Source organism: Oncorhynchus kisutch, linkage group LG19, assembly GCF_002021735.2.
Source record: "Oncorhynchus kisutch isolate 150728-3 linkage group LG19, Okis_V2, whole genome shotgun sequence".
Lineage (NCBI taxonomy): Eukaryota > Metazoa > Chordata > Actinopteri > Salmoniformes > Salmonidae > Oncorhynchus > Oncorhynchus kisutch.
In genome coordinates, this window is record NC_034192.2 from 23,164,170 (window position 1) to 23,224,592 (window position 60,423).

The following is a 60,423-nucleotide window of genomic DNA, read 5'->3' on the forward strand; positions in this document are numbered from 1 at the left end:
GCAAGAATTCACCCAATTTATTGTGGGAAGCTTTTGGAAGGCTACCTGAAACGTTTGACCCATGTTAAACAATTTAAAGGCAATGCTACCAAATACTAATTGAATGTATGTAAACTTTGGACCCACTGGGAATGTGATGAAATAAATAAAAGCTTAAATAAATCTCTCTCTACTATTATTCTGACATTTCAAATTCTTAAAATAATGTGGTGATCCTAACTGACCTAAAACAGGGATTTTTTACTAGGATTAAATGTCAGGAATTGTGAAAAACTGAGTTTAAATGTATTTGGCTAAGGTGCATGTTAACTTCCGACTTCAACTGTATGTGTTAACTGAATATAAGCAAGTTATTAAGTCTGCTAAATAATCAAATTGATGGCACAGGTTAGCCTCGGCACATACATAAAGCTGACTGACTCATTCATGGCTTTGGATCAAAATAAATAAGTACCAACATTCTTTCTGATAGTCTATAATAAAGAAATGTTTTGGTTATCCTGACCTGGACACCATGTACAGTATTATAATAGCCCATCATGGGCTATTAGCAGGACAATATACCTTTACCAACACCTCTCTGTATTTTGATACTTTGTGCAAGGCAATTGATCAGAATTAAAAACTTTGTGGCTGGGGCATCCCGTGTTGCTCCAGATGCTGGTTTGATACCTGTGCCGACAGCCACCTGGAGACCCATATGAAATTATTTTATATATATTTATAAATATTATTTTGGCCTTTATTCAGATTACAAACTGTGTTGCTACAGATGCTTGTTCGATACCTGTGCCGGCCGCCACCGGGAAACCCATGAGGCAGCTTTTGGTTTCTCTCCTTCTAAAAACAGAAATAAATAATTATAAATAACAAACTGACTTTATTTACAAATTAGTGAGAATGTCTCACCCCATGTTCAAGAATGGCCTTTTTCCTCACTCACTCTAGGTTAAATTAAAACGAAAACATCTCCAAAATATTGTTATTTTTTAATCAAAGAGATTATTATTATTATTAATTTAGAATTATATAAAAGCCCCTTAGATATTTTCACATATCAGATTTGCCCTAACGAAAAAATGTCCCTTAGATTAATTTAGAATCATCCAATCCTCTTATGCTCTTAGTACTGTAGCCTACTCCCGACCACCACATTGTACAGTCATATTTTCCGTTCCATCCTAACGGAACCCTGAGGGTTTTGCTTTTTGTTTTTCTTGGAATAGAAACCCCATAATATTAATCAAAATAATTAAGCTATATTTCTTCAAATCAATCCCATATACTATGTTCTTACAAAAAAGGTTTAAATTCTCTAGTAATGCCAATATTGAAGACTATCAAATGCTTCTCAAAGATGCCCTCTGGTGGTCAAACTAGCTCTAACTAGCATTAATGGTAAAAATGTCTGACAATTAAATAACGTGCCATAGAATTCTGCAGCAGCACGCAAGGTGTGTTGCAGTATGATATAACTTTTAAAGGAGAAAGTGTAGTTTGTTTAAGGGCATAACGGGATTTCTTATAAGCATCTGGATTAGTGTCTCGCTCCTTGAAAGCGGCAGCTCTAGCCTTTAGCTCGATGCGGATGTTGCCTGTAATCCATGGCTTCTGATCGGGATATGTACGTACTGTCACTGTGGAGACAACGTCGTCGATGCACTTGTTGATGAAGCCGATGATTGACGTTGTATACCCCTTAATGCCATTGGATGAATCCCGGAACATATTCCAGTCTGTGATAGCAAAACAGTCCTGTAGCGTATCATCCAGGTCATCTGACCACTTCCGTATAGAGTGAGTCACTGGTACTTCCTGATTTAGTTTTTGCTTGTAAGCAGGAATCAGGATATAATAATGGTCATGTTTTAATGGGTCAATAGACCTTCATCAGGGTTATTTCCATAGGACCACCATATGAGGGCAGCAGGTCAACACAATACTACAGAGCATTCAACTCCACATTCAAATCCTGGGCTTAGATTTAAAGTTGCATTGTTGACAAGGGCTGACATCCGCAGCGTGTACCGTGTGTGATCTCTGCGAATGTCAGGGCAATTGCCATTAAAAGGCGTATTGCCAGAAGTGCAGTACACTTGTCCTTTAATTTATCCCAGCCATGGCACTAAAAGTAAATAGACACAAATATCTTTAAAATCATCTTTATTTAAGATTTGTTCTCATACCGACCATAAGGCATCTGTCCAAAGCACAGTTCCCATAGGGGTGTAAAAATCTCTTCCCTTAGATGTTGGACAGGTAGGTTGAATTATAAGCAGATATATTTTGGGGCATTTTTCATTCTTCATGTATTCTCTTAATCAATAATCTTAAATTACAGCTATTCATCTATTTCTTAGTTTGATCTCTTACAGCGTTCAGACATAGTGAGCTAAAGAAAAACAGTGTTTATAGCCATCAAGTATGTACATACAGAAACAACACATCACACATAGCAGACTGCACAGCACTACGGGAGAAATACCACAACTCAATGCTCCAAATACAGCTATATACAGGTCCCTACTATGGCACGTTGTTGCTACATTACCACTAACTTTAATGGAGGTGGGGGTGAGAGTTGTGTATTTGTGTGTGTTTCAGGGGGGGTTCATGTTGTTAGTTTATAAGGAGCACACAACCCTGCTACCGTAGCTTCCCCTGATCCACCGGATGGAGGGAGGGAAGTGGATGGAGGAAGAGGTGGAGGTGGGTGAGTGCATTGATTATACTCAAAGGTGGCATTGTGCAACGCTGGTGGTTTTCCTGAACCACTACTCGACCACTTTGACCCTGAACGTGACGCGCCCAAGGAACTTGTCACGGTCGTCCCTGTTCCGCAGGTCGGAGCCCTCGATCTTACACTCCACGGTCAGCTCATTGTTGTAGTCCTCCTTGGTCAGCAGAAGCTTGACCGCGACCAGTGGCTGAACGTAGGTTGACTGGCAAACACACAGGGAGAGATGGAGATAAACCACTGTTTATTCATATATGCACAGATGTGCGCACATCCACACACATAACAGTCATTGTCATGACAATACACTGGCATTAATGTAGTCTTAGTTCACTCCCATACATTTCCTAGCATTCTCTTCTCGCCAGACTGCCTTGACAATGGTAACATTAACTACTTGTAATTAAGTTAAATTATTCTATTCATGAACAGTTTCCTTCTCAATATAAATATGTAGCGTAATGTACTTACATGTAAATTTTTCCCGTAATAAGGGAAGTACATCTTATCGAACCGCCCCTCGGATGGGAAGTACTGCATCTGCAGGGGGCTTTCTCTCTGTGGAAGGAAGAGGAGGATGAAGAGGAAGGAGGGGGTGAAGAAGAGGAGGAGGAGGAAGAGGTGTGAGATCACAGAACTATACATATGAATGCCCTTGGAACAAATGACTCTCAGAACAACAATCTGACTAACTCTGTAAACAACGAGATACAACAACCCTGTAGTGGACAAACAGACACACACACACTGTAGCTTTACACATGTGCACATGGCATGGACCACACGCCATAGTGTAAACCACCACACACTCTCACAGTACACAACAGTTACCACACATGCGCATAATATAGCTACCATCCACTCACACATACCCGTACAAACACGCGCACGCACACACATACAATCTGCCACCAGATGGTTCTCTATGGTTATCAGAATGGTCTACGGTGGAGAGGAGAAATTCAAATGAATTTAGAGAGAACGAGAGGAGGACAGATGGGAGTTAAAACACCAGTGAAGTATTTAAAAGAGCCTTTTCGTTTGCTGAAAAGCAGAGTACAGCATCAGTGTTTCTCTGTTCACTTTTAAACATTTGCAAACAGGTCACAAAGTTCAGAGTTGACAGTCTTGGTGAGGGAGAGATGAAACCCAGATCACGCGCGCTGAGAGAGAGAGGTTGTTAGAATGTCAGAGCCAGGGCCTCCTGAGTTGCGCAGTGGTCTAAGGCACTGCATCACAGTGCTAGCTGTGCCACTAGAGATCCTGGTTCGAGTTTAGGCTCTGTCGCAGCTGGCCATGACCGGCTGCGCAATTGGCCCAGCATCGTTCTGGTTAGGGGAGGGTTTGGCCAGCAGGGATGTCCTTGTCCCATCGCGCTCTAGCGGCTCCTGTGGCGGGCCCATGCGCATACATGCTGACATGGTCGCCAGCTGTATGGTGTTTCCTCCAACACATTGGTGTGGCTGGCTTCCGGGTTAAGTGGGCATTGTGTCAAGAAGCAGCGTGGCTTGGTTGGGTCGTGTTTCGAAGTACGCACGGCTCTCAACCTTCGTCTCTCCTGAGTCCGTACGGGAGTTGCAGTGGTGAGACAAGACCATAACTACCAAATGCATACCACGAAATTGTGGAGAAAAAGGGGTAAAAGTCATGTCAGAGCCAGACAAAAACCAGGGAAACATTGTTAGTGGGAGCCATGGTGTAGCGGAGCAGGGTTCTAAAATCAATGGAAATAACCTTTTCAGCTTACCATCCAGATATATACACCAACTGCAGTTATATACAGTCAGTGACAATAATTACTAAAAAGATCAATGCTTTAATATTGACTATTCTTCAGTCTATATAGTACTGTATATAGGGGTTAGAGTAGAAAGCTCAACAATATGAATGCCATGAATGCTGTTTAAAGCAGCAGAGGTCAAAGCGCCAAATCACAGAGTTGGACAGAAGCAGCGCAGAAAGGTAATGGAGAAAGGCTAGGGCTAGGACCATGGGAAAACATAGGGGGCTATGACCCAATTTCTTACCCACCAGTGAACTGCTGGCCCTACAGGCAGCGTGGAGAGAAATCAAATACAGACACGTGTGTGAAAACACAGACTGAAACATACATGTGCATATCTACATAATGCACACACACACACACATACACACAAAATACAAAAAAAATATAGACACATAACCTGTCTCTAAAAGTCCTAGCACACAAAGACACAACCTGGAACACACACACAATTAACTGTTTGTTTGCTTACCTTAGCTGTGCAGTTAATGTAGGGGTCCCCGCGCGGTTTCAGTCCAATGATCTGCAGGAGTGAGAAGAATACATTAAAATACTATTATAGCAACCTTTCTTTACATGTGTTCCATACACATTCCACAAGCTTGTTTACATGTAAAAATGATTGAGACATCAGATTTCAGAATGGTCTCAGAAATGGAAGCACTGATTTGAGATATGTTAAGAAGTAGCTCAGTTAGTGACACAATGAGGTCATTTGATATGAGCTGGCCAAGTCTGTAGATGGGGCACATGTGTGCTGCCTGCTTACTGAAGGGCCAGGGATTTTGACTGTCATAAACATAGCGTTCTCAGAGATGCCTAAGAATCTTCTTAATTGCCCCTGACTGGATTTATTAAGTTGGATTGAACTGAATACCAATCAGGCTACACAGAGGCCAATCAATTCACTCTGACCTCAATCCCTGCAAACAGAGATGCTGACACAGGATGCCCTGTCGTCAGAGGATATTCCAAACAGTGATTAAAAAACAAGTGCAGTGGAAAGGACAGAGAATATGCACTTTTCAATATGAATTTGAACAAACTCTACGTCTGCATGAAGACAGAGAGAGGATACACTGAAAAGCTGTAGTTCAAAGGCAATGGATCGAAGACAGGGAGGTACTCGTGTAGGGGAGGTAGTTCAGTGAACCACGCTTGTGTGATAAGTGACCTTGCCTGAGACCTGAAGACTTGTGTTACCTCCCAGAGCTAATAACTTTAAGGCTTAAGCTCCAGTCTATAGGCTTTAGTTCAGTGGGCTAACGTTGCCCAATGCATTTTCAGAAGAGCAGAACCGACGACAACCTCCAGTCGGGGCACTCACCCTGTTCATCTTGACCAGGACGCAGGGTTTCCCCTCGGTGTAGCCAAAGGTGGTGTCAGACAGGCCGGAGCACTGCCGGAGCAGACTGCGCTTGAACTGACACACCTTCTTCTCCTCCTGATCATCCTGCTCATAGTACTCTCCCACCATACACAGCTCGTTCCTCTCCTGCACAGTGTCGTTGTATTCTGAGGGGTCCCAACATAGGGCACAGACTCAAGTTCCACTGTATTTGACAGCCTGCTATTTACCTGGTACAGACAGTATTCACCTAAATATTACATGTCAACATTGTAGCTAATAATTATTTCACAGTAACGTATTCATTACTTGTTTGTTTGTTTGGGATACATATTACATAATCAGTGGAGGCTGCTGAGTGTAGGACGGCTCATAACAATGGCTGGAATGGAGCGAATGGAATGGCATCAAGCCAAGTGTTATTCCACTCCAGGCATTACCAAGAGCCCATCCTCCCCAATTGAGGGGCCACCAAACTCCTGTGGCATATGCATATTCCAGTGCATCTGCCAAGGATTACAGTGCACTTTCAAGTCAGGTAGAATACTCCTTAGTCATGTATACAAAGTGGAATCAACTGTAACTACTCAATCTCAAATTTCCTTTACCATGGTGGCCCAACACTAATACTGTATTTGTCCATTGGAGTCAAATGTACACATTCTTTAGAAAAAAATGAATGGGTCTGAAAGTGGGATTCTATCACTCACGCTGAAGGAAGTTCTCCAGATGCTGGACATACTGGACGTACTGCTTAGTGTCGGTGCGGTTGAAGACGATGTCCAAGGACCGGGGCCTGATCACCAGACCTGAGGACAGGTAGGGGGAAACATGTCACGTCAACTGTCTGCACCTACTAATGTTATGGAGATGGTCCAGTGAACCTCGCTCACATAACAAGTATCCTTGCATGAGACCTGAAGATTTGTGTTAGATCCCCGAGGGAATGCCTGGGCTTTAGATCAGCAGGCTAACTCAATTCTGGTGGCATGCAAATGACCCCAATTCCAGCTTGTCACATTAATTAATGCTATTCATATAGCAAATGAGAGATATATACATTTTTATCAAAATCTTATACTTACAATAAGCCACATGTATTGCTTATGCTGCCTGACATTGTTCGAAGGAGTTGTGGGAGAGTTGTTAAAAAAAGTTTAATTAGCTAAGTTTTTCAAAACCGCCAATGATATTAACACTCGCCAGGTGAAAACCTTCTGGCAAAGAGGGTCAGCAGGTGACTGACCGTCAAGACAGGGGTTGCACTACTTTATGACCTGAGGCCTTTGGGTCCTGGTCAAAAGTATTGCACTATGTAGGGAATAGGGTGCCATTTGGGACTCAGTCAGGCCATCTGCAAACGGTGAGGCAGAGGAGGCCATATTACCAGGACACTGTGATACTATACTATAACTGCATTCTACACATTTTTTGCCAAACCCCAAAAAGAAGCTAGTCAGAAGATTTGCATTTTAGCTGCAACTCTGCAGGTTCTGCTACACAGCCTTAGAAACTTATACAAGAGCAGGAAGAGTTATACAAGAACAGGAAGAGTTATAAGACAGAATCCCATTCGAGAGGTTTGGCTGTGACTGGGAGAGGGCATAAATGCTCAACTGGTAGAACATGGTGCTTGCAACGGCAATATCATGGGTTTGATTCCTGCTGGGGCCACCCTTACAAAAATGCATGACTGTGAGTCTCTTTGGAGAAAAGCATCTGCTAAATGGAATATATTATTATTATTATTATTATTATAATATACAGTATTAGGACTTGTAGGCCTAAAGGAGGGGAGTTAGTTTCATGATGGCCTCTCTGTCAGAGCCATGGAGTTGGAGAGAGGCTGTGGGGAACAGATGGGTGCTATACTGGTAGACCAGCGGGAGGATACCTGCACAGCCTGGGAGACAGACTCTCTAACTCCTACACACATGCACACACACAACTCTGCTCCATAATTCACAGGATCATATTTCTAACTCTTCTATTTTTTTTGTTACACTGGCACAGTATTTTAATTTTTAATTTCTAAAATGCCAACAGCAGTCAGTCAGTGTTTGACTGATCTGTTAATTCGCTGATTGCTTGCGTGTTTTGGCAGCGGCAGTCAGCTCCTCTGAAAAAGAAATGAATGACGCTGGGCTCCTAACCAATTGTGCCATTGTGTGTGTTTTTTTGCGTTATTTGTAACTTATTTTGTACATCTGCCACCGTCTCTTATGACAAAAAAGAGCTTCTGGATATCAGAACAGCAATTACTCACCTCGTAATGGACCAAGATTTTTCTTTAACAAGTCAGATGAGAAGGATTTACTTCAGACACCCGACAAGGCCCAAATCCCCGTCATTCGCATGAGAAAGAGACGTAGATACCGGGGACATAGGTCGGGGTGCCTTGTAAGGATCCGACGGCGAGTGGGTAATCTGCCTCTACCATCAGTCCTATTAGCCAATGTATGCAGGGAAACTTTATTGCATGGAAACTTAAATCTATTTTATATAATTTGGACCAGCATGTTAAATATGAAACCAGAGGAAGAAAAAAAACTTGACACCAACTTTACTCCACATAGAGACACGTACAAAGCTCTCCCTCCATTTGGCAAATCTGACCATAATTATATCCTCCTGATTCCTGCTTACAAGCAAAAACTAAAGCAGGAAGCACCAGCGACTCTGGTGCTAAAAAAAAGTGGTCAGATGAAGCAGATGCTAAGCTGCAGGACTATTTTGCAAGCACAGACTGGAATATGTTCCGGTGGCATTGTGGGGTACACCACATCAGTCACTGGCTTCATCAATAAGTGCATCAATGACATCGTCCCCACAGTGACCGTACGTACATACCCCAAACAGAAGTCATGGATTACAGGCAACATCCGCACTGAGCTAAAGGGTAGAGCTGCCGCTTAAAAAGACGCTTATAAGAAATGCCGCTATGCCCTCCGATGAACCATCAAACAGGCAAAGCGTCAATACAGGACTAAGATTGAATCTTACTGCATTGGCTCCAACGCTCGATGGATGTGGCAGGGCTTGCAAACTATTACATGCTACAACGAGAGTCACAGCCGAGAGCTGCCCAGTGACAATAGCCTACCAGATGAGATAAATTACATCTATGCTCGCGTCGAGGCAAGCAACACTGAAACATGCATGAGAGCATCAGCTGTTCTGGACAACTGTGATCATGCTCTCCATGTGAGTAAGACCTCCATGTGAGTAAGATCACACTGATGTGAGTAAGATCTTTAAACAGGTCAACATTCACAAGGCCGCAGGACAAGATGGATTACCAGGACGTGTACTCTGAGCATGCGCTGACCAACTGGCAAGTGTCTTCACTGACATTTTCAACCTGTCCCTGGCTGAGTCTGTAATACCAACATGTAATACCCTAGACCCACTCCAAATTGCATACCGCCCCAACAGATCCACAGATGATGCATTCTCTATTGCACTCTACACTGCCCTTTCCCACCTGGACAAAAGGAACACCTACGTGAGAATGCTATTCATTGACTGCGTCAACGTTCAACACCATAGTGCCCTCAAAGCTAATCACTAAGCTAAGGATCCTGGGACTAAACACCTCCCTCATCAACTCGATACAACACACCTGCCACGCTGATCCTCAACTCTGTGGCCCCTCAGGGGTGCGTGCTCAGTCCCCTCCTGTACTCCCTGTTCACCCATGACTGCATTGCCAGACACGACTCCAACACCATCATTAAGTTTGCCGACGACACAGCAGTGGTAGGCCTGATCACCGACAATGATGAGACAGCATATAGGGAGGAGGTCAGAGACCTGGCCATGTGGTGCCAGGATAACAACCTCTCCCTCAACGTGATCAAGACAAAGGAGATGATTGTGGACTACAGGAAAAGGAGGACCGAGCATGCCCCCATTCTCATCGACGGGCTGCAGTGGAGCAGGTTTAGAGCTTCAAGTTTCTTGGTGTCTTCATCACCAACAAATTAACATGGTCCAGCCACACTAAGACAGTCGTAAAGAGTGCACGACAAAGCCTATTCCCTCTCAGGAGACTGAAATGTTTTGGCATTGGTCCTCAGATCCTCAAAAAGTTATACAGCTGCACCATCGAGAGCATGGTTGCATCACTGCCTGGTATTTCAACTGCTCTGCCACCAACCACAAGGCACTACAGAGGGTACATCACTGGAGCCAAGCTTGCTAACATTCAGGACCTATATACAAGGTGGTGTCAGAGGAAGGCACAAAAAAATGTCAAAGACTCCAGCCACCCTAGTCATAGACTGTTCTCTCTGCTACTGCATGGCAAGCGGTACCGGAGCGCCAAGTCTAGGTCCAAAATGCTACTTAACTGATTCTACCCCCAAGCCATAAGACTCCAGAACAGCTAATCAAACAGCTACCCAGACTATTTGCATTATCCAACCCCCTCTTTTACACTGCTGCTACCCTCTGTCATATATCTATGCATAGGCACTTTAACTCTACCTACACGTCCATATTACCTCAATTACCTTGACTATCCTGTGCCCCTATTGAGTCTGTACTGGTATCCTTGTATATAGGCTCGCTACTATTATTTTAATGCTGCGCCATAATTATTTGTTATTTTTATTATATCTTTTACTCATCTATTTTTTACTTAACACTTACTTTTCTTAAAACTGCATTGTTGGTTAAGTACTTGTAAGTATTTCACTGTAAGGTCTACACCTGTTGTATTTGGTGCATGTGACAAATACAATTTGATTTGATTTGTCAAGCCAGTCAGGGCTTCAGTGGGACATGGCAGCAGAGTCCGAGACACTGTGCATGCCAGGCGCAAGCAGAGACAGCTCTGGTGTTAGTGAGTGAGCATGCTCCCATTCTGCAGGAGCCTTGTCTATGTATCAACAGCAGTCCAGATGCAGCAAGAAATGAAAGCGACGCAGTCCGTGAGAGACAATGACATGTTTGAGAAGAGTGGACATATTCATATTTTACGTGCGTGTGTGTGAAGAGAGAGAGCGAAAGAAAGGAAGATTGAGAGAGAGAGAAAGAAAAAGAGCGCGAAAGAGAGAGAGAGAGATAGAGAGAGTGAATGGTTGAATTTCAATATGAGCACTATTCTGTTTAGGTTGAGTGTCTGTTTTCTGCAGCGTAATAAGTCACCTGGACTGGCCACTCGGTCGCGGTACGTAGGAATGTTGTCGTCCAGTGTCTGTAGCATGACCCACATGGTGAGCGTGAACATCCCTGCCAGGAACCCATAGAAGACCAGGTAGAAAAGCAATATCAGGGCTGAGGAAAGAGAGAGAGAGAGAGAGAGAGAGAGAGAGAGAGAGAGAGAAAGAGGGAATAATTACTCTGTTAATCACACAATCTTGGCTCAACAGATCAAAATTATTCTTCCCATCAGTGTAAGTCATATGAATTGATTTTTTTGTCCCCATAAATCTTTTGCAAGTTCGACAGTGTGTGTTTGTCCATGTTTTACTAGACTTGTGAGTACCAGAAGTCCTCACAAGAAGAGTAAACCAACAAAAATACAAAGTGAGGACACGTTTCCAGTCAAAAGGATATTTTAGGCTTAGAGGTTTAGGGTTATGGTTAGAATTAGGGTTAGGGTTAACATTTTACTACAGTGGGCTAAATCACAGTGTTTCTTGGTCTTTAATAAATCTTCTTTGAAACAAAAGTATACACCTCACACACATGGTTATGGGCTTAAAACAAAGAAGAAGACACCTGTACCATGTCAGATATAGAGATGAAATGTATTACATTTTGAGTTCGCCTCCAAATATTACACTTTATATACACATCACAGAAGACTGAAATATAACAGAACCGTTTGACATAGAAACACCAGACTTTCAGCAGGTTTTTGTAAATAATTATGAAAAATATTGATAACACACCACCCATGAGGCCACTAGAGGGCGATTTGGTCATTTGACTGCAGGAAAGGGTTGTAACTACGGTTAGGGTAAGGGTTCGGTTTAGGGTTCGGATTTTGAATGGGAATCAATTGTTGGACCCCAAAATGTCCTCACAAGTATAATAAGACATAGCTGTGTGTGTGTGCATGTGTGTTTATATAGAGAGCAAGAGAGACAGAGAGAGACAGAGAGAGAAAAACATATTTACTGTTTGTGACAAAGCACCTCACCACTTTCAATCTGATTGTAAATCAATTAATTTCTGTCAAATGTCCATTTTGGCCATATCAAACTAGGGGCTCTACTAAATCCGTATTGCGGAAGTTCAACATTACAGCATGATTGAAAGAGACTGCATTCACCGTATACGTTGCATATGTCGGCTCAATCGGAAATCACCTTTACATTTCTATTGCACAATCTTTAACGCTTCAGTGATACAGATTGAATAGAGCACTAAGCCCTACTGTTGCTACTCTCTCCACAGACACCCTCCAGACTGAAATAGACTAAATAACTACTGAGCCAAAATGTACTGCACAAGCCTGGTTAAGCATCCACCATAGTTCCTGGAACCATGCTGGAGAGGACAATGTGAAAGAAAATATCAGGGCCAGTACAGTACGGAGAGACAGAGAGAGAGAGCTTGACCACTGTGACTGACCCCAATTTAAAAACAATCCTTGACTATGTACAGATTCAGTGAGCAGAGCCTTGCTATTTAGAGAGGTCGCCATAGCCCGTCTTCTCTTGAGAGCCAAGTCTGCCTATGTGCCCACTGCCCACAAAATAATGTGGAAACTGAGCTACACTTCCTAACCCCCTGCCAAATGTATGACCACATTAGGGACATATGTTTCCCACAGACCAAATCAAACATTGATAAACTCCCATATCTGTTAGGTGAAATTTCACAGTGTGCCATCACATCAGCAAAATTTGTGGCTTGTTGCCATGAGAAAAGGGCAACCAGTGGAGCACAAACAACACTGTAAATACAACCTATATTTATCTGTTCAGTTATTTTCCCTTTCATACTGCAACTATTTGCACATTGTTACAACTGCGTACATAGCCAATAATATAACATTTTAAATGTATTTTAATGTTGACCTATTGTTTATTTTCCTTGTTTATTTCCCTTTTGTTTATTGTCAAAACCATTTGCTTTGGCAATGTAAACATATGTTTCCCATGCCAATAAAGCCCTTTGAATTGAATTGAGAGAGAAAGAGAGAGAGAGAGAGAGAGAGAGAGAGAATAGAGAAAGAGAGAGAGAGAGAATAGAGAAAGAGAGAGAGAGAGAATAGAGAAAGAGAGAGAGAGAGAGAGAGAGAGAGAGAGAGAGAGAGAGAGAGAGAGAGAGAGAGAGAGAGAGAGAGAAAAAAAAGAAAGAAAGATCAGCTAAGGACGTGTGACATCATGAGAGTGACAGAAAAGTCAGTTGTCTTTAAAAAAAACTCCAGCACACAGGTATTCTTATTAAGTTCCACAATACAAACCAATGTAGATTTCAATTTAAACCAGTGTTTCAGTCAACAAAGTACGTACACACACACACACACACACGAAGCTGTATTATTTAAAAGAAAATTGACATTGCCAGTCAGAGGTGTTAAAAAAGGTCTGTACAGATCTGGGAGCAGGCTGGGATATCGTGTAGATGACAGGATGGTGATATTACATTTTAGTCATTTAGCAGGCGCTCTTACCCAGAGCGACTTAGTGCATTCATCTTAAAATAACTACGTGGGACTCCCACATATCACAGGCACAGTAAGTACACGTTTCCTCAATAAAGTAGCTATCAGCAAAGACAAGTGCAATTGTGTTGGTTCAGGATTTCAGGTGAGTATTTAAGATACTCTTTGAAGAGGTAGGCTTTCAGGTGCTTTCAGAAGATGGGAAGGGACTCTGCTGTCCTAGCTTCAGGGGGATTTCCCTGGTGTCTAATGGATGAAGAATATAGAGCTTGCTTAGAGATACATTATATATAGACACTGTATATACCATATCTCTATGGTAGAGAGTCACTATTACACCATGCATGATATCTCTACAGAAACACCGGGGTTCAGGGAAGAGCCCACTCACAGCTATTTTTCCTAGCCACCATGCTTCAACATCTGCATTGCTTGCTGTGTGGCATTTTAGGCTGGGTTTTCTGTATAGCATTTTGTGACATCTGCTGATGTAAAAAGGCTTTATAAATACATTTGATTGATTGATATTCCAGGGAAATAGAGTTACAAAGAAAGAAAGAGAGAGGGGAATACAAAGAAAGAGGAGAGAGAGAGATACAAAATGAAAGAAACAGGTGAAAATAGGGTGGTGAGAAAGGCACAAAATGGTTGAATGAGCTACAGAGAGATCTTCATAAGGATGTACATCGATAAAGTGCTACACAGGACAGAGAGAGATGTAGCCTAGATAGACAAAAAAAATGACGATATCGCATAAAGAGAAGACAGGATGATGCAGGGAAAATATATGGATGGAGAGAAATGGTATGTGAGAGAAAAAAATAGAGCTAGAGAGAGCTTCAGTATAATAATAGATGCATTGCTTATTTCCTGAAGCCTCTGAGGTAAACTGTGCGTCTATAAATAGAGTGTGGGGGAGGACAGATAAGTGATGGCACAGCACTGGCCTGAGGAAGAGAAGAGCTGGGTAGGAAGTGTCAGATTTGTCAGAGCTACACACACACACACGCACACACACACACACACACACACACAATCCCATCCATCATCTATCACAGCATTAGTGCTAGACTGACAAAGACATGCATGCACATCTTTAGATGGCAGGCTCATGTAAGATAAATGTAGAATCCACCCTGGTTAAATCAGATAGACCTGTCTTTTTTATCCATTCGACCACTTGTGAATCTATAACTGGAATTAGGATTGACACTCCAACACATCCTCTTGGAGCACAGTCGGGATGTAGCCAGTCTCACCACACCCCCAAAAAACAGTCAGCATTAGAAAGCCATTTCCATCGAACAATCATTGGTCATTAGGACTGAGAAACAGTACTGGGATGCCAAGTGCTTTTATCTCCTCAGAATAGCTGAGTGTGACCTTTCAGGAAGCCTGGGCTATGTCCCAAATGGAACCCTATTTTTATATAGTGCACACTTTTTAATATTTTTCTTATATATTTTTTTTACCAGAGCCTGAACCCTGATCAAAAATAGTGTACTATATATATATATATATATAGGGAATAGGGGATGGCCTTTTGGGACGCACACCCTGCTCTTTGGAGTCAGGGAGGGAGAGGCTGGGCTGCCGTGGCCTAGCGTCTGCTCAGCAGTTGTTAAAGCATCGATCCTGGGCTCGACTCAATCAACCATCAGCCTGCAGGACATTTCTTATACCAGATCCCATTATTTTTAAATCTATGATGGGAAGTGAACAAGTGCACACTTTGGGAGAAAGGACTCCCTGGATTAAATAAAGGTTCAACAAAACCTCCCTTCACGTAATACCATGACCTCAAAGTATGCTCTCCACCTATTCCCTCTGTCCCTGTCTCAAAGTTCTCCAACTCCTCTCCACTCAGTTGTGTTGTGAAAATGTAGGGTGGTATACAGAAGATAGCCCTATTTGGTAAAAGACCAAGTCCATATTATGGCAGGAACAGCTCAAATAAGCAAAGAGAAATGACAGTCCATCATTACTTTAAGACATGAAGGTCAGTCAATCCAGAAAATGTAAAGAACTTTGAAAGTTTCTTCAAGTGTAATCGCAAAAACAATCAAGCACTATGATGAAACTGGTCATGAGGGCCACAGGAAAGGAAGACTGCTGCAGAGCTTAAGTTCATTAGAGTTACAAGCCTCAGAAATTGCAGCACAGATAAATGCTTCAGAGTTCAAGTAACAGACACATCTCAACATCAACTGTTCAGCCTTCATGGTCGAATTGCTGCAAAGAACACTACCGAAGGACACCAATAATAAGAAGAGACTTGCTTTGGCTAAGAAACCCGAGCAATAGATATTAGACCAGTCAAAATCTGTCCTTTGGTCTGATGAGTCAAAATCTGCGATTTTTGGTTCCAACTGCCATGTCTTTGTGAGACGTAGAGAATGTGAACGGATGATCTCTGCATGTGTGGTTTCCACCGTGAAGCATGGAGGTAGGCTTTCAGGTGCTTTCAGAAGCAGTACTGTGTGATGGTGCTCTGCTGGTGACACGGTCTGTGATTTATTTAGAATTCAATGCACACTTAACCAGCATTGCTACCACAGCCTTCTTCAGTGATACACCATCCCATCTGGTTAGTACTTAGTGGGACTATCATTTGTTTTTCAACAGGACAATGACCCAACATACCTCCAGGCTGTGTAAGGGCTATTTGACCAAGAAGGAGAGTGATGGAGTGTTGCATCAAATGACCTGTCCTCCACAATCACCCGACCTTAACCCAATTTAGATGGTTTGGGATCAGTTGGACTGCAGAGTGAAGTAAATGCAGCCAACAAGTGCTCAGCATATGTGGGAACTCCCTCAAGACTGTTGGAAAAGCATTCCAGGTGAAGCTGGTTGAGAGAATGCCACGAGTGTGCAAAGCTGTCATCAAGGCAAAGGGTGGCTACTTCGATGAATATAAAATATATTTTGATTTGTTTTTCACTTTTTTGGTTTCTACATGATTCCATATGTGTTATTTCATAGTTTTGAAGTCTTCAATATTATTTAACAATGGAGAAAAAAATAACAATAAAGAAAAACCCTTGAATGAGTAGGTGGTGTGTCCAAACATTTGACTGGTACTGTACTTTTTGTATTTAGCCAAAAACGGATTGAGCCTTTCGCTTCTCTATTAGGGGGTCATACATTGATGGACCACAGAGACTCCAGATGGGCTATCTGTAATTTGTGTGACATGTCATACATGTCAAAAGTTTAAATTAGTGCATTTTTTATGTGTTAATTCATCTTTGTCCGGGCCAATGGGTCCAGACCCTTCATCTCATCTTTTCAACTGCTCATGTTCTTTACTTGGTCGGCTGTAACTGAACCTTGTCAACCACATACTTTGTGTGGCTGTGACCCCCTTCAGTGATGTGCCTTGGGGGTTATTAATACTAAAGGGAGAGGGTCAGAGGGGCTGGGGACTAGGGGTGTGGTGGGTGTCCCAGGGAAAGTGAAGACTAGGGGTGGGGTGTGTGTGTGTGTGTGTGTGTGTGTGTGTGTGTGTGTCAGGAGGAGTGAGGATCAGAGGAGTGTGTGTATGTGTGTGTGAGGACTACGGGTACGTTGTTTGAATGTATCCCTGGGGTAGTGGGGACCAGGGCTATGGAGGTGTACATTACAGAGCCCAAGGAATGCCAAGAACACGTGGTGGGCAATCAGACAGCTCTTTGGGAACGTTTTGTATCTTCTCTAAACTGACTGCATGAGACGACAGGCCTTGGTGCTGTCCTTACTTTTTCCATGCACCCATGTCAACATACACACGCACGTGGAGGAACATAAATATGCAATTACACACACCAGCCTGGTTCATGCATCATGGGCCTGGTATGAACATGGAAATAAATTACCTGTGACTCAAACCGGCCATTTCCTTTTAACCATAAATCTAATCCCAGTCCAGGACAGAGTCACATTTGCCGACCACCACGGACGGACAAGCTCACTGTCTCAGCTTGTCTCATTACACTACGATCAGAGCAGGCTGCAAACAATGATCAGTTAGGGGGACATCAGATTTAACATTTTCATGCTATATTTATAATTATATAAAATATATGCAACACATTTTCCACTAAACCAATAAGTAGCGTTATGCATACCTACATACAGATGTCGGACTTTGAGAGTTTATCATCATAGTTTGCGTTTTCAATACCACAATCATGTATGTCAATCTTGACAAACAGAAAATACATCTCTCCCTACTCAGTATCGAAGGCTTGGTCTAACAATCTCCTAATGCCATTAAACGTCTGAGTTTTGTAACAGATGTCTATTTCCATTAATCAAATGGCTGTTTGGATGCTGGAATTACATTGGAGTGGATGAACATGCACAGGTAGCCTAAAGCAGACTTTTGAAGTAGTCTAATCAGAATAAAACATTGTGACAAGTTGTGTTTATGCCACACATTAAAAGGCAATCCATTTTAAAAGTTAAATGACAAATATTTAGGAACATAGGCCTATGTGATGACTTAGGAGAATGATGATGGGCAACAGACAGTGCATCAGTATCAGAAGTAAAAATACAGTCAGACTCATGCAACTGTGCCTTTCTATATTATGTTGAGTGGACACATAACTGATCCAAATGGAATGAAACGTTTAAGCCATTATTCAAATGATATTTTCGCTGCAGTTTACAGGCCAGAGTAGAATTGTACTCAATTGAAAACAATAATGCAATTATTCATTGGATTGTGCTGGGCGGCAGGTAGCCTAGTGGTTAGCCTAGTGTTGGTTTAGGGCATTGGGCCAGTAAACAAAAGGTTGCTGGATCGACTCCCCGAGCTGACAAGGTAAAACTCTGTTGTTCTGCCCCTGAGCAAGGCAGTTAACCCACTGTTCCCTGGGTGCTGTGGATGTTGATTAAGGCAGCCCCCTGCACCTCTCTGATTGAGAGAGGTTGTGTTAAATGCGGAAGACACATTTCAGTTGAATGCATTCAATTGTACAACTGACTAGGTATCCCCCTTATAGGCTAGTCTACAGTATGTATGACAATTGTAGTGTCCCTAAGCAAGATCAATAGGGGAGCTTTTTGGGCTGTGTGTTGTTTCATGTGCAATGACACAGCTGGACTATCAGCTACTGTACTCCTCTATCTTGTGGATTTATATAGAAAATTGGTAAATATTTGAATGATTTTATGAGTGGTATGATCGCTAGTTAATTTATTGTAAATCTGGACAAATGATCCAAATACCATATTGCAGGGTTTCCATTAGGAAAATGTGGAGTAGGAACAGCAGCATTTTAATTTATAACATACAGTGCTCAGAATGACAGAAATCACATTTATATTATGGTAATACAGCTCAACAGAACATGCAAATCGGGGATGCAACGGCATGCATCCTTTTTACCGAACTCCAATGCGCATTTGAAGATGTTAGAATAACTGTTCACATGTACTTCCTCAGCAAGACGAGTAGTGAACAACAAAATCACTTGTCAAACTCATTCCACAGAGGGCCAAGTGTCTGCGGGTTTTCACTCCACCCTTGTACTTGATTGATGAATTAAGGTAACTAATTAGTAAGGAACTCCCCTCACCTGATTGTCTAGGTCTTAATTGAAAGTAAAACCCCAAAACCCGCAGACACTCGGCCCTTCTTGGAATGAGTTTGACACCCCTGGTCTATCAATCTGCTATTCCCCATGGTAGGAAAGTTTACCTATTTTAGTGGTCAGCTTGTCATTCTGTGCAAAAATGACAATTCATACAACCAGTAGGCCTAGGCTACATATATTGTTTTTTAAAGCAATGAGGGCTATGAAAAAGATCAGAACGTTTAGCTTAAAATGTTGGTGAGCTATTATGTATTCACATAAGCGCAGCAATGCACACAAGGCAGTAACTTACGCTAACCCCATTCCGTACAAATGTGCGCAACCTTGACATTCAAATGAGGCTGCAAAGAAAACTAATAGGACTGTAGCAACTGTGTTGACATCAAAATTTGGGGTGTGAACTGTGTTTCTATTCAAGCGTTGATTGACATGATAATGGCTCTATAGTATTGGAGAAAAGTTGAAGTATTGGAGAAAAAAACGGACCCCTCTGACGCTGTACAATACATCGTAACGTGTTATGGCGTAACGTACAGCACGCATAAAGCAACTAATTCTGTCTTACAGCCACTCTCCACCAGGTGCAGCACTTCTCTCACCGTTTAAAAACAAGAAAGGGACAGGGTAAGGGGGGATACCTATTCATTTTTTGTGTCATCACTGCAAGCTATCATGACTCTCAAATGCAGCTGTTTACTTCTGAAGATCACTTTAGCACCGCCCTAAAAACCCGATTCAAATTCGACACAAACCTTAAAATAGGTATGTAATGACATTATATAAACTTTTTATGGTGTTTTATTTACATTTTAGAGGCGATAAGGTGATAAATTGGACAGATTGAATGAAAAAAGCAATTTCCCCACATGACATCTCTCCTTCTCACAATCACGCAATAGGTTTCGATTCCCCACCTGCCATTTTTAAAAAGACCTGATGGAGCTCACTGCCTTCTTGAATAATGCAGAGACGGGCAGCATGAAGGTCTCGTCATTGATTTTGTTGGAAAGGGGAGAAATTGTGCTTTACAATGGTATTGATATTACAGTTGATCTGGAAGTATTACATTTTTTGGCCTGTAAAATAAGGTAAATTGTACGGACCAGCGTGATATACAAAAGTGAGTTAGTTTACGTTAGGCTATTTATTTATTTATTTTATTTCACCTTTATTTAACCAGGTAGGCAAGTTGAGAACAAGTTCTCATTTACAATTGCGACCTGGCCAAGATAAAGCAAAGCAGTTCGACAGATACAACGACACAGAGTTACTTACACATGGAGTAAAACAAACATACAGTCAATAATACAGTATAAACAAGTCTATATACGATGTGAGCAAATGAGGTGAGAAGGGAGGTGAAGGCAAAAAAGGCCATGGTGGCAAAGTAAATACAATATAGCAAGTAAAACACTGGAATGGTAGATTTGCAATGGAAGAATGTGCAAAGTAGAAATAAAAATAATGGGGTGCAAAGGAGCAAAATAAATAAATAAATAAAATACAGTAGGGAAAGAGGTAGTTGTTTGGGCTAAATTATAGGTGGGCTATGTACAGGTGCAGTAATCTGTGAGCTGCTCTGACAGTTGGTGCTTAAAGCTAGTGAGGGAGATAAGTGTTTCCAGTTTCAGAGATTTTTGTAGTTCGTTCCAGTCATTGGCAGCAGAGAACTGGAAGGAGAGGCGGCCAAAGAAAGAATTGGTTTTGGGGGTGACTAGAGAGATATACCAGGCTATGAGCGAATGCTCATTCCATAATGCAATTAGCGGGAAAACACCATTGTCAAAAGCTCACCTAACAGCAAGCATTTTCACGAGACATAGATGAAAATATAAAATTGACATTTTGAAAGAGGGGAGATCTAAAGATGCAACAACTAAGATGGGTTGCTAATATGACTAGGATTGTGCCTTTTGGCTACTGGACAATGAAAAAAAGCTGGATATTTGAAAACCAATAGAACATGAGTGGAATACACTACTGGTTTCAATGGCATATGGAAGTCTTAATAAAATTATTGCCTCCACGTTTGGTTGTATTTTGGCTAGCCTACTTTGAACCAGGGTAAACATGCCTCATAATATGTAGTAAAACATGAATGTTTCAAACAATTACACTGAACAAAAATATAAATGCAACTTGTAAAGTGTTTGTCCCGTGTTTAATGAGCTGGAGAAAAAAAAATCGAATAAATAAATACAATTATTAAAAAAAAAAAAATTATAATTGCTGAAATGTTCCGAATGCACAAAAAGCTAATTCTCAAAAATGTTGTGCATTTATTTACATCCCTGTTAGAGAGCATTTCTCCTTTGCCAAGATAATCCATCCACCTGACAAGTGTGACATATCAAGAAGCTGTTAACGCAGCCTGATTATTACACAGGTGCACCTTGTGCTGGGGACAATAAAAGGCCACTTTAAAATGTGCAGTTTTGTTTATACAACACAATGCCACAGATGTCTCAAGTGTTAAGTCGGCGTGCAATAGGCAAGCTGACTGCAGGAATATCCACCATAGCTGTTGCCAGATAATTTAATGTTAATTTCCCTACCATAAGTTTTAGAGCATTTGGCATTAAGTCCAACCTGCCTCACAACCGCAGGCCATGTGAAACCCTTTTGTGGGGAAAAACTCATTCTGACTGGCTGGGCCTGGCTGCCAAGTGGGTGGGCCTATACCAAGTGGGTGGGCCATCCCTGCCCAGTCATGTTAAATCCATAGATGGAGGGCCTAATGAATTTATTTCAATTGACTGACTTACTTATATGAACTGTAACTCAGTAAAATCTTGAAATTGTTGCATGTTGCATTTATATTTTGGTTCAGTATAAGTTTATGTTTTCAAAATGCATACTGCCTCCAGCCAATTACAAAGTGGTGTGTGATGTGTTGTAGCCTGCCTACCATTATATGCACTTGAATGGTGAATGGGAAGTGCGCTTCAATTACCAGTTGAGAAATAAAAATAGCTATTTTTAATTGTGGCTATCAAAACAGTTAACACGTGATTTCATTTAGAATTGTTACGCAATGATTGGGCTTACAAAAGCATGTTTCAGTCCAACAGCAAGCTCTACCAGCAGCTCTCGCACTCTGACAGATTTTCTGCTTAAACTAGGCTCATATCTGTAAGCTGTGTGCGTGCATGTGATAAATAAGAATCATAGAGACTAACGAAAATACTAGGGGTGTGCCGATATGGCAATACTCTTATTCGTAATCATATCAGTAAATTGACAGTCAATAGTCGGATCGGAAGATACTTGTACTCTGAAAAAACGTAAATGTATTAATATGCCTTAATAACCTCTACAGGATTGGTGTCCCGTATCCCAAAAATAAGAGCTAAAAGTAACAAGTAATTAAAGAGCAGCAGTAAAACAACAATAGCGAGACTATATACAGGGGTACCAGTACAGAGTCAATGTGCGGGGGCTCCGGTTAGTTGAGGTAGTATGTACGTAGAGCTATTGAAGTGACTATGCATAGATGACAACAACAGAGAGTAGCAGCGTAGTAAAGAGGGGGAAGGGGGCAATGCAAATAGTCTGGGTAGCCATTTGATTAGATGTTCAGGAGTCTTACGGCTTGGGGGTAGACGCTGTTTAGAAGCCACTTGGACCTACAGTGAGGAAAAAAGTATTCCTCCTCCTCCAAACACGGTGAGTTGAGCAGAGAGAACAGTCTATGACTAAGGTGGATGGAGTCTTTGACAATTTTTAAGGCCTTCCTCTGACACCGCCTGGTAAAAGAGGTCCTGGATGGCAGGAAGCTTGGCCCCAGTGATGTACCTTCTGTAGTGCCTTGCGGTCAGAGGCCGAGCAGTTGCCATACCAGGCAGTGATGCAACCTATCAGTATGCTCTCGATGGTGCAGCTGTAGAACTTTGTGTTGTTACCTATCCTTACCACCTGGGGGCGGCAGGAAGTCCAGGAGTCAGTTGCAGAGGGAGATGTTTAGCCCCAGGGTCCTTATCTTATTGATGAGCTTTGAGGGCACTATGGTGTTGAATGCTGAGCTGTGGTCAATGAATAGCTTTCTCACATAGGTGTTCCTTTTGTCCAGGTGGGAAAGGGCAGTGTGGAGTGCAATAGAGATTGCATCATCTGTGGATCTGTGGGGGCGGTATGCAAATTGTAGTGTGTCTAGGGTTTCTGGTATAATGGTGTTGATGTGACCCATGACCAGCCTTTCAAAGAACTTCATGGCTACAGACGTGAGTGCTACGGGTCAGTAGTAATTTAGGCAGGTTACCTTAATGTTTTTGGGCACAGGCACTGTAGTGGTCTGCTTAAAAGATGTTGGTATTACAGACTCGGACAGGGAGAGGTTGAAAATGTCAGTGAAGACACTTGCCAGTTGGTCAGCGCATGCTTACAGTACACGTCTTGGTAATCTGTCTAGCCCTGCAGCCTTGTGAATGTTGATCTGTTTAAAGGTCTTACTCACATCGGCTGCGGAGAACGTGATCACACAGTCTTCCAGAACAGCTTGTGCTCTCATGCATGTTTCAGTGTTATTTGCCTCGAAGCGAGCATAGAAGTAGTTTAGCTCGACTGTTAGGCACGTGTCACTGGGTAGCGCTCGGCTGTGCTTCCCTTTGTAGTCTGTAATGGTTTGCAAGCCCTGCCACATTCGACGAGCGTCAGAGCCGGTGTAGTATGATTAGTCATGGTTCGTCGGTGGGCATATCGGGATTTCTTTTAAGTTTCTAGGTTAGAGTCCCACTCCTTGAAAGCGGCAGCTCTAGCCTTTACCTCAGTGCGGATGCTGCCTGTAATCCATGGCTTCTGGTTGGGGTATGTACGTGCGATCACTGTGGGGACGACGTCATCGATGCACTTATTGATGAAGCCAATGACTGATGTGGTGTACTCATCAATGCCATAGGAAGAATCCCGGAACATATTCCAGTCTGTGCTAGCAAAACAGTCCTGTTGCTTAGCATCTGCTTCATCTGACCACTTTTTTTATTGATCTAGTCACTGGTGCATCCTGCTTTAATTTTTTCTTGTAAGCAGGAATCAGGAGGATAGAATTATGGTCAGATTTGCCAAATGGAGGGCGAGGGAGAGCTTTGTATCCATCTCTGTGTGTGGAGTATAGGTGGTCCAGAGTTTTTTTTCTCCTCTGGTTGCACATTTAACATGCTGATAGAAATTTGGTAAAAATGGATTTAAGTTTACCTACATTGAAGTCCCCGGCCACTAGGAGCACCGTCTCTGGGTGAGCGTCATCTTGTTTGCTTATGGCGGAATACAGCTCATTCAATGCTGTATTAGTGCCAGCCTATGACTGTGGTGGTATTATCCAGCTACGAAAAATACAGATGAAAACTCAGAGTTTATCATTAGATACTCTACCTCAGGCGAGCAATAGCTCGAGACTTCCTTAGATATAGTGCACCAGCTGTTATTTACAAAAATACATAGCCGCCACCCCTTGTCTTACCAGATGCCGCTATTCTATCCTGCCGATACAGCGTATAACCAGCCAGCTGTATGTTGATAGTGTCATCGTTCAGCCACACCTCCGTGAAGCATAAGATGTTACAGTTTTTATTGTCCCGTTGGTAGTTTAATCATCTGCGTAGCTCGTCAATTTTTTTATCCGAAGATTGCACGTTTGCTAGCAGAAGGGAGGGAAGTGGGGGTTTATTCAATCGCCTACGAATTCTCAGAAGGCAGCCCGCCCTTTGGCCCCTTTTTCTCCGCCTCATCTTCACGCAAATCGCGGGGATCTGGGCCTATTCCTGAGAAAGCAGTATATCCTTCGCATCGGGCTCATCAGTCGCGAAAGGAAAAAAAGGATTCTGCTAGTCTGTGGTGAGTAATCTCAGTCCTGATGTCTTGAAGTTATTTTCAGTCATAAGTGACGGTAGCAGCAACATTAGGTACAAAATAAGTAAAACCATAAGCTACAAACAATGCAAATAAACAAACCAAAAAACACAATAGGTTGGGGACACGTAAAACGTGCCTTCCTCTCTGGCTCCAACTTTAAACTGGCTGAAAAAACAAATATGCATGTTTTCCTTGTATTATCTTTTACCAGATCTAATGTGTTATATTCCCCTACATTCATTTCACATTTCCTCAACCTTCAACATGTTTCCTTTCAATTGTTATCAAAAATATGCATATCCTTGCTTCAGGTCCTGAGCTACAGGCAGTTAGATGTTATTTTAGGCGAAAATTAGAGAGAAAAAAAAATAGTCCGATGTTGGCAAAATACCTCCCTGCACATTCTCAGTGCAAAATAGCTACAGATTTGAAACAGTGCTAGGAGGGGTGTGTGTGTGTTTCCCTCGCCATGTTATTTATCATAGTAGCAGGCAGTAGCAATCTAAATGATCAGACCAAAAAAATGCAAGGAAATTATGAAGCGAGTGGATTGAGAAATACAGCTTCCCTCTATCCAATCAGAGCAGCAGGATCAACGTACAGCCTGCCCTCTTCTTTAAAGACAGCCAGTTGAGTTATATAGACAACGTAGAACCTCGCACATGAGAAATATGCGTGCTGGCACCTGAATGTATTTTTCTTCTCGATCACAGATAATAAAAAATGAAATGAGGATCCAGAAAATTGCCCACATCCATTACAATACTCATTTTGTCCTACTACTCGGCAAACCCCTAGAAAATAGACACGTGCCATTTTAATTCCACTAAATTATGCAAACTACTCACAGACCGCTAAGCATGACCAGTCAAATGTATTTACATCAATTAATATTTGATCAATGAATAAGTTAAAAATGATTATTCTGCCATTCATTTGTTTTCTTCTCCCAGACAATTGACCTGCAACAATTTTATTTATTGGTTTTTCATTTTTTGACGGCCAAATGCCGGCTATGACCGGCTAACGGAAACCCTGCATTATTGTCACTATGGATAGAGGGCAGGATATACAATTGACTGGTAGACTATATTGACCTGTGTTATAATACGTGTGCAGAAGCATAGTGCATAAGGGAAGTACCAAAACACCTTAATTAGGGGAGGCGATTGTAAGTAGATAAGGACATTAGGCCTATATAGTAAAACCTGCTAAATTGTGAATGTATATCAGGGAAAAAACACATTAACCTTCCCTATGCGCAATAAAAAAAAACACAAACCTCCCTAAAGCAAACAATAAAATAAAGTTAGACAACCCTCCCCTATTTTGGATCAGTACATTTTTAAATGTCCCTTAAACATAAATAAATAAAATAAGTGTTTGGCGAATACATTTAAAAATGTAATCCATAAGCCTACTAATACATCAATGACTTAGTAAAATACGTGCACATATAAATGTTATTTCATCCTAATAATAATAAATGTTCTTTAATTTGCTGTATAGAATCTAATTATCAATATAATAAAACTAGGCCTATGATATTTCCTTGAATAGGCCTAGCCTACTCAAACATCATAATTGGCTTAACAAGGGCTGTGTAGATTCATTCATTTTTAGCGCAAGGAGATTTTTAGGATTCATTTTCAAGTTTTTTAGAGTTCTGCACCACTCTGTTTCGCAGCACAATAAATACAGTGGGGCAAAAAAGTATTTAGTCAGCCACCAATTGTGCATGTTCTCTCACTTAAAAAGATGAGAGAGGCCTGTAATTTTCATCATAGGCACACTTCAACTATGACAGACAAAATGGGAAAGAAAAATCCAGAAAATCACATTATAGGATTTTTAATCAATTTATTTGCAAATTATGGTGGAAAATAAGTATTTGGTCAATAACAAAAGTTTATCTCAATACTTTATATACCCTTTGTTGTCAATGACAGAGGTCAAACGTTTTCTGTAAGTCTTCACACACTGTTGCTGGTATTTTGGCCCATTCCTCCATACAGATCTCCTCTAGAGCAATGATGTTTTGGGGCTGTTGCTGGGCAACACGGACTTTCAACTCCCTCCAAAGATTTTCTATGGGGTTGAGATGTGGAGACTGGCTAGGCCACTCCAGGACCTTGAAATGCTTCTTATGAAGCCACTCCTTCTTTGCCCGGGCGGTGTGTTTGGGATCATTGTCATGCTGAAAGACCCAGCCACGTTTCATCTTCAATGCCCTTGCTGATGGAAGGAGGTTATCACTCAAAATCTCACGATACATGGCCACATTCATTCTTTCCATTACACGGATCAGTCGTCCTGGTCCCTTTGCAGAAAAACAGCCCCAAAGCATGATGTTCCACAGTAGGTATGGTGTTCTTTGGATGCAACTCAGCATTCTTTGTCCTCCAAACATGACGAGTTGAGTTTTTACCAAAAAGTTATATTTTGCTTTCATCTGACCATATGGCATTCTCCCAATCTTCTTCTGGATCATCCAGAAGTTCAGACGGGCCTGGACATGTACTGGCTTAAGCAGGGGGACACGTCTGGCACTACTGCAGGATTTGAGTCCCTGGCGGCATAGTGTGTTACTGATGGTAGGCTAGGTCCCCCCGTGTGGTTCTGGGATTTGTGCTCACCGTTCTTGTGATCATTTTGACCCCACAGGGTGAGATCTTGCATGGAGCCCCAGATCAAGGGAGATTATCAGTGGTCTTGTATGTCTTCCATTTCCTAATAATTGCTCCCACAGTTGATTTCTTCAAACCAAGCTGCTTACCTATTGCAGATGTATTCCACATTTTGTTGTGTTACAGCCTGAATTCAAAATAAATTACTCACCCATCTACACAAAACAAAAAAGTAAAATCATGTTTTTTGAAAATGTTGCCAATTTACTGAAAATTAAATACAGAAGTATTTTGCAGCAATTACAGCTCTAAGAGCTTTGCACATCTGGATTGTACAATATTTGCACATTATTATTTTGTCATTCTTAAAGCTCTGTCAAGTTGTTTGTTGATCACTGCTAGACAGCCATTTTCAAGACTTGCCATAGATTTTCATGCCGATTTAAGTCAAAACTGTAACTAGGCCACTCAGGAACATTCAATGTCGTTTTGTTAAGCAAATCCAGTGTATGTTTGACCTTGTGTTTTAGGTTATTGTTCTGCTGAAAGGTAAATTAATCTCCCAGTATCTGTTGGAAAGCAGACTGAACTCCAGGTTCTCCTCTAAGATTTTGCCTGTGCTAAGCTCTATTCCATTTATTTTAATTTAAAAACTCCATAGTCCTTGCCGATGACAACCATAGCCATAAAATGATGCAGCCACCACCATGCTTAAAAATCTATACAGTGGTACCCAGTGATGCGTTGTGTTGGATTTGCCCCAAAAATAACACTTTGTATTCAGGACATCATTTTCAGTTCTTTGCCACGTTTTCTGCAGTTTTACTTTAGTGCCTTACTGCAAACAAGACACATGTTTTGGAATATTTGTAGTCTGTGCAGGCTTCCTCCTTTTCACTGTGTCATTTAGGTTATTATTGTGGAGTAATAACTACAATGTTGTTGATCCATCCTCAGTTTTTTCCCATCACAGCCATTAAACTCTAACTGTTTTAAAGTCACAATTGGCCTCATGGTGAAATCCCTGAGCGGTTTTCTTTCTCTCCGACAACTGAGTTAGGAAGGACTCCTGTATCTTTGTAGTAACTGGGTGTATTGATACACTATCCAAAGTGTAATTAACAACTTCACCATGCTTAAAGAGATATTCAATGTCTGCTGTTTCTGTTGTTTTCGCCATCTACCAATAGGTGCCATTCTTTGCGAGGCATTGGAAAACCTCTCATGTTAAACACTATTATTGCAGAAAGAGTGAGTCCATGCAACTTATTATCTGACTAGTTACGCACATTTTTACTCCTTAACTCATTTAGGCTTGCCATAACAAAGGGGTTGAATACTTACTGACTCAAGACATTTCTTATTAATTTGTAAACATCTCTAAAATCATAATTCCACTTTGACATTATGGGGTATTATGTGTAAGCCAGTGACAAAGAAAAATCTAAATTTAAGTAATTTTAAATTCAAGCTAACACAACAAAATGTGAAAAAAGTCAAACGTATGAATCATTTCTGAAGGCACTGTATGAGATAGTTAGGCCTAGTGATATTGTCAACCATCATCAGCTGATCCAGGAAATATTTTTCTAACAAACAAATGCTGTGATAGGCCTATAGCACACCATGCAAAAACAGCCAGCGCGGGAAAACGATGGAAGAATGTCAAGAATATTGTCAAGAATATTTTAATGTCTCATTCGTTGCGCCAGTAAAGACAGTTCTGATCCATGTTGTATCCAATCCAATACATTAATGTTGATTATATGCCAATGTCTGCTTGATTTACAGCAGGGTCTAGAAGATTTAACATAGAAAGTATCAAGGTAATGAATTAATGTTTCATATGTTTCTGTGCCTTGGACTGGACACTGATTCTAGGCTACTGTGTGTACATTTTTGGATCATTGGATCAAGCGTACATTTTAGTTAACTGTAATTTTGTTAGTTACGTTCCAATATTTCCTCCATTTTGTGCCAATATCAGTTATTTTTAAGTCTTGGTTCCACTAGTATATTTTTTTCTAAGAGAACGTCAGTTGGATAGGGTCTCTAAGGTTTTCAAAAGCTTATCTATCATATGAATGAATATCCTTTTCTGACTCAAATAGGATTGGACATTTTTGGGACATTCGAGCAATCTAAATTTCGTGATATAAAACTTTTAAATTGCATGTATTTTAAAAATATCTACATTGGTCAATCTAAAATTGCTTTTACATGCTATCATGGAAATAAATGTATTTCTTATGACCAAGTCATTTACAGTTTCTATACCTTTAGTTTTCTATGTGTACCAATTTATCGGTGAATTCTGAATAGCTATTCAAGGACTGTTCCATAGGATTGTGTTTTGGGGGAGTGATAGATACAATCACATTATTAAACATCAATGTGATTGTAATCCTTACTTGGACTAACTCATTCTTAGCTATTTTGTATAACTGAGTTGTGTTATTGTTTCTTTTCTTCCCAGTCAAATCCTGTCCTGCCCTCAGGGAAGAGTTGAGCTGTTCTCTAACACTATCCATCCATGATGAGCCTGTCCTGCACTGATGTGAATTTAAGCCTCTGAACACATCAACTCATGCCTCATTCAATTACTGCTGTGATCCCTTCCCAACACTGTAAGTAGCCCTCTTATTCCCATTCCCATAACATTTTACTATGTTTTTATTAAATGTTTTAGGTTCAAATCATTTGTATCTGATGATTTTTGTTGTATTTTTTTGTTGTCTCCATGTGGTTCACACCTATATCATCAGTCTCTCATCCTCCTACATTTATTAACTTCTTATGGCTGGGGGCAGTATTGAGTAGCTTGGATGCATAAGGTGCCCAGAGGTGCCCAGAGTAAACTGCCTGCTACTCAGTCCCAGTTGCTAATATATGCGTATTATTAGTAATATTTGGATAGAAAACACTTAGAAGTTTCTAAAAATGTTTGAATGATGTCTGTGAGTATAACAGAACTCATATGGCAGGCAAAAACCTGAGAAGAAATCCTACCAGGAAGTGGGAAATCTGAAGTTGGTCGTTTTTCAACTCATTCCCTATTGAAGATACAGTGGGATGTTGGTCATGTTGCACTTCCTAAGGCTTCCACTAGATGTCAACAGTCTTTAGAACCTTGTTTGATGCTTCTACTGTGAAGTGGGGGCGAATGAGAGGGGAATGAGTCAGAGGTCTGGCAGAATGCCTTGAGCTCGTGACGCTCGTTCACGTGAGAGCAAGCTCTGTTCCATTGCTTTTCTACAGACAAAGGAATTCTCCGGTTGGAACATTATTGAAGATTTATGTTAAAAACATCCTAAAGATTGATTCTATGCTTTGTTTGACATGTTTCTACGGACTGTAATGGAACTCATTTCATCTGCTCCTAGTGAACTCGCTTCGTGAATTTGGATTTGTTTACCAAACGTGCTAACAAAAGGAGCTATTTGGACATAAATGATGGACATTATTGAACAAAACAAACATGTATTGTGGAACTGGGATTCCTGGGAGTGCATTCTGATGAAGATCATCAAAGGTAAGTGAATATTTATAATGTTATTTCTGACTTCTGTTGACTGCACAATATGGCGTACATCTTTTTGGCTTGTTTGGGCTCTGAGCGCTGTACTCAGATTATTGCATGGTTTGCTTTTTCCGTAAAGCTTTTTATAAATCTGACACAGCGGTTACATTAAGGAGAAGTGTATCTAAAGTTCCATGTATAACACTTGTATTTTCATTAACATTTATGATGAGTACTTCTGTAAATTGATGTGGCTCTCTGCAAAATCACAGGCTGTTTTTGGAACTACTGAACATAACGCGCCAATGTATACTGAGATTTTTTTTATATAAATATGAACTTTATCGAACAAAACATACATGTACTGTGTAACATGAAGTCCTATGAGTGTCATCTGATGAAGATCATCAAAGGTTAGTGATTCATTCTCTCTCTATCTCTGATTTTTGTGACTAGTCTCTTTGGCTGGAAAAATGGCTGTTTTTCTGTGACTTGGCTCTGACCTAACATAATCATTTGTGGTGCTTTCGCCGTAAAGCCTATTTGAAATCGAACACTGTGACGGAATTGACAAGAAGTGTATCTTTAAAATAGTGTGAAATACTAGTATGTTTGAGGAATTTTAATTATGGGATTTCTGTTGTTTTGACTTTGGCGCCCTGCACTTTCACTGGCTGTTGTCATATCGATCCCGTTAGCGGGATCTCAGCCCTAAGAAGTTTTTAAATCACCGGCCTCCACTTGTGTAGATATAGCAGAGGAGACAAGGCAAGAAAATCACTAGACTATTAGAGATTAGGGCTGACCCCAATTAGTTGACTGGTTGAGTGTTTGGTCGTTAGGCTGTTGGTCGACCAAGATTGTTTTAGTCATGCAGTAACAAATATATTTGCTCCCAGATCCATTGTGGCCTAGACTAAAAGCCAATGTATGCTTAATACGATTTGTGTGGCACAATTGTGGAGCCTCCAGAGGTATGCAGAGGCCAAATCGAGCTCTGTTCCGGATCGTCATGCGCCTCCCAAATTTTGTAACAATGCGGAGGGCTCTATATAACTCTCAGCATTGACATGATTGGTTGACGGTAGATGGGGGCAGTACATTCTGTAGAAAACACAAACTCTTCCTTAACAACAGCTCTGCACTGCTCCACGAAGTGCAAGAAGTATGAACGACCTGACTTCTGCGAGAACCATATCGCCATAAATTGCTGCATGACCAATCCAGACGTAGGATTGACCATGCACTTCTCTCTCCAGAATGCGCTCGTTCCAACCAATTTGTGCACATATGTTTTTTCATAACTTCACTGTGTGAATTGTTTGCATTCGATTGTTTGTTTATATCAATTCTCCATTACATATAACACCAGTTGTACATTTACCATTAATTCCTATTTCTAATTTGGAATGTTTGATACTCTGTGTAAGGTAATTTCTGTTAATGCATTCTATATTATTATTATAATTGTAGGAGTAGAAACATTGTTTGCAGAGTGCCGAACCTATGCTACACTTGTGAGAAACACGTTTTGGTTTATTTCATTCCATTTACGAGTTTTGTCAATTTAGTCATCGTCTTTTGTTTAGCGCGTGCTCCAGTCAATGTTGAGTTAGGACGTGCACGCATAGGAAGTAGACCTATATGTTACCTGGCCTGAGCGTAAATGTAGGCATATAAATGTGCCCATTTGGGGATCTGAAAGTATTTATGATTGGCTTAACACACCACTACTAATGACCTGTTGAGCTTCTCAAAGTAATGTTTTCTTCACCTCAAACATCATTCAAACAAAGTCTGTTTTTACATCGATTGAGAATTAGAATAGTTCCTCAATGTATTTGAAAAATCTTTCCAGCACTCTCCTTTTCAAAAACCACAGCGTGAAAAGGGAACAATGTCCTGCTCTGATCCAGTGGAAACGCCATAAAATAAGCCTACCTTTAATTTGTATTTATTTATTTAACCTTTATTTAACTAGGTAGACTAGTTGAGAACAAGTTCTCATTTGCAACTGCGACCTGGCCAAGATAAAGCATAGCATTTCGACACATACAACAACACAGTGTTACACATGGAAGAAACAAAACATACAGTCAATAATACAGTAGAAAAAAATAAAACAAAAAGTCTATATACAGTGAGTGCAAATGAGGTAAGATGAGGGAGTTAAGGCAATAAATAGGCCATGTTGGCGAAGTAATTACAATATAGCAATTAAACACTGGAATGGTAGATGGGCAGAAGATGAATGTGCAAGTAGAGATACTGGGGTGCAAAGAGCAAGATAAATAAATAAATACAGTATGGGGATGAGGTAGATAGATGGGCTGTTTACAGATGGGCTATGTACAGGTGCAGAGATATGTGAGCTGCTCTGACAGCTGGTGCTTAAAGTTAGTGATTTTTGCAGTTCGTTTCAGTCATTGGCAGCAGAGAACTGGATGGAAAGGCAACCAAAGGAGGAATTGGCTTTGGGGGTGACCAGTGAGATAAACCTGCTGGACCGCGTGGTACGAGTGGGTGCTGCTATGGTGACCAGTGAGCTGAGATAAGGTGGGGCTTTACCTAGCAGAGACTTGTAGATAACCTGTAGCCAGTGGGTTTGGCGACGAGTATGAAGCAAGGGCCAATCAACGAGAGTGTACAGGTCGCAGTGGTGGGTAGTGTATGAGGCTTTGGTGACAAAACGGATGGTACTGTGATAGACTGCATCCAACTTGTTGAGTGTTGGAGGCTATTTTATAGATGACATCGCCGAAGTCGAGGATCGGTAGGATGGTCAGTTTTACGAGGGTATGTTTGGCAGCATGAGTGAAGGATGCTTTGTTGCGATATAGGAAGCCGATTCTAGAATTAATTTTGGATTGGAAATGCTTAATGCGACTCTGGAAGGAGAGTTTTCAGTCGAACCAGACACCTAGGTATTTGTAGTTTTTTAGTCCACGTATTCTAAGTCAGAGCCGTCCAGAGTAGTTATGCTGAACGGGCAGGCAGGTGCGGGCAGTGATCGATTGAATAGCATGCATTTAGTTTTACTTGCGTTTAAGAGCAGTTGGAGGCCACGGAAGGAGAGTTGTAATGGCATTGAAGCTCGTCTGGAGGTTAGTTAACACAGTGTCCAAAGAGGGGCCAGAATTATACAGAATGGTGTCATCTGCGTAGAGGTGGATCAGAGAATCACCAGCAGCAAGAGGGACATCATTGATGTATACAGAGAAGAGAGTCGGCCCAAGAATTTAACCCTGTGGCACCCCCATAGAGACTGCCAGAGTTCCGGACAGAGAAGTAGTTGGTAAACCAGGTGAGGCAATCATTTGAGGAACCAAGCCTGTCGAGTCTGCCAATAAGAATGTGGTGATTAACAGTCGAAAGCCTTGGCCAGGTCGATGAATACGGCTGCACAGTAATGTCTCTTATCAATGGCGGTTATGATGTCGTTTAGGACCTTGAGCGTGGCTGAGGTGCACCCATGACCAGCTCTGAAACCAGATTGCATAGCGGAGAAGGTACGATAGGATTTGAAATGGTCCGTAATCTGTTTGTTAACTTGGCTTTCAAAAACCTTAGAAAGACAGGGTAGGATAGATATAGGTCTGTAGCAGTTTGGGTCTAGAGTGTCACCCCCTTTGAAGAGGGGGATGACCGCAGCAACTTTCCAATCTTTGGGAATCTCAGACGATACGAAAGAGAGGTTGAACAAGCTAGTTATAGGGGTTGCAAGAATTTTGGCAGATAATTTTAGAAAGAGAGGGTCCAGATTTTCTAGCCAGGGTGATTTGGAGGGGTCCAAATTTTGCAGCTCTTTCAGAACATCAGCTATCTGGATTTGGGTGAAGGAGAAATGGTGGGGGCTTTGATGGGTTGGAGGGTGCCGGACAGTTGACCGGGGTAGGGGTAGCCAGGTGAAAAGCATGGCCAGCCATAGAGAAATGCTTATTGAAATTCTCAATTATAGTGGTTTTATCGGTGGTAACATTATTTCCTAGCCTCAGAGCAGTGGGCAGCTGGGAGGAGGTGCTCATGGACTTTACAGTGTCCCAGAACCTTTTTGAGTTTGTACTACAGGATGCAAATTTCTGTTTGAAAAAGCTAGCCTTAGCTTTCCTAACTGCCTGTGTATATTTGTTCCTAACTTCCCTGAAAAGTTGCATATCACGGGGGCTATTCGATGCTAATGCAGAACGCCACAGTATGTTTTTGTGCGGGTCATGGGCAGACATAGTCCTTGGTTCACTCCAGACCTATCTGTTCCTAGTTTTAAAAAAAATAGAATGGGGCATGCTTATTTAAGATGAAGTGTTTTAGGGAGTGGTTTAGGGAGTGTGAAAGTGATGAGGGGTGGTCGTTTGGTCGCAGATTACCTGATTACTTCTTGATTACTTCTTATCAGTGCTTGACTTGGACTGAAATAGGTTTAGGTACTCAATTGTGGGTTCTGGTACTGTTTATATTTATGTGCAGATGCTCCACTGTACTTGTGAGCTAATATTCTATAAGAGGAACAGGAGCAACCAGAATATTTTATACAATGTTGCAAGTTAGCTACCTTTGGTCTGACCCAAGATAATAGTTGATACCATTGTGATTTATAGGATATTTATTTTTATCAGGATATTTTCTACATTCAGGCTGCAATGTTTTCATTTGTTGGCTTTATCTAGGCTATTTTTACATAGTTGGCAATGGCAATAGAAGTTAGATGTTAGGTTTGTATCATTTTCATTTAGATATAATTTTTATTAACCACAAGACAATGATTTTGAGATGAATAAGTTATAAATTAAATGAAACTGCTAAATGAAAATGTGCATATGAAAACCATAACTGGCACTTAGATCGGTAGAAATTGTAAGATACATTGGCATTTCACATGAGAAAGGTTGCCGAATCCTCATGTAGCCTACTACCGGCAACTTCAGGAGCATAATGGCAGAATTTGTGAAAGCCAGCACGAGCAGGAGGAGAATAGTTGGGTCAGGTTATATATTTTTTCCTTCTGGATATCTAGAGGCAGTTGTCTTATTTCATCAAACCGTAAGCTCAATGCATACTGTTTATTTTATTAAAACACATATGGAAAAATACAAGAACAGATGACTTTCAGTCGACCAATATATATATTTTTTTCAGGGACAGCCCTAATTGAGATGTGGAAAGCCCATGTCTCCTCTAGTCTAGATCCCTCGCAAAACCTTAATTTAGACATGCAAAGAAGATCTCCCTCTAAGATGCCAATGATCACTGGGTGGGGGGGGGGGGGTATATAGTAAATGTGCTGTATATCCTCAGTCAAATTGTACCCAGAAAGTAATTTCAGTGATAGCGAGCTGGGCACAGTCAAGAAACTGTATGAATGTAGGAAAACTATAATTTCGACACAGTTTCGATTTTACTTGAGTCATTTTAAAGTATATTGAGTCCCTCCCAAAAAAAGGCCTATATCAGTCATGACAGCAGTCAAATTTAGTCACGGTAATTAGACTTCCCCAAGCTCTGATACTGTTGATGGTCTTTAGTAGCCTACCAAACTTGCTAACTGCCTGGTATTCAGGACTCTATTGTCCCTCTAATCACTCTGACATCATTGCAAATGTGATTGAAAATCTAATCAAACACTTCATGAGAGCCCATGAGCTCATGTTGCACAACATTTCTATAGGCTATGTAATTGCGTGAGAAAAATGAGTCAAAGTCCAGACCTGAATCCAATCGAGAATCTGTGGAAAGAACTGAAAACTGCTGTTCACAAATGCTCTCCATCCAACCTCACTGAGCTCGAGCTGTTTTGCAAGGAGGAATGGGAAAACATTTCAGTCTCTCGATGTGCAAAACTGATAGAGACATACCCCAAGCGACTTACAGCTGTAATCGCAGCAAAAGGTGGCGCTACAAAGTATTAACTTAAGGGGGCTGAATAATTTTGCACGCCCAATTTTTCAGTTTTTGATTTGTTAAAAAAGTTTGAAATATCCAATAAATGTCGTTCCACTTCATGATTGTGTTCCACTTGTTGTTGATTCTTCACAAAAAAAGACAGTTTTATATCTTTATGTTTGAAGCCTGAAATGTGGCAAAAGGTCGCAAAGTTCAAGGGGGCCGAATACTTTCGCAAGGCACTGTAGATGTTTCAAAACATGTGGCTTGTAGGCTATGCGTGGAAGCCAGGAGATGCTAAATGCGTTTGTTAATTACCATGAGACCGACAGTTATTTGCTTGACAATCACCAGCTGACAATTTTGTGACCGCCACAGCCTAGTAATGAGACACTACTGCTTTGAGTAGTCCAGACTGAATAATCTCTGATTGGTAAACCTTATGACGCTGATGTGTGTCAATTACAATAACACTACTGAAAGGGTAAATGGTCAAATACAGCTAGGCAATCATTCTAAGGTCGATGGTTTCATTCCAGGATGATGCCCTCATTCTCTCCCCTTGGCATCCACATCCCTAAGGACTTGGTGTGGACATGGTCCATACACACCCGCACAGTCGTGAAGAGGGCACGGCAGCGCCTCTTACCCCTCACGAGGCTGAAAATATCTGGCATGGGCCCTCGGATCGTCAAAAAATTACAGTTGCACCATCAAGAGCATCTTGACACTTTGCATCACCGCTTGGGTATAGGAAATGCACCGCCCTTGACTGCAAAGTTCTACAGAGGGTGGTGAGGACAGCCCAGTACATCACTAGGGCAGAGCTTCCTGCCATCCAGGACCACGAAATCAAATGTATTGGTCACATCCACATATTTATAAGATGTTATTGAGGGTGTGGCAAAATTTGCGTATCAGGCGGTGCCAAAGACTCCAGCCACCAAAGCCATAGACTGTTAATTCTGCTACTGTCTGGCAAACGGTACGGGAGCATCGGCTCTCGAACCAACAGACTCCGAGACAGCTTCTAAATCAAATAAAAATGTATTTTCACATACACATATTTAGCAGATGTTATTGCGGGTGTAGCGAAATACTTGCACCCCCAAGTCATAAGACTGCCAAATAGCCAGACTGCTAAATAGTAAATTAATGGTACCCGAACTATCTGCACTGACCCTATGCATACTCAATAGACGATATATACACAAACCAGATACACACACTTCACTCACTCACACACTGTACATTGACACTCCGCCACAAAACCTACACACATTCACATAACACAACACAATCACACGTTTAAACTAATTTGGTGCTGCTACACTGTTCTTTATTTCACATTTATTATTGTCTATCCTAATGTCTAGTCACTTTACCCTGCCTTCATGTACATATCTACCTCGAATACCTTGTAGCGCTGCACATTGATTTGGTACTGGTACCCCCTGTATATAGTGTTACAGCCTTATTCTAATATGTATTACATTGACGAGGGGAAAAAACTATCCACACACAATACCTCATAATGACAAAGCAAAAACAGGTTAAAAAAAAGCACATTTACATAAGTACTCAGACCCTTTACCCAGTTGAAGCACCTTTGGCAGCGATTACAGCCTCGAATCTTCTTGGGTATGACGCTACAAGCTTGGCACACATCTGTATTTAACCAAAAGCAAGCCAAACAGATTTATTTTCCATTCGGAGTGCGTTTTTTCTGAGTTCAGTTGTTTAAAAAGCACCGATGTCAGATTATATATATTTTTTACCTGCTAACGTTAGTATTCAGCTAACCACGGTTTGTGGTCATCAGCTATCCTTTAGCTCGAAAAGCTATTACCAGTTTTGTACAACGCGACTCAGACCAGAACATACCGGACCTATTTTTCTCTCCATATCCCCGGATTTCAACCGCAAGCTCTGGACATTTACACCTGGATCTCGCAGCTAACTAGCTGCTATCTGTGTGACTATTGGCTTACGTCGATCCCGGAGCAAACATAAATTATTCCGGAGGTAGCCAGCTGAAGAGTTCCATCAGCCACTCCTGGGCTACGATCACCTATCCGGACCCGTTTTACTGCCGATGCGGAGCGCCACCGGGACTTCACGACTGGACTACCGATGTTATCTGCCCGAGGGAGTTATCCAACTGGCCCCTCCGTCACAATGTTACCTGAACGCCCATCTGCGGCCCGCTAATCGTTAGCTGTCTTATCGGCTGCTTTCTGAATAGGTCTATCGGACAATTTTTCTTGGGTGACTAGAACTTTATCTATTTTGCCAATTGGATTGATCCCCTCTACCACCACTGTCCCATGCACCAGGAGACTGCTCAGAAAACTTGAGGAGAACATCAGCTGGGCCCGTATGAAGATTAAACCCTCCAAGTCACGCAGCATCTCGATTGTGAAGGGAGTACTCTCTGACCTGAAATTCTTCATCGGAGATGACCAAATTCCAACAGTGTATGAGCAGCCGGTAAAAAGCCTTGGAAGGTGGTATGATGCAAGCCTGAAGGACAAAGACCAGGTGCAACAGCTGTGCAAAGACATCAGTAGTAGCCTACAGTCCATCGACAACACCCAGCTACCTGGAAAGTTAAAGGCCTGGTGTCTGCAGTTTGGTCTCCTACCCCGGGTGTTGTGGCCCTTGGCACTGTATGAGGTTCCAATCTCAACAGTGGAGAAGATGGAAAGAGGAGTCACAGGCTACTTAAAGAATTGGCTCGGAGTTCCATGATGCCTTACCACCATAGGCCTCTATGGAGATGGTGTCCTCAAGCTGCCCCTCACCAGTCTAACAGAGGAATTCAAGTGTGCAAAAACCAGGCTCCAGATGACACTGAATGAATCTCGAGACCCAGTGGTGAGCAACAACGCGCCGACCTTGGCAACTGGGCGAAAATGGAGGCCAGGAAAAGCAGTCCAGGAGGCAACAGCAGCCCTCAGACATGCTGACATTGTGGGTCATGTTCAGCAAGGGAGAGGAGGCCTTGGGCTAACTAGCCGTGCTGCTTGGAGTAAGGCCACTGCACCCGAGCGGCGGAAGATGGTAGTGCAGGAAGTACGCCATCAGGAGGAGGCTGCAAGGTGGGCCAAGGCAGTCTCTCTTGCCAAACAGGGACAGTGGACTCGATGGGACAGTGTGGAGAAGAGGAAGATCAGCTGGAAGGATCTGTGGGCCATGGAAGCGAGGCGGTTGAGCTTTTCCATCAGAGCAACATATGACGTCCTTCCAACACCAGTTAATCTTCACCAATGGTATGGTGAAGACCCGGACTGTGCCCTCTGTTCCATGCCAGCCAACCTCAGGCACATTCTCACAGGGTGTAAAACAAGCCTCACCCAAGGACGCTACACTTGGCGTCAAAACCAAGTCCTTAAAAATGTTGCGTCCGCCCTGGAGGACAAGCGAGCTGCCACCAACTCCCTACCACCCACAGCAGCATCACACTCCTTACGGACAAACTTTGTCCGCGAAGGGGCTAAACCACCGAAGAGCGGCTCTACACCATTAGAGCGAGACCAGCTGTGCTTGGCCCGCGACTGGAAAATGCTAGCTGACATTGGCCTGCAACTTGTGTTTCCTCCGGAGATCGCAACCACCACCCTAAGACCTGACATGGTGCTCTGGTCCCGTTCGCTCAATAAGGTCTTCATCATTGAGCTCACAGTACCCTGGGAGGACTCAGTAGATGAGGCTTATGAACGAAAACATCTGCGCTATGCTGATCTAGCTGCCGAAGCACGGCATCATGGCTGGAACACAGAAGTCCGACCGGTCAACAATGCTTGACTCAGGGAGGAGGACGCCCCTGCCATGCATAGTCCCATGGGATGTTGGCTATCAACAACAAGGTAACTCCTATGACTAATTGGGAATGGGATGCAAGCGTAGGATTGATCACCCTGTCGCTGGCCGCCTTTGGGGAGGGTGTATAGTGTGAAAGGCCGAAACACCCTAGGAACCAAAGGTACACTACTGACGATGCGCTCCCCAAATTTCACCACGCTCACTGTTCATTAACTCTTGGAAGTGCTTGCACAAAGGATAGTAACATCTCATCCTGTGTTCTTGGAATCTGAATAGGTCTATTGGACAATTTTTCTTGGGTGACTAGAACTTTATCTATTTTGCCAATTGGATTGATCCCCTCTACCACACGGAACCCCACTAATCTACCGACAGAAACGCACAAGGTGGCTAGAAACAGACCTCCATCCTATGCTAGCTTGCTACCGATGGCCCGGCTAGCTGTCTGAATCACCGTGACCCCAACCAACCTCACTACTCACTGTAACCTTATGATCACTCGACTAAGCATACCTCTCCTTAATGTCAATATGCCTTGTCCATTGCTGTTCTGGTTAGTGTTTATTGGCTTATTTCACTGTAGAGCCTCTAGCCCTGCTCATTATACCTTATCCAACCTTTCAGTTCCACCACTCACACATGCAATGACATCACCTGGTTTCAATTATGTTTCTAGAGACAATATCTCTCTCATTGCCTAGGTTTACCTCCACTGTATTCACATCCTACCATACCATTGTCTGTACATTTTACCTTGAAGATATTTTATCGCCCCCAGAAACCTGCTCCTTTTACTCTCTGTTCCAGACGTCCTAGACAACCAATTCTCATAGCTTTTAGCTGTACCCTTATCCTACTCCTCCTCTCTTCCTCTGGTGATGTAGAGGTGAATCCAGGCCCTGCAGTGCCTAGCTCCACTTCTATTTCCCAGGCGCTCTCTTTTGATAACTTCTGTAACCGTTATAGACTTGGTTTAGTGACTGTTAACATTAGAAGCCTCCTCCCTAAGTTTGTTTTATTCACTGCTTTAGCACACTCTGCCAACCCGGATGTTCTAGCCGTGTCTGAATCCTGGCTTAGGAAGACCACCAAAAATTCTGAAATCTTCATCCCTAACTACAACATTTTCAGACAAGATAGAACAGCCAAAGGGGGCGGTGTTGCAATCTACTGCAAAGATAGCCTGCAGAGTTCTGTCCTACTATCCAGGTCTGTACTCAAACAATTTGAACTTCTACTTTTAAAAATCAACCTCTCTAAAATCAAGTCTCTCACTGTTGCCGCCTGCTATAGACCCCCCTCTGCCCCCAGCTGTGCTCTGGACACCATATGTGAACTGATTGCCCCCCATCTATCTTCAAAGCTCGTGCTGCAAGGCGACCTAAACTGGAACATGCTTAACACCCCAGCCATCCTACAATCTAAGCTTGATGCCCTCAATCTCACACAAATTATCAATGAACCTACCAGGTACCATCCCAAAGCCGTAAACACGGGCACGCTCATAGATATCATCCTGACCAACTTGCCCTCTAAATACACCTCTGATATTTTCAACCAAGATCTCAGCGATCACTGCCTCATTGCCTGCATCCATAATGGGTCAGCGGTCAAACGACCTCCGCTCATCACTGTCAAACGCTCCCTGAAACACTTCAGCAAGCAGGCCTTTCTAATCGACCTGGCCGGGGTATCCTGGAAGGATATTGATCTCATCCCGTCAGTAGAGGATGCCTGGTTATTACAAAAAAGCTTAAATACTTAAATAAGCATACCCCATTCAAGAAATGTAGAACCAGGAACAGATATAGACTGTGTATCTCTCCAGACCTGACTGCCCTTAACCAACACAAAAACATCCTATGGCGTTCTGCATTAGCATTGAACAGCCCTTGTGATATGCAACTATTCAACGAAGCTAGAAACCAATATATACAGGCAGTTAGAAAAGCCAAGGCTAGCTTTATCAAGCAGAAATTTGCTTCCTGCAACACAAACTCAAAAAAGTTCTGGGACACTGTAAAGTCCATGGAGAATAAGAACACCTCCTCCCAGCTGCCCACTGCACTGAGGATAGTAAACAATGTCACCACCGATAAATCCACTATAATTGAGAATTTCAAGAAGCATTTCTCTACGGCTGGCCATGCTTTCTACCTGGCTACCCCTACCCCGGTCAACAGCACTGCACACCCCACAGCAACTTGCCCAAGCCTTCCCTATTTCTTCTTCCCCCAAATCCAGTCAGCTGATGTTCTGAAAGAGCTGCAAAAATCTGAAAAATCTGGACCCCTGCAAATCAGCCGGGCAAGACAATCTGGACCCTCTCTTTCTACAATTATCTGCCGAAATGGTTGCAACCCCTATTTCTAGCCTGCTCTTTCGTTGTCGTCTGAGATTCCCAAAGATTGGAAAGCAGCTGCGGTCATCCCCCTCTTCAAAGGGGGGGACACTCTTGACCCAAACTGCTACAGACCTATATCTATCCTACACTGCCTTTCTAAGGTATTTGAAAGCCAAGTCAACAAACAGATTACCGACCATTTCGAATCCCGCTATGCAATCTGGTTTCAGAGTTGGTCATGGGTGCACCTTAGCCACGCTCAAGGTCCTGAACGATATCTTAACCGCCATCGATAAGAAACAATACTGTGCAGCAGTATTCATTGACCTGGCCAAGGCTTTCGACTGTCAATCACCACATCCTCATCGGCAGACTCGATAGCCTTGGTTTCTCAAATGATTGCCTCGCCTGGTTCACCAACTACTTCTCTGATAGAGTTCAGTGTGTCAAATCAGAGGGCCTGTTGTCCGGGCCTCTGGCAGTCTCTATGGGGGTGCCACAGGGTTCAATTATTGGACCGGCTCTCTTCTCTGTATTCATCAATGATGTCGCTCTTGCTGCTGGTGAGTCTCTGGTCCACCTCTACACAGACGACACCATTCTGTATGCTTCTGGCCCTTTTTTGGACACTGTTAACAATGCTCCAGACGAGTTTCAATGCCATACAACACTCCTTCCGTGGCCTCCAACTGCTATTAAATACAAGTAAAACTAAATGCATGCTCTTCAACCGATCGCTGCCTGCACCTGCCCGCCCGTCCAACATCACTACTCGGTTCTGACTTAGAATATGTGGACAACTACAAATACCTAGGTGTCTGGTTAGACTGTAAACTCTCCTTCCAGACTCGCATCAAACATCTCCAATCCAAAGTTAAATCTAGAATTGGCTTCCTATTTCGCAACAAAGCATCCTTCACACATGCTTCCAAACATTACCATTGTAAAACGGACCATCCTATCGATCCTCGACTTCGGCGATGTCATCTACAAAATAGCCTCCAAAATAGCCAATAAATTGGATGCAGTCTATCACAGTGCCATCTGTTTCGTCACCAAAGCCCCATATACTACCCACCACTGCGACCTGTACGCTCTCGTTGGCTGGCCCTCGCTTCATACTCGTCGCCAAACCCACTGGCTCCAGGTCATCTACAAGACCCTGCTAGGTAAAGTCCCCCCTTAACTCAGCTAGCTGGTCACCATAGCAGCACCCACCTGTAGCATGCGCTCCAGCAGGTATATCTAGCTGGTCACCCCCAAAACCAATTCTTCATTTAGCCTTCCAGTTCTCCGCTGATCAATTAGCTAATACAACGTTCCATTGGAACACAGGATTGATGGTTGCTGATAATGGGCCTCTGTACGCCTATGTAGATATTCCATTTAAAAAACTGCCGTTTCCAGCTACAATAGTAATTTACAGCATTAACAATGTTTACAATGTATTTCTGATAAATGTAATGTTATTTTAAATGGACAAAAAAAGCTTTTCTTTCAAAAACAAGGACATTTCTAAGTGACCCCAAACTTTTGAACAGTAGTGTATATAATAATTGATCAACCCTACAAGCAGCACAATACAAAGGAGGAACTTCTTGATGCAATTAAAGCTGTTAAGTCCGGGAAAATACCAGGGATGGATGGCATACCAGTGGAGGTATATATATATTTTTTGATATTCTCAGAGGACCGTTATTAGCATGTTTTAACCAATCCTATATAAATAGATTACCGGACACTCAACAAGGTCTGATTTCATTATTACTGAAACAGGATCCAAGTGGTAAATATAAAGATCCAGTCCATTTAAAAAAATTGGAAGCCTCTTACACTTCAGTGTTGTGATACAAAAATTCTAACTAAATGCTTAAATTAAATGCTTAATTAAAAAGGTTTTGTCAGATATTATTCATCCTAGTCAGACATGCTTTTTACATGGATGATACATTGGAGATAATATTAGACAAGTACTGGAAACAACAGAACACAATGAATATCTGGGAATCCAGGCCTGGTATTCATAGCTGACTTTGAAAAGGCCTTTGATAAAGTATGACTGGCGTTTATATATAAATGCCTGGAATTTTCTAATTTTGGAGAATTTCTTATAAAATGGGTTAAAGTTATGTATACTAACCCTCGGTGTAAAATAGTAAATAATGGCTACATCTCAGAAAGTTTTAAACTGTTAAGAGGAGAAAAACAAGGTTGTCCACTATTTACATATTGCCATTGAAATGTTAGCTGTTAAAATCAGATCCAACAATGATATTAAGGGATTAGAAATCCAGGGTTTAAAAACAAAGGTGTCATTGTACGCTGATTATTCATGTTGTTTTCTTTTAAATCCACAATTATAATCCCTCCACAACCTCAAGAGGATCTAGATACTTTTTCTAACCTCTCTGCATTAAAACCAAATTATGTGTACTATATTACATATTGGATCACTAAAAAATACTTTTCCATTACTGTGTAGTTTACCTATAAAATGGTCTGACGGGATGTGGACATACTCGGTATACATATCCCAAAATACATATCCCAAAATAAATAAATGATGTCACTCTAATACATTTTTTTTAAAGATCTTGCTACCAAGAAAAGGAAAATACTTGTCTATTTGTGGAAAAATGTCCCTGATTAACTCTATAGCGACCTGTTTTTTTAATAATATGAACAAAAATTATATAAATTTGATTGGAATAGCAAGCCAGACAAAATTAAATAGGCCTATTTATATAATGAATATACATAGTGGGGCAAAAAAGTATTTGGTCAGCCACCAATTGTGCAAGTTCTCCCACTTGTAATTTTCATCATTGGTACACTTCAACTATGGCAGACAAAATTAGAAGGAAAAAAATCCAGAAAATCACATTGTAGGATTTTTAATGAATTTATTTGCAAATGATGGTGGAAAATAAGTATTTGGTCACCTACAAACAAGCAAGATTTCTGGCTCTCACAGACCTGTAACTTCTTCTATAAGAGGCTCCTCTGTCCTCCACTCATTACCTGTATTAATGGCACCTGTTTGAACTTGTTATCAGTATAAAAGACACCTGTCCACAACCTCAAACAGTCACACTCCAAACTCCACTATGGCCAAGACCAAAGAGCTGTCAAAGGACACCAGAAACAAAATTGTAGACCTGCACCAGGCTGGGAAGACGGAATCTGCAATAGGTAAGCAGCTTGGTTTGAAGAAATCAACTATGGGAGCAATTATTAGGAAATGGAAGACATACAAGACCACTGATAATCTCCCTCGATCTGGGGCTCCACGCAAGATCTCACCCCGTGGGGACAAAATGATCACAAGAACGGTCAGCAAAAATCCCAGAACCACACGGGGAGACCTAGTGAATGACCTGCAGAGAGCTGGGACCAAAGTAACAAAGCCTACCATCAGTAACACACTACGCCGCCAGGGACTCAAATCCTGCAGTGCCAGACGTGTCCCCCTGCGTAAGCCAGTACATGTCCAGGCCCATCTGAAGTTTGCTAGAGAGCATTTGGATGATCCAGAAGAAGATTGGGAGAATGTCATATGGTCAGATCAAACCAAAAATCTGCTACACCAAACAGTACCTATCCTGTAACACACAGTAATAGATACCAAAAATCTTTGGTTAAATCTCATTATTTAACAATCTGTAGCTAACAGAACTGGTGATCAGCAGATGGGAGAGGTTGTCAGGATGAAATTTCCATTCCAAAGAAACATACAGTAAGTTCAGGGAATACTTGTAAAGATGTGGGAGAAGGATCATGATCAAACTGCCATTCAGCTCCTCATCAGTCATCTGCTTGAAATTTAGCATAATGTCTAATCCCTCGAGAGGGATACAGTTCACGGGATACAGTTCTGCTACAATGAAACATGCAGGCAAAGGAATTCTGTTTCTATATCTAGAATCCACTCCAGGAAGATGCCCAGGCACCATACGGTATTGTCTGCAAGACAAAAACAAACAAAATTATACTCTATTGTACAGTTTGAACAACAGTTGAACATGTGCACAGGCACAGAGATTACATTTGCAACAATATCTAGCCGAATATAAATAATTAGGGCATAACCCTCAACCTTTGCACAGGGACGAGGCCGTACAAATGAGGCTAGGTATGTAGGCAGAGAGTATCTACCTACAGTCATGTCTATCAGGCATGCTTAGGCAAATATTTTCATAGTGAAACCAGATTCAGTTTTACAACAGTAAGTTATTGTATTATTGTTTACTCCTCACTGTTTGCTAGTTAACTTAGCTAGCTAGCTGGATATGCAATACGTGTTATTTACATCTGTTGGGAATCCTATCTTGCATCATGCTTATCATTTTGTGATTTTAATGCATCCATTGTCATAATTACAACCCTCGTCAATTACGTTACATAGCTAGCTAGTAAATTAGTTACAGTTGCTGATGCAACACATTTGCTAAAAAGTTACAATTGCGAGGCGTGTCGCATAACAAGTTGGCTAGCTCGTTAGCCTGGCATCTGCTAACTCCAGTCATGCGCTTATGCTTGTGGTAAACCAAGCTTTAGGTAGCTGTCCATATTTACCACTAAAAAGAGAGATACAACATATCTATTTTTAGTCTTAGATATGGCTACCGGTAGATGTTTAGCTAGCTGCATAGCTAATTATTTGGTTTCTCCCCACTGTAATGAAGTAGTAGTTTAGCCAGCAATACACAAGAGTTTCAGTAGATAAACTAAAAGTTAGCTAGGTGGCTTGCAGGAAAAATAACTTACTTAGCTAAGCACCGTATTTGTCATCTGCCCTCTAGGTGCTGGCATCGGCTTTAGCTGAGCTTCTAATGTTAGCTAAATCCAACTCTTTGATTCGAATCCTCTTCGCTATCTTCCGATTGAAACATGTATGCTTGAATGTCACCATGTAGCTAATAGATAGCTCCATCATCAAATTCATGTTGATGAGAGGAATCACTTGAAGCCATTGTGTCTTGGTGAGGTCATACAGTTTTGCCCAAAGGATTGTGGTTAGTGTCCGCCTCCTTTTAATTTAAGCCCGCCTTGTGGGAGTGACGGGGGCTAGAGCACAAAGCACTGCACAACACAAGTTGTAGTCTTGTAGAGACCGGAAAAAAATGGTCTGCTTGTATATTTAGCGATGAATCCGCCAATAGGAACACCCACAACAATGATCAGTATAACATAGAGCCTTTGCAAAATGCCACAAAGCAGGACTACATGTATTTTTAGATCTCAACCCCCCACTCCATCAATACACTGGAAGCCGCCATAGGGTGCATCATTCAGCGTGTGAAGCCCTGATCTGCTTTGCTACACGGCAACTGCGTGTGAAACATCTCACTGTCCTAGAAATGCCTCAGACATGATGAAACCAAGCCCAGATTTTCCCAGGGTGAAATTCTTCTAAGAGGTGACTATTGGTAAAAAAGGGATGAGAATGAACTATTAGCACTACATGGGTCTTATTCCTTTAGATTCTGATAAACTATACTGTAGAAGCATGTGTCATTGTTTTACCAGTCATGACGCACACATTCACTAGGCACATGTAGTAACAGAGAGTGTCTGCATCATTGGCCTTTTGCTTTGGTTGGGCCTTTAACTATTTCAGCCAGCCTCAGCTGTGTGTGAGTGAGTGAGTGTTGGTGTCATTGCACATTCAAATGTTTAGCTATTTTAAGCCTGATTAATGAGCATTGACTATCAAGGTCTTCAGGAACAAAGTTGCGAAAACTACTCCATGGTTCTTCTCCATCCATTTGTCATGTTCAAATAAAAATTCAATTTTATTTGTTACGTGCTTTGTAAACAGGTGTAGACAAACAGTGAAATGCTTGCTTACAAGTCCCTTTCCAACAATGCAGAGTATATTTTTGAAGGGAAATAGTGACAAAAAAATAAATACACAGTGATTAACCCGTGTGTTCGACTGGGAACACACAGGTTGAATCAACGTTGTTTCCACATCATTTCAATGAAATTACATTGAACCAATGTGGAATAGACGTTGAATTGACGTCTGTGCACAGTGGGATGGCTATATACAGGGAGTAACAGTGCCGAGTCAATGTGCAAGGTAATTGAGGTGGTTACAGTTGAAGTCGTAAGTTTACATACACCTTAGCCAAATACATTTAACAATTCCTGACATTTAATCCTAGTAAAAATGCCACGTCTTAGGTCAGTTAGATCACCACTATTTTAAGAATGTGAAATGTCAGAATAATAGAAGAGAGAATGATTTATTTCAGCTTTTATTTCTTTCATCACATTTCTAGTGGGTCAGACGTTTACATACACTCAATTAGTACTTGGTAAATTGTTTAACTTGGGTCAAATGTTTTGGATAGCCATCCACAAGCTTCCCACAATAAGTTGGGTGAATTGTGGTCCATTCCTCCTGACAGAGCTGATGTATCTGAGTCAGGTTTGTAGGGCTTCTTGCTCGCACATGCTTTGTCAGTTCTGCCCACACATTTTCTATGAGATTGAGGTCAGGGCTTTGTGATGGCCACTCCAATACCTTGACTTTGTTGTCCTAAAGCCATTTTGCCACAACTTTGGAAGTACACTTGGGGTCATTGTCCATTTGGAAGACCCCTTTGCGACCAAGCTTTAACTTCCTGACTGATGTCTTGAGATGTTGCTTCAATATATCCACATCATTTTCCTGTCTCGAGATGCCATCTATTTTGTGAAGTGCACCAGTCCCTCCTGAAGCAAAGCACACCCACAACATGATGCTACCCCGTGCTTCACGGTTGGGATGGTGTTCTTCAGCCTGCAATCTTACCCCTTTTCCTCCAAACATACCGATGGTGATTATGGCCAAACAGTTCTATTTTTGTTTCATCAGACCAGAGGACCTTTCTCCAAAAAGAACGATCTTTGTCCCCATGTGCAGTTGCAAACCATAATCTGGTTTTTGTAATGGTGGTTTTGGAGCAGTGGCTTCTTCTGCTGAGCGGCCTTTCAGGTTATGTCGATATAGGACTCGTTTTACTGTGGATATAGATAATTTTGTACCCGTTTCCTCCAGCATCTTCACAAGGTCCTTTGCTGTTGTTCTGGGATTGATTTGCACTTTTCGCACCAAAGTACGTTAATCTCTAGGACACAGAACGCGTTTCCTTCTTGAGCGGTATGACGGCTGCGGGGTCCAATGGTGTTTATATTTGCGTACTATTGTTTGTACAGATGAACGTGGTACCTTCAGGCGTTTGGAATTTGCTCCAAAGGATGAACCAGACTTGTGGGGGTCTACAATCTATTTTCTGAGGTCTTGTCTGATTTCTTTTGATTTTCCCATGATGTCAAGCAAAGAGGCACTGAGTTTGAAGGTAGGCCTTGAAATACATCCACAAATGATGTCAATTAGCCTATCAGAAGCTTCTAAAGCCATGACATAATTTTCTGGAATTTTCCAAGCTGTTTAAAGGCATAGTCAACTTAGTCTATGTAAACTTCTGACCCACCGGAATTGTGATACAGTGAGTTATAAGTGAAATAATCTATCTGGAAACAATTGTTGGAAAAATTACTTGTGTCATGCACAAAAAAATGTCCTAACTGACTTGCCAAAACTATAGTTTGTAAACAAGAAATGTGTGGAGTGGTTGAAAAACGAGTTTTAAATGACTCCAACCGAAGTGTATGTAAACTTCCGACTTCAACTGTATGTACAGTGCCTTGCGAAAGTATTCGGCCCCCTTGAACTTTGCGACCTTTTGCCACATTTCAGGCTTCAAACATAAAGATATAAAACTGTATTTTTTTGTGAAGAATCGACAACAAGTGGGACACAATCGTGAAGTGGAACGACATTTATTGGATATTTCAAACTTTTTTAACAAATCAAAAACAGAAAAATTGGGCGTGCAAAATTATTCAGCCCCTTTACTTTCAGTGCAGCAAACTCTCTCCAGAAGTTCAGTGAGGATCTCTGAATGATCCAATGTTGACCTAAATGACTAATGATGATAAATACAATCCACCTGTGTGTAATCAAGTTCCGTATAAATGCACCTGCACTGTGATAGTCTCAGAGGTCCGTTAAAAGCGCAGAGAGCATCATGAAGAACAAGGAACACACCAGGCAGGTCCGAGATACTGTTGTGAAGAAGTTTAAAGCCGGATTTGGATACAAAAAGATTTCCCAAGCTTTAAACATCCCAAGGAGCACTGAGCCAGCGATAATATTGAAATGGAAGGAGTATCAGACCACTGCAAATCTACCAAGACCTGGCTGTCCCTCTAAACTTTCAGCTCATACAAGGAGAAGACTGATCAGAGATGCAGCCAAGAGGCCCATGATCACTCTGGATGAACTGCAGAGATCTACAGCTGAGGTGGGAGACTCTGTCCATAACAACAATAAGTTGTATATTGCACAAATCTGGCCTTTATGGAAGAGTGGCAAGAAGAAAGCCATTTCTTAAAGATATCCATAAAAAGCGTTGTTTAAAGTTTGCCACAAGCCACCTGGGAGACACACCAAACATGTGGAAGAAGGTGCTCTGGTCAGATGAAACCAAAATTGAACTTTTTGGCAACAATGCAAAATGTTATGTTTGGCGTAAAAGCAACACAGCTCATCACCCTGAACACACCATCCCCACTGTCAAACATGGTGGTGGCACATCATGGTTTGGGCCTGCTTGTCTTCAGCAGGGACAGGGAAGATGGTTAAAATTGATGGGAAGATGGATGGAGCCAAATACAGGACCATTCTGGAAGAAAACCTGATGGAGTCTGCAAAAGACCTGAGATTGGGACGGAGATTTGTCTTCCAACAAGACAATGATCCAAAACATAAAGCAAAATCTACAATGGAATGGTTCAAAAATAAACATATCCAGGTGTTAGAATGGCCAAGTCAAAGTCCAGACCTGAATCCAATCGAGAATCTGTGGAAAGAACTGAAAACTGCTGTTCACAAATGCTCTCCATCCAACCTCACTGAGCTCGAGCTGTTTTGCAAGGAGGAATGGGAAAACATTTCAGACTCTCGATGTGCAAAACTGATAGAGACATACCCCAAGCGACTTACAGCTGTGATCGCAGCAAAAGGTGGCGCTACAAAGTATTAACTTAAGGGGGCTGAATAATTTTGCACGCCCAATTTTTCAGTTTTTGATTTGTTAAAAAAGTTTGAAATATCCAATAAATGTCGTTCCACTTCATGATTGTGTCCCACTTGTTGTTGATTCTTCACAAATAAATACAGTTTTATATCTTTATGTTTGAAGCCTGAAATGTGGCAAAAGGTCGCAAAGTTCAAGGGGGCCGAATACTTTCGCAAGGCACTGTACAGTGGGGCAAAAAAGTATTTAGTCAGACATCAATTGTGCAAGTTCTCCCACTTAAAAAGATGAGAGAGGCCTGTAATTTTCATCATAGGTACACTTCAATTATGACAGACAAAATGAGAAAGAAAATCCAGAAAATCACATTGTAGGATTTTTAATGAATTTATTTGCAAATTATGGTGGAAAACAAGTATTTGGTCACCTACAAACAAGCAAGATTTCTGGCTCTCACAGACTTGTAACTTCTTCTTTAAGAGGCTCCTCTGTCCTCCACTCGTTACCTGTATTAATGGCACCTGTTTGAACTTGTTATCAGTATAAAAGACACCTGTCCACAACCTCAAACAGTCACACTCCAAACTCCACTATGGCCAAGACCAAAGAGCTGTCAAAGGACACCAGAAACAAAATTGTAGACCTGCACCAGGCTGGGAAGACTGAATCTGCAATAGGTAAGCAGCTTGGTTTGAAGAAATAAACTGTGGGAGCAATTATCAGGAAATGGAAGACATACAAGACCACTGATAATCTCCCTCGATCTGGGGCTCCACGCAAGATCTCACCCCGTGGGGTCAAAATGATCACAAGAACGGTGAGCAAAAATCTCAGAACCACACGGGGGGACCTAGTGAATGACCTGCAGAGAGCTGGGACCAAAGTAACAAAGCCTACAATCAGTAACACACTACCCCGCCAGGGACTCAAATCCTGCAGTGCCAGACGTGTCCCCCTGCTTAAGCCAGTACATGTCCAGACCCGTCTGAAGTTTGCTAGAGAGCAATTGGATGATCCAGAAAAAGATTGGGAGAATGTCATATGGTCAGATGAAACCAAAATATAACTTTTTGGTAAGAACTCAACTCGTCGTGTTTGGAGGACAAAGAATGCTGAGTTGCATCCAAAGAACACCATACCTACTGTGAAGCATGGGAGTGGAAACATCATGCAAAGGGACCAGGACAACTGATCCGTGTAAAGGAAAGAATGAATGGGGCCATGTATCGTGAGATTTTGAGTGAAAACCTCCTTCCATCAGCAAGGGCATTGAAGATGAAATATGGCTGGGTCTTTCAGCATGACAATGATCCCAAACACACCGCCCGGGCAACGAAGGAGTGGCTTCGTAAGAAGCATTTCAAGGTCCTGGAGTGGCCTAGCCAGTCTCCAGATCTCAACCCCATAGAAAATCTTTGGAGGGAGTTGAAAGTCCGTGTTGCCCAGCAACAGCCCCAAAACATCACTGCTCTAGAGGAGATCTGCATGGAGGAATGGGCCAAAATACCAGCAACAGTGCGTGAAAACCTTGTGAAGATTTACAGAAAATGTTTGACCTCTGTCATTGCCAACAAAGGGTATATAACGAAGTATTGAGATACACTTTTGTTATTGACCAAATACTTATTTTCCACCATAATTTGCAAATAAATTAATTAAAAATCCTACAATGTGATTTTCTGGATTTTATTTCTCATTTTGTCTGTCATGGTTGAAGTGTACCTATGATGAAAATTACAGGCCTCTCTCATCTTTTTAAGTGGGAGAACTTGCACAATTGGTGGCTGACTAAATAATCCCCCCCCCCCCCCCCCCCCACTGTACATATAGGTAGAGTGACTAGGCAACAGGATAGATAAGACATTAGCAACAGCATTTGTGGTGTGTGGTGTCAGTATGCATATGTAGTGTATGTGTGTATTGGAGTGTCAGTGTAACTATGTGTGAGTGTGTGGGTAGAGTCCATTGTGTGTGCATAGTCAGTGCAAGAGACTGAGCGCAAAAAAAGGATCATACAGGCAGTCTGGGTAGCCATTTTATTAGCTATATAGCAGTCTTGTTCAGCAGTCTTATGGCTTGGGTGTAGAAGCTGTTCAGGGTCCTGTTGGTTCCAGACTTGATGCACTGATTCCGCTTGCCGTGTGGTAGCAGAGAATACAGTCTACGGCTTGGATGGCTGGAGTATTTGACCATTTTTGGGGACTTCCTCTGACACCGCCTGTTATAGAAGTCCTGGATGGCAAGTGTTGACTGAAGCCTAGTGTCATTGCTCCTGTTCCTAATTGCCAGACACCTGTTAGAAGACCATGGGAGTTGCCCATCTCTACCTCCCCCGCAAAATCAGTAAGCCTATCATTTTTCCATGTCTGTAGCCTACTGGAGTAAAAACCATATTCAAGCCCATGTGTTGAGAAGGAATCAACTAAGCACAATGCTGCAAGTTAACTTGCACTATTACAATCACGCAAGACGCCCACCAACACATGCACACACACACACACACAATTTTCTGCTCTAAAACCGAGCTATGGCAGGGCCTGCATTTCAGGGCCCAACATTTCTCTCAAATCTAAAACTGATTTATGCTCCCTGCAACACAAGACTAGCGGAGAGAGAGAGAGAGAAAAAAAATCACATTATTTTTCATTGACAATAGGCTACAAATTGTGTGCCTGCTGTGCAATATGAGAGAGAACTGATTTGACCTTGATAGAGAGCGAGAGACAGCGACAGAGAAAGAGCTCTATAGTAACATCATGGAAAGACAGTTAGAACATGACAGCAGATTTTGTGATCTGGGCTAGGACTGTCAATTAGTGATCCTGTATTGCCATAACAGAACACAAACACATACTGGTAGGCCTACACTATTCCCACAGACAGTAGCTTGGCAACCCAAAAAATTGGGTTAGAATTTATTTTTTCAACATGCATAAAGTCAATGCATTTTGTACCCTAGTATAAACCTATTGTATGCATTTATTGTAGGCCCTATGCAAATTTGACCATCCAATTTCCCAATTCTGTTTTAAATCATTGGAATTTGAGGAGAATAGGATGTAGAACTCTATGACAGATGATAATAATGTTATAATTAAATAGAGTGACGGACGGCATGCGAGTAATGGCCGAGAAATAGCGTCACTGTATTGCGGAAACAAAGTATCACTGTAACTGTAATCTATCGACATTTTTGGCAACATAATTTCAAATTAACCTACTCGCGTGCTTGCATGAATATGGATTTAAAAAATGACATTAATAAAATGAGGGCAATATGACAGGGGAAACTCTGTATGCATGCCCCATAACACTCGCCAGCCTCGTGCAAGACTGCTTCTCGAGACGATACAACGTGCTTTGCAGGTTATTCTAATAACAGTTTAATTGCACTGATTAGAGGGACGAAATTGGGGAAGTGTTGGTAAGGATACAGGCCGAATATTATTAGCATAAATATAATATACTGTAATCCCAGTTTATGTTAATTCCATTGCAATTAATTTCGATACATTAACCTCGATTCGGCCTGTTGGGCTCCGTCAAGATTTTCTTAATGACAAATCGGTTTAAAATTTTTATTTACCCCGCTACACTAGTGACCTAATAGCTAATAACTCGCAATCCCCTGAAAAAAAAGCCTATTTCGAGGAATCTGTGGAAATATTTAGAGACATTTTAATTCCAATAGCCTATTTTAATTGCGGGGACATATGGCAACCATCTATTATAGGCTAAAACCATCACAGTTTATTAAAATAAATTCAGTAGATCATTGACCGTAAGTATATAATGTTATAATGGGGGGGAAGGTGCCAACAGAGTGGAAGAACACATCCGATATACCGTTTGATCAGCTTTGATTGGCTGTTGACATTATTGGGGTGCAAATCATGATGAACAAACGTCTCCGTTATGTAGGCCCAGTCGAAAAAAACACAAGGCTATTAAATTATTAAAATGTACATGCAAATTTGTATCCCAGGCTGCATTCACATTGGTAACTGATTAAAGCCGATAAATGAGACTGTACTATGGCTCTCAAATGTCATCAATAAGATATCATTGTTTTAATATGCAAACCCGATCTGATCGTGTCCCAAAACGATTTCTTACCCCAGCTTTTAGCGGTTCGGCCAATAAACTCTCCTGTTCGTGGGTTGTAGATAGAATCTTTCCAGGAGGAAGTCTGCGGTTTGTCTCCGTCAGCTACGGGTGTCTCCTCCTTGGTCGACATGGTTGGCTTTGAGTTGTTCAAAATGATGACCGTAGATGGTAAGAATGTTATAATGCCCAAAAGGTCTATAAACGATGGATTGCCTGTTTTATAAAATAAAAAATGGAGTGTTATTTCCGAGCCAATACAGCCTAGTCTCTTCAAGTTACCCTCTCCACACGGATACAGTACCGCAGCAACTGAGCTGGAGGAAAATTCGCATTTGAAGCATCTCAGCGCATGCGCATTTTCGGCATTCAGGCTCCAGAAGAGGTATTCAAAACTCAGAGTAATGTTTTATTTTATTTGTTATTCATCATCTTAAGGTTCTATTGTATTTAAGTGGGCTAGATTGATTTCGAGCAGGGACGGGCAACTTTGATGGTGTTGGGGGACACAAAAACACGCAACTCATCATGGGTTGCTGCAGTGGAGCGTTTGTCTCCACGTCAATAACCCCCCCCCCCCCCCCCCCAACCTTAACAGCAAAACATTTTAGCAGCCCCCCTTGTGAAATCTAAGATAAAGAAATCATGTTTTAAATGTCATTTTCTGCAATTCTGCACATTTTGCCCATGGGGCATAGAGAAAATGTTGGCATTGTAAAGCAAGTTTGCTACAATTCTACTTATTTTGCCATGGGGCAGAAAGAAAAAAAATAGCAGTTGCACAGCTAATTTCTTGCAATTCTACACATTTTGCCATAGGGTGGAGGCAAATGTTTGCAGTTTTTAATATGTGCCCCCACTCGGACAGTAATTCGACCATACTTATTTACAAGTTTAGATAGTTGGCCACTAGACTTATTTAACGATCTCTTTTTTTTTTGCTGACATGGGCTTATTGAGTGACTGCTGATGCACAACCACATTTTGAAATTGCACCTTGTGTAATTTATTCTAAATCTCAATAGTAGAAAAAAAAGAGTCAGTTGAAACTGCCTCTGCCTGCCAAGTGGTTACTTCTAAGTGAACTGGCAGACAGTCAAAAAATATTTTCAGAACTTTTTACCGAGTTTTTCTGTAAAATTGGTCCACTGGCCTAAAAAAGGGGGGCTGATTTATATATAACTTTCTAGTGAGGATCGAGAAGGCTGTAGGCATATGACCAATGATTAACCAAGTGTTTTGTGATCAATATTCAGTGATGGCAGTGCCACATTCATATCATAATTTAATGATGCTGGTTCTTCATTTTGTCAGTATTTGGTTATGTTCCGTTAGAGCCGGCATGGAGCTGAGAAACTCTAAGCTAGATGGTCCGAATGTAAAAAAATCTCATGGAGCCGGCTTGCAGGGGTTACAATCTCCTGTCATTTTGCCCTTGAGCAATGCACTTAACCCACCAACTGCTCCAGGGATGCTGAATTGTGGCTGATCCTGTACTTCCAACCCCTCAGCGTGCGTGTGACTCGGGTGGGTTGGGCTGATCAAACAAAAATAAATAATTTTGGTTCTCTCCCCAAAAAATGCTGGTATCAGAATCTCAGGTGCCTTTTGTGCCCTTGACAAAAGCACTTTACCACTAACCTGCTCCAGGGAACTGCAATGCAGCTGACGCGTACTTGCTTCCAGCCTCGTGTGTGTGTGTGTGGTGTCCAGAGGTCAGGAATGAAATAACTGATGGCAAAATACATTTCAGGTTCAATGGATAATAAAAGGCTGTATTGTATAGTTTTGAACTAGCACACAAGCTAGGGTAAAGTAGAGCGTTTCAGTATTACAGGGCAGTTCAATCAATGAAGCTGCTCTGGATTAGGAACGGATTTACAATGTGGGTATTCTGGGACTCCGATAGAGAAGTCTCTGATGAGCAGTAGCGGTGCATATTATACAACCTACAGTATATGATCCCAAAAAAAATACAGATAAGAATAAGAAATAAAACTAACAAGTAATTAAAGAGCAGCAGTAAAATAACAATAGCGAGACTATATATACAGGGGAGTATCGGTGCAGAGTCAATGTGCCGGGGCACCGGTTGGTTGAGGTAATATGTACATGTGGGTAGAGGTATTAAAGTGACTATGCATAGATGATAACAGAGAGTAGCAGCGGAGTAAAAGAGGGGGGGGCAATGCAAATAGTCTGGGTAGCCATTTGATTAGGTGTTCAGGAGTCTTATGGCTTGGGGGTAGAAGCTGTTTAGAAGCCTCTTGGACCTAGACTTGGCGCTCCGGTACCGCTTGCCGTGCGGTAGCAGAGAGAACAGTTTTTGACTAGGGTGATTAGTCTGACAATTTTTTAGGGCCTTCCTCTGACACCGCCTGGTATAGAGGTCCTGGAAGACAGGGAGCTTGGCCCCAGTGATGTACTGGGCTGTTCGCACTACCCTCTGTAGTGCCTTGCGGTCAGAGGCCGAGCAGTTGCCATACCAGGCAGTTTTGCAACAAATCAGGATACTCTGGATGGTGCAGCTGTAGAACCTTTTGGGAATCTGAGGACCCATGCCAAATCTTTTCAGTCTCCTGACGGGGAATAGGTTTTGTCATGCCCTCTTCACAACTGTCTTGGTGTGCTTGGACCACATTCGTTTGTTGGTGATGTGGACACCAAGGAACTTTAAAATCTCAACCTAATCCCCTGCAGCCCCTGTCGATGAGAATGGGGGCGTGCTCGGTCCTCCTTTTCCTGTAGTCCACAATCATCTCCTTTGTCTTGATCACGTTGAGGGAGAGGTTGTTGTCCTGGCACCAAACGGCAAGGTTTCTGACATCCTCCCTATAGGTTGTCTCGCCATTGTCTGTGATCAGGTTCTACCACTGTTGTGTCATCGGCAAACTTAATGATGGTGTTGGAGTCGTGACTGGCCGTGCAGTCATAAGTGAACAGGGAGTACAGGAGGGGACTGTGCATGCACCCCTGAGGGGCCCCTGTGTTGAGGATCAGCGTGGCAGATGTGTTGTTACCTACCCTTGCCACCTGGAAGTCCAGGATCCAGTTGCAGAGGGAGGTGTTTAGTCCCAGGGTCCTTAGCTTATTTATGAGCTTTGAGGACACTATGGTGTTGAACGCTGAGCTGTAGTCAATGAATAGCATTCTCACATAGGTGTTCCTTTTATCCAGGTGGGAAAGGGCAGTGTGGAGTGCAATATAGATTGCTGCATCTGTGGATCTGTTGGTGCGGTATGCAAATTGGAGTGGGTCTAGGGTTCCTGGGATAATGGTGTTGATTGTGATTCATGACCAGCCTTTCAAAGCACTTCATGGCTACAGACGTGAGCGGTTCGGGTCGGTAGTCATTTAGGCAGGTTACCTTAGTGTTCTTGGGCACAGGGACTATGGTGGTCTGCTTAAAACATGTTGGTATTACAGACTCGGACAGGGAGAGGTTGAAAATGTCAGTGAAGACACTCCAGTTGGTCAGCGCATGCTCGCAGTACACGTCCTGGTAATCTGTCTGACCCTGCTGCCTTGTGAATGTTGACCTGTTTAAAGGTCTTACATCGGCTGCGGAGAGCATGATCACAGTCTTCTGGAACAGCTGGTGCTCTCATGCATGTTTCAGTGCCATTTGCCTTGAAGCGAGCATAGAAGTAGTTTAGCTCGCCTGGTTACTACATGATTCCATGTGTTATTTCATAGTTTTGATGTCTTCACTGTAGAATAATAATGTTGAAAATGGTAAAAATAAAGAAAAACCCTTTAATGACTAGGTGTTCTAAAACTTTTGACCGGTAGTGTATGTGGTAATTGCGTTGTTTGCTCTATAGCCTGTTAGTTCATATGCCTTGCAACCGTGATATGTAGGCCGAAGGCAGAGACAATAAGACACAGTGGCAGAATAAATTCAACCACACCTTTTTTTCATCAAAGCATATGGCATGTAACAAACAGTTCCATAACCTACAGAATGGTCAAGCAAGTTAATGTTTCTGACATTTCTAACTACTAAACTATTAATTTTGAACCACAGAGTTACCACAAGTCGCAAAGAAAACAGGAGCTGCCTCCACTATTCCAGCACTATTTCATCATCAAATTACCAATGCTTAGTCA

At 41.9% G+C, this 60,423-nt stretch overlaps 1 protein-coding gene across 1 annotated transcript; it reads right to left on the reverse strand.

Moving 5' to 3' along the window:
• Positions 1–2,146: 2,146 nt before the first annotated feature.
• Positions 2,147–56,653, reverse strand: LOC109864461 (sodium/potassium-transporting ATPase subunit beta-3). Its single transcript, XM_020452261.2, has 7 exons — positions 56,326–56,653; positions 11,020–11,148; positions 6,579–6,677; positions 5,848–6,035; positions 4,993–5,043; positions 3,209–3,295; positions 2,147–2,942 (listed from the first exon to the last, which is right to left on the reverse strand). Exons 1-7 carry the CDS (start codon positions 56,444–56,446, stop codon positions 2,775–2,777), a joined length of 843 nt encoding a protein of 280 aa, XP_020307850.1. The 5' UTR covers positions 56,447–56,653; the 3' UTR covers positions 2,147–2,774.
• Between the last annotated feature and the right edge of the window lie 3,770 nt (positions 56,654–60,423).

Excerpts from the sequence above, each read along its gene's own strand:
- LOC109864461 (XM_020452261.2), bottom strand. The coding sequence starts at position 56,446 with ATGTCGACCAAGGAGGAGACACCCGTAGCTGACGGAGACAAACCGCAG. Across the intron at positions 5,044-5,847 it reads TCCTGGTCAAGATGAACAGG|ATCATTGGACTGAAACCGCG; the intron begins GTGAGTGCCCCG and ends TCACTCCTGCAG. Across the intron at positions 2,943-3,208 it reads ATTACGGGAAAAATTTACAT|TCAACCTACGTTCAGCCACT; the intron begins GTAAGTACATTA and ends TGTGTTTGCCAG.